Below are 68,196 nucleotides of genomic sequence, written 5' to 3'. Positions count from 1 at the left end.
CCGAGATTTTAGGAGCAAAAAATTCATGATGAATAACATGTTTTTCACAAAGGTTAGAAAAACCGGCATTCTCAAAACTCCTTGCCATAGTCACTCCTAATTCTTACAATTTAATTTTTTGTTGTTGTTTCTCAATAGTCAACTTTTTGCATAAATGGGTAAATCTTTCAAATGCATCAAATTTGGGCCATGCTATGGGTGCATTGGGGAATCCATAATGGTGTCCAAAATGGACACATGGAGGGCTCCATGTGTCCATTTTGGACACCATTATGGATTCCCAGGGCTCCATGTGTCCATTTTGGACACCATTATGGATTCCCCAATGTACCATTAGATTAATCCATCAATTTTTTTCCCTTGGAAATTCCACCCATGTGAATATGGAGAAGTCAACAACCATAACAAAGATATATCGTTTACCACCAACACTCCATTTTTTTGGGGAAATGTTCTAGTCCGTTTACCTTTTTGGCATGGGCCACTCTCACCTTCAGTTCTTTCCGTAAGCTTAGGGATTCCTATTACAGCATTATGTATAGTGAGCTTAAAAAACCTATATAGTTCAGATGCCTGAGGCGTTTGTGCCAAAGGTCTATGAAATGAGCATTAGAGACATGGTTTGCAAAATCAGATTCAAGCAAGTAACATTTGTCGCTAGACTTGCTCCCCCTTGAGAAACAACTACTATTATTTTTCATTACCTTACACGCACTCTTTGTGAACATAACCATGATATCACACAATTGACCTATATCAATCAAATTACCTTTTAAGTTAACAACATAAAGCACAATTTTCAACACAGGTGATCCATTTATATCAATAGTACCAGCTTCTTCAATTCTACTTTGGGCACCATTCTCAAAGTAATCATTCCTCCTGCATAGTTTCTGTAATCAATTAACGTAGATCAATTTTCAATCATATGTCTTGAACAATTGCTGTCAAAAATATGTCTTGAACAATTGCTGTCAAAATACCAGGAGTTAGACATAATAGATTTATAGACAACGTTAATCATATAGCACCTAAGATCACTTTTACGTATCCAAATTTGCCTTATTTTAGCGTGTCAGTTAGCAGAGTGAATTTCTTTGCATAATTCAAACTTCTTCGTGTTAGACGATGATGTGAGATGTGCCCATATTGATTAAATATATTACATCTGATTGAGATCTATGGCTTACCAGTACGAAACTTCACCCATTTTCTTGACCTTGTGTACTGATCATAATTATTCTAGGTAGTTAGAACTTGCTGTGGAGTGTTTGTATGCAGAACTATCCTGTTGGTAGTGTTTCTATTTGGAATTTTGACACAGATTTCGATAATCGACTTTGCACATTTTCAGATTCCATAGCTGCTTTAACAAATTTCAATGCAGTGATAACCTTTTCTTTTCCTTTCCCTTCATACCTCAGGTCTACTTTATCATTTCGAGTTCTTTCGTAGCTGAGAGTTTCATTAAGATGTGCAGAGCCAATAGTAACGTGCCTGACTCTATTCTATCCCTCTATTTCAATTAATTAGACAGGAATTTTTGCAATTTCTTTCCATGTTAGTAACAGTTCGTCTTTCTCTTTTCCTATTTCGTAGGTAAAATCTCAAGTATGGGAGCATCAAGCATAGAGTAAAGAATGGAGAAGACTACAATTTTTTTATTTTTTATTTACAGATCCCTACCACAGCGCCAAATCCTGCTGAAATGGAATCATCACCCAGCAGAACCTTGAGCACTAAGGTGCCATATCACCCCCTTTAAGTATTATTTATTTTTATTTTTTTCACAAGACAATAAATGTCCCATCTCTTCTCTCAACCCCTTTAATCTTCAAATTTCACACATGAATCTTTCACTATATTCTCCCAAACATCAAACCCCATATCTTTCCACAAATTCATACACACCACATCCAATTTCAATAAAAAAATAGCAAAATTTCAAAACTAATCGTAATTTCGAAATCTTCACCTTTTAACTTAAATTGCATTCTCTCTATTACATACATTGCAAATCTTAGAACTCTTCACTATATTGCAAAACTATCACAAGGTTTGCTTGGAATTTGACATTACATCTCATCTAAGGCAATTTTTACTTGATGGTAAGTTCATCTCTTCCTTGAAAGCATTTTGGACATTTTTTGTTGTTGTTAGTTGAATAGGAGATTTGTAGGGTGTGATTCATCTATGCTTTGGCTTATATTGGAGGCATTAACACTTACATTGTGAATGGGTTGGCATAGTGTCTACAAAGTGATTGAGAGATGGCTTAGGTGAATTCCTGTGGGGTATTTTGGTGGACTTTATCATTTCCCTTGGTTTTATTTGCAATTGTGGTCTGAATTTGGGGGTTGTTTGTTGAAGTCCTGTGCAGTATGAATTGGTTAGGTAGATTAATATAGCATATCTTGGTGTTCTTAGTTGCTTGGATTCACTTTGGCAAGATTGTGACACTGATTTTGAATAATACAAAATGCCACCTATGAAGAGGTCTAATATCACGGCATCCTCTTCCACTGCTACATATGACGAGACTATTTGTTCGCCTCGAGACAGATGAAAGATATAAACAAATGGTGATCCATTGGAATTGTATTCTGAAGAGGGGTTTGAAGAAACTTTTGGCCGAGAAAATACAGAGTTTGGGATTGAAAAGTTTGCAAGACAACCAGGAACAGCCTTGATACCTTTGGTGAAAGAGTTTTATGCGAATACTAAGGAACACACACACTTCAATGTATTTGTGCATGGTCAATGGATCCGATTTGATAGTGTTTCAATAAACAAATTATACCAAACACAAGACATACATGATGATGATTACTTTAGGATCCATGAGGTGGGGGCTAAGCTGGCCGTATTATTTTATACACTCACTTGCGAGGGAATGGAATAAAAAATGTCCACCAGCGATGTGAAAACTTTCCTGCTTCCGGTTTGACAATTAAATGTAAAGCTTGGCATCACTTTATATCAGCCAAATTAGTTCCGAGCAGTAACATTATTGAAATAACAAAGGAATGGGCTCTATGGAATTATGCAGTTGAGAGGGATTACTCTATTGATATTAGTAAGGTCATTCAGAATGGTATCTTACGCATCCTGGCGGGGTCAGCTACTGGTAGTTTGGGACACCCCCTCATTGATCCATGATGTTTGTGTACAGAGGTGTATGATCACGTAGGAATCTGATGAGGTGTTACATCCTAAGCCAGCATTCACATTTGACTTTCGGGATAAGTTCAGGGGTTGTCAGGATAGGCCTAATTCATCATGGTCATCTCAGCCGTCCCTTACCTACAAATGCTGAGGACGCTACATGGGATATTATTAGAAGGCTTGAGGCGATGTACCTGCGGATGACCAGATGGCAGAAAGGAACGAATTAGTGGTTGGAAGGAATGCAAGTATAAATGAATTAGCTGTTGAACTCCATTTATGACCAATTCCATTATTATAATGTTTGCATTGCATTCCTGGCTTTCTGCACATCCCCGATATTACCTTCTCTCATCCATCGTTGTTCCTATCTCAGAGTTCCCGCACACCAGCTTCACCAGACGGTGGTGAGACAGCGATGGTGATGAAGACATTTAGTGTCTTCAAAGAGGAATTTCTCCATCCTTTTTTAATTGTAAAATGTGAACAATGTGTTATTAAAGTCTGGGGTGATAACTTTTCATTGTCGATTGTTTAACTGCTTTTGTGTGTTTCTCATATAAAAATAAATAAATAATTTTTTTTTGCATACTCGTGTATGTTGGATAGCATTGTTGGCGCATATACTTGGAAATATGAATTTGTTGTAAATTATGGATAGGTTATGTGCTTGAGTTGAAGTCTTACTTGCCCTTGCAAAATGTGACATGAATGCGCAAAAATTGGGTATAATATTGGACAAGAATATGCTGATTCATCTATGATATAGGCTGAATTAATGGCCTTAGAAGCTAAATCCAAACAACCACTAAACTAAAATTCACATCCTTTAAACGAATTAGGATACTTTGGATGGTTAAATTTTTGTAGGGAGATATGGATGTAGATCTGGATTCCGTGTGCGTTAAATTTTATATAGATTATTTGAAACCAATGGGATTAAAATTGGGCGAAAACCTTAAGTTAAATGCTAGTTCTCAAGAATGAGTATTTAATAAGGGACATTGCACTAATCACTAAATAAGAGGAAAAAAATTGCCTTGTTGTGAAACTACCCTAAAAGATCCGAGTGAGGACAACTATAATAGTCTCATTGTGAAACATCTCTTTCTATCTTTTATGAATTGAGTGATTATGCTTGCTAGGGTTTAAAACCTAATGCCATAAAATCATCTGATTTGGAAGTCATCAATCGAAAGCTTACTACAGGGTTTGGAAAGCTTAATGGAGTGACATCCAGACATAAGATTAATAATACACACACACACACACACATACCAGGCGCATGAAACAGAAGATGTTATATACCTTGATTAAGCCTCAAACACTTATCTTAGAAGATTATGCTTTTGGCTAGGGTTTAGTAAATTGGTTGACTCCCAGGGGTTGAAGAAATAAAAAATGAGAAGTGTCCTCATTTATTGACATGTTGAACTACAATGGGTAAAAATTGACAAAACTGGAGAAATTAAGGAGTAGTGAAATGAAAAACTATCTTGGAATACACCCTTGGGAAAAGAATGAAAAGAAACTAAGTTTGGGGGTGTGTGAATCCCACGATCGAAGAAAAGAAATATATGACTTTCAAGGTCGGGAATTAAATTAACTTATGACTGTACATCGTTGTATTTAATTCTTCACACACACCCTCATTTTGTATTAGAAAGTTAAGGATTTGGCTTTTGCATTATAACTTTGAAGTAGTTCATGAATTCGATATCATGTTTTCAACCGTGAGCTATAAAGACAAGCTATCCAACTAAATTATGTGAATTGAGTCTTTTGGCTGTGTTTGTTAGTTATATTATTGTGTTGTTTTGTGTTTGCCCAAGGACAAACAAAGTATTAAGTTTGGAGGCGTTTGATGAATGTATTTTACTCATTGAATAAGCACATTTAAAGCTTAGTTTTCGGTTTGTTTTTAAGCACTTTTGGGCGTTTTGACTTGTTTGTTTATGTTGTTTTGTAGTTTAGGTAACTTGATGATAACGGCGTTTTTTGGAGCATAGAATGGAGTGAAATTGCTGATCATGGAAGTGGATATGGAATGGAAATAGAAGAGAAAAATAAAGTGAACAGAAAGGCAAGAAAATTAGACTAAGAAGCGAAGGACACATATTGGTCATCATGGCGCCAAATATAGGCCCATAGTCCCCCGAAACATCATAAAATATCAACAGAGAGTTGGGCACCGCAATGCCCACCCAGAACATTATGGAGCAAAACAGTTGGTGTTGTAAAGCTATCCATGGGCACTACGGTACCATCATGTATTTTCATCGCCGCACTGAGGCGCCAATGATGGGTGTCGCGACACTGCCACCCAATTTAAAGAAACCTCAGAATTTTGAAAATTTTCAACTCAGTCCATCGTAACTCATCTTGAAACTTCAAAACGCTATAAATGTAACCCTAAAGACCACTTTTGAAGGGAAATTTGATGACCCAAGAGTTAAGGAACAAGAGAATGGTTTAGAGAAAGAGAGGCAACATTAAGGAGAAGAATTCAAGTGCCAAATCAATTTTTCATTCTTTTCTTCACCATGTTCTTAATATTAGATTGGATTATGTCTTTTCCCTTATTCATGAACTAAATTCTAGAACTAATGCCTCATATAATCTAACTTGAGACATGCTTGGATTTTAATATAGATATTTCTTTTAGCTTTTCCATGAGTTCATTTGTGTTGATTCTTATTTATTACTTTCAATTACTTGATCAATGGTTGAATGATCAACACAAACTAGATTTTATATGTTTCGAGAGAAAGTATAAAATGTTTGAAGCCTATTCCACTTTAGAAACACGACCTTGATAATTTCTAGATTTTAATTCGAAATAGAGATATTCGAATCAAAATATAGAGATAGGTTCTATTCGGCACTCGAGAGAGGGAATAGAATTAATTTATGATTCTTGCTTATAAACTTAGGAGAAGTCATAGAAGTAGTTTTATGATTAGAGTAACATTATTGATAGTGTGGTAAAATCATTCCCTAGGATTTTTCACTTTGATAAATCTCTCGTATAACTTGCATTGATATCATTGAATTCGTCACCATATTAATCATTAGATTAATTTAAAATCACTGATTTTAAAATTTGATTTTCTAGAAAAAATAAAAGTTATTCAAATATAATACTTAGTATAAAATTGATATTCAATTCCTGTGGGTTCAACATCTGTACTTGATCTTTATATTACAAAAATTGACGTCATAAACTTGTAGTATATTTACATTGTAAAAAACTCGTAACAGAACATGAAATACTCGCATTACGATTGTGAGTCACTAGCAAATTAACATGTCAAGAGATTAACTAATTGTGCTAATTGTGTGCACTTGTTTATAAATCTAATTAATATATATGGAAAATGAATAATTTTCCTATCGTCCTTCTTAAATTAACCTTAATTTGTCTTTAATTAAAATAATTAACAAATATAAATCTATTCACTTATATGGAAAATTAATATTTTTCTATTATCCTTCCTAAATCAACCGTAATATGTCTTTAATTAAAACAGAAAATAAATGCCAACTAAGCACCGATCTAAAACGGTTAGTTCCAAAAATTGCACTGAGGTCCCTCAACTAATATCGATGTGCAATATTGTTCCCTAAGCTATGAAAAGCTATTGATTTGATCCCCCTAACGTTCAACATTTTACTATAAGGTCCTAATTTCAAGATTTACAACTTTTAGGATTTTTCGAGGTTTCATGATCTACCCCTCTTTAAAAAATTCATCTTTAAAAATTACTTTAAGGGTGCATTTGATTGCAACCATGGAATTTGTATGGAAATAAAATAAATTCTAGACAATTTGATTGACTAGAACATATTTGTATGAAAATTGTCAATTAGATGTGTTTAATTGATTTAATTTTTAACCTACAAAATATTATACTTGTCAATTTTTTATTGGTGGATAGATGTGAAAGAGAAAGAGAGAGTGAATTTCCTGAAAAATAAAATCCTACTCATCCTAAAGAAAATATATTCCTTAACTTTGAGGAAAATATGGTCACGCGACTAAAAATTGGAAGATGTTTTTTATGAAAAAATGTCAATAAAACTAAACAAAGTAGAAATTTAGATGGAAAAACACATTTTTCATAGAAAATATTGGCAATGAAACGCACTTTAACTGTCATTGTCAAATAGTTGGAGATACTTAAATCACATACCATCTTCGCGTTAACAATATGCCTGTTGACTGAATGATTTTGCCATAACACTTTGACCGGAAATATTTCTTTGATGCGTAACTTTTGTAACTTCAGGGCTATAACGTAAAGTTGGATTTCTTCATAAGTCAAGTCCTACTGAATTTTCAAGGCTTAATATTTTACCACGTGCCTCTGGTTGGGGACGTATTTCTTGAGTTACGAACTGTGGTCCCCAAATGGACCATGATTGTCGCGAGTTCGTAACTTGCCGTAAACTCACAATTAAACCTAAAAAAAAAAAATAGAATTTTTTCTTTTCTCTTTTCTTATATCTTTTATAAAATTAAAAATAGAAAAAAAATTAAAAATTTATTTATTTTCTTTCATCATTTCTTTTCTTTCTTTTATAAAATTGTAAAAAAAAAAATAATTTGAGATTTTATTTATAAAATAATTTCTTCATCTTTTAGGTCATATCTAGGTTACAATCGTCAATTTAATTTAAATTAGCGCAAACTCATATGTAACTATGTTGATAATTAATTTTCTTATTCCTTTTGAGATATAATAAAAATATTATGTAAAAAGAGTAAGAAAATGACATTAAAGGAAGATAAAAGATCAAGTGCAAAATAGTCTATTTTGTATGAGGAGAATGCGTATTTTAAGCTTGAGGTGTAGATTAGTTAGTTAGGTCTATCTGATTGCTTGTATTATATATATATTTTTAAAAATTTTGAAAATTTGAAAAAAAAAATTATTATTACTTAATGTGTGTTTGTGTGAATTGAAAAACCATGCCATCTAATTGGTGAGTATTTGAAATTGTTTATGATGCATTAATTGTGATTGGGGAATGCAATTTTATTTTAATTTGATACTTCAAGTTATATCATATTATATTGAGCACGATAGTTATCATGATTATTATGTATTTTTTATTGGTTATATTAATAGAATAAGGTTAAATTAATTTTGAACTTAGGTTGCTGAATCGAGATCATAATTAAGAACATAATTACTTATCCAATCGAAAGGAATAGTTTGGGGTGATTGATCTAGTGGCAGCTATTTAGATACATTGATTTCGTACACGTTGAATATTTTTTATCAACATGCAGAAGCTAGGTAGTGACCATATAACAGGATTTTGATTCCAATTACTTATCCCCCCCCAAAAAAAAAAAAAAAAAAAAAAAAAAGAGAGGGGGGAAAAAANATCTAATGTACTTATATTTATTTTTTTGTTTGTTTACTTGTGTACTTAATAGATAGTCTTGCTTGGGACAAATAAGAGTTTAAATTTGAAAGTATTTGATAAGTATATTTTTATGCACTTTTAGACCTTCTATTCTCATCTAATTATATATAAATTGAGCCATTATCTACTTAAAATGTGTAAATTACCTTAACTACAGAAAAATCCTAATTTACATATACTTGTTGTTAAAAAGAAAAAAAGAAAAAAAGAGAGGCTGATCGGAGTTGATTTTGAAGCAATTGAAGATTAATCATATTGCAAGAGATCAATTGAAAGTATTAATGGAGCATTCAATAAAAATTCATAAATTTTGGGAGTTAAATTTGACATTAGGAAAGTTTAAGGATTAAATTACAAGCTTCTAGAACTTGCATTGGGTCAATGATTAATATTTTGGGATACAAATGACTTAATTGCAAATATTAGAAAATAAAATACTAAAGATACTTGAGAAAATGAATTCAATTGAAAAAGCGAATTATTATTATTATTTTTTTTTTTCATCTCAAACTTTTTGTTGGAACCAAGTTGAACAAGAATTTTGTCTAAATCTTGTTCTAAAAATACATGTCTTACCACAACAACTGAAAGGGGGTTTGTAGGGTTTTATCACACGCATATGTTCAAGTCGATGCTTGGGAATTTATTGTGCAAATATTATGCTAGTCAAAGAGGCCTCTTGAAACAAAAGGCATACCAATCTAAAGAAAAAAAGAGCCAAAAACGAGGAAAGAATCAATAAATCAATTTATAAGCTGAATTTCAAGATTTTTATGAGAAGAATGTGAAATCTTTATGAAATGTCTTCGTCTTTTTCTTTTTCCTTAATACCAATGTTTTAAAAATTGATTCAAACATCGACCCAAAAAAGTCAAACGGTCAAATTAGTGTTGAGCCCTATTGAATCGGATGCCAAAATTGAATAAATAAATTAGCACGTAAATTACAAAATATTATGATAATGATAAACTTTTTAGTTTTAGTTTACTACTTAATTGTAAATATAAATTCATGTTTGTTAATTAAATATATTATCCAAATTTATTTTAAAACTTTAAAAACTAATAATTAATATGTCCAAAATAATTTCTTTATTCAAAACAAAAGGATACGTTTCGTTCAGTGTTTTCAAGCAACTTCTAGTTTTCAGTTTTATAAAACACTAAAAACATGATTGTTTTGCATTTTTGGAAATGTATTTTTGAAAGTAAGGATAAACTTATAATATAGAACTCAAAACACATTTTCGACGCTTTGATTGTTTTTAGTGAAAATTATAAAAACACTCATAATATGAAAAACAAGAGCTTAAATAAAATTTTAAATATCAAAAATTTTAAAAAACAAAAATATAAAATTCTAACAAATAAAATTTTAGAAAAATTTAAAAATAATGAAATACTATTTTAAAAAAATAAAATCTAAAATTATAAACAAATAAAATCCATCAAAAATAGAAAAAAAATTCTAAAAAAAATAAATTATAAAAATTTCTAGAAAATATAAAAAATAGTTTAAACTCTTAATGATTATTTACATAAAAATTATAAAAAAAAATTATTTAAATGAATACGGATAAAATTCTTTTCAATCCGCATCATTAGTTTTTATTTTTATTTCCTATAATTTGAACACAAATTATTATTTATCTTTATTTTATTTTTGTAACAAAAAAAAAACATATTTTAAGATTCTTTAACTTTAAAATGTATATATTACTTGATAATATAATAACATAAAATTGTTCTATTTTTACTTAAATATTTAATTTCATGGAATAAGATATTATAAAACAATTTTCCAAAATTTCAAACTAAATGTGCTTTCGAGTTTTTAGTTTTGAGATATAATTTTTCAAAATAAAAAACCATATACGTTTTTAATAATTTTAAACCAGCCTCCAAAACAAAAAAAAAACTTAAAATGTATACAAAACTGAAAATTGAAACACAGACCAAATGGGCTATAATTGATTTTGATTATAGTCTTTTTGGGGAGGTAAACTATCAAATATATAAAATTGGCTACAACTTTTATCCCACATTGGAAAAGTAATGAAAACCATGGAAGAGAAGTCTCTATAAAAATAGTTTAGCACTTGGAATAAATTTTGAAATGGGCTTGCTAGTTCAATAGGTATATTTTGTAAAATAAAGAAGCTTATAAGCCGGGAAAATCGGACATGGTTTTTCAGTTCACGGGTTAACCCGATCAGTTTAATGTTTAGTTATCGATTTCTCTTTTTGGGTTAATACACTATAATCAGACTGAATTTGATACCGATTCTCGGATTTCTTGGTCAAATTTTTATAACATTGCTTAAAACTCAGTGATGTATTTTAATTATTTCTTGTATTTTTCTTCTCTCATGATACTTAAGTAAGTAATTAATTAAGATTAATGATTGTAATCTAATTTTGAAACTTAATTTTAATTGAAAAGTAATAAATTTCAACTATTGTAGTGAATTATTTTACTTTTACTTTTGTTTTTAATGTTTTGGATTAATTGGTCACTAATTATATATTTGTGAGTGATGATTTTGTCGAGAAGCAGATTATTTGTTTAGATCATGTGGTAGAAGTTCATAATTAGTATAAAAGTGTATAGATACATTTTCTAGTTAGTGTGGACAGAGCATGAATTGTCAGAGCTTAAAAGTATTTAATTAATTCGAATTCACATTGAAATATGAAATTAACATATGTTAGGAAAATATTTAGACCCAATTGCAAAATTAACACAATAATAAGCAAACAAGTGACTTTTATTTTCTCTAGATAGTTAAGGTTATTAATCCAATTAACCCTAAATTTTCACAATCACATAATCGTATAGATCAAAAGCAATACAGTAAATAACACCAAATATGATCAGGGAGGAGAATTCATTTTCGGGATAAATAAACCTGTGACAAACTTGCTAATAAAATTCACTAGAAAAGTTAATTTACAATTAGTCTAAATACCAGTAAACTTTAATTGATTCTGTCCACCTAACTTCTAAATTACAAAGGAACCTATTTGGTTGTGTGACCCTCACTTCCCAGCAACTTTGGGCTACTTTTCTCTCTGCATGGATCACCTAAAATGAACTTGTTCCAGAGCGTTAGAACTCTAAGCGCTTCTTCTTCCAATTTCAGAAATCTGGATGCTTATAGGTAAATGTAAATCTTTAATGTTTGATCTTATGATCTTTTGTGTTTTGATCTCTGACTAAGGCAAAGAATATTGGAAGATATATATGATCCATGTAGGATTTTCTCTTAACTAAATTTAAGGCTCAACCAATAAATATATGTTTGGGATGAATATTTGAACTAATGGTCTTAGGTTGAAGGTGATCTTTGGGAATATGTAATTGATCTTCAAATAACAATCTCTACAATAAAAATAATGTTCAAGCACCCTTATGACGAGATACGGCATATGTATATATAATAGGTAGTGTTTGAGGTTGAATAGGATAATTTAAAAAAAAAATGTTCAAAATCAAATAAGGACTCTAACAAGACTTAACCGCCGCTTGAGCGCCAAACTTGTCCTAAGCGAGCAGGAATGCCCGTGATGTGGGCGCTCGAGCACACCATGTGCATTCAACAAACAATCGTATTCTCATTTCTTGATCTTCTTGAATGTATTTGACTCCTTTTGGGATTTTATCATCCCCAACTCTTTTGACTTTAATTACACTTCGAATAATCATGAATTTGAATATGAATATGGTCAACTACAATTAGGACTTGACAACGTTAAATAAAATCAATTTAAATTCGACAGAGAAAAATTGAATATGCTAGAACAATCGGGTACATATAATTAATTGTTATAAAAATTGGTGATTGAGATTAAAGGAATAGCTTTAGTGAACTCGTGAATCGTAACACCATATAAAATATTCAATTTTATTGTTTTAGTATATTTAAAATAAAAAAATCTTAAACAGAAAATAGCCATATCGATTTGTTTTCAATCAAATTGAAGTTAGAAATAATTTGACCGACCGGCTACGGTTAGATAGTAATCCTCATGGGAACTATAATTCAGATATTTATATCCTTCTTATTACTTGTTACGATCCATACACTTGCGAAATATAAAATCAACAACACTTATAAAATTAAAAAGTTGGGGACCTTTCTTATAAATATCTTGCCAATGTCATTGATCGAGGATGCTTGGAGCCGAAGGAAAATTCAGTCACTGGCAGAGAGAGATTTCTTTGTGCAACTAGGGTGTGCGTTAAGCGTTTTAGTATTGTGCGCAGGAAAATTGAGAGAGTGAGGAAACATTATAATATATGGTTTTCTCATCTAACAAAATCTTCTTCTCTTGTGATTGTTAGCAGTTGTTGAACTAACGCCCTGATTGATAGGGCTTGAATTCCATGGAAAATGGAAAATGAATTTCATCTTCCAATATATATATATATATATATTTTTTTTCAATGTTTGATTGCATTTCTTTTTCACGAAATTCATTTTCTTGGTTCTCTTGGAGATGGGCAATTTTCTTGGTTTTTTAGGCTACATTTTTTTTATTATTTTTTTTAATGGAAACAAATTATATCCCTAATTGTAAAAAATATTTTTATTTAATTGACAATTTCTATGTAAAATGAAGTCAAATGAACACCAAAAGATAGATGATTTTTTTCGTTGTTTTTTTTTTTTTTGGTACTGGAAACAAATTTTATTCCCAATACCAGTAAATTTCATTTCTTCAATTGACAATTTTTATGTAAAACAAAGTTAAAAAAAAAAAAAAAACTTTTATTTCAACATTTTCAACGTGGAAGATTATATCAATCAAACACAATAATTGACAATTCCAAGTAAAACAATTTTTAGGCAATTCAATTTCCTGGAATTCGTTTTCTTTCCATCCAAATTTCACATTTACAATCAAACGGACATATAATTTTTCCTTTTTCTTTTTTTTCTCCTCCTAATTCAGTTTCCACCGTATTGCATGTGGTAGAATTTTTATCCTACATTTTATATAATACTATTTTCTGAACTTGTGATGTTTTCTTAGCAAGGAAAAACGTAACCTTGGAAAGCCGTTTTAATATAAATAAAAAGTACATTTATAACCTGAACTAAGAACAAAATGCAAAGGAAGTACATTTTTTTTTTTTTTTGCCCAGAAATTTACATTAAGAAAATGGACACGATCAACTTGGACTAGAAAACATATTTCAATCTAATCATACAGAAACTCAAAAGGGGATTATATTTTGCAAATTATTATTTGATGATGCAATGATTCACTATTTTTAAGCCCATTTGGCCATGACAGACATCCCTCCAGCACCCAACAAAACAGCTATATACGATTTGATTTGCAGTTTGATGCTACTTTGTAACTTTGATCCCATGAAATCTGCTGCAAGAAGATCCACCAAAGCCATGTAAATCAAAAGGCCAGCCGATGAGGCGTTAAGCAAACCAACAGTAATCAAAGCGCGAGGGCTATTTTCTTTGTAAGTAGTCGATAGTGCCATTCCAAGCGCGATCCCAAATGGGGTCGTTACTGAGAAGAAGAAGGCCATTATAGCCTTCTTCACAAACTTGTACTCAGCCTGCATACATTTCAAATTTCATTAAATTCGAAGGAACACTGATTAGCACAGTAGTGCAAAAAAATTAAGAAATTAATTAATTCTTGAAATAAGCAATTATTTTTTGCTTCATTTATGCAGGATTAACCTGGAGAATGCAACCGCCAAGGCCCATTCCTTCAAACATTTGGTGAAAGCAAAGTGCAGCTACAAGTCCTTTGATTGAGCAAGTGTTGTTGGAGGCTCCAAGAGAAATCCCTATCACAATTGAATGAACAATGATTCCCAACTCCAAAACCTGCCAAAATATTTCATCTATCTAGTATTAATCATTTTATTTTTATAATTACAAAAAATAAAAAAATAAAAATTTGTTCTATATATATATATAACATCAAAAATAAAATAACACTTAGAAAAGTACACTATCGTCGGTTAGATTAAATAAAAAATCAAAGATATCTCAAGATAATGACTAATGAAATATTTCGCTAATAAATTATATTTAAAAACTAGAAATTGCAGAAAAACTAATTGACGACACCAACCATTTCTTCATTGAAGATAAGTAATCGTAGTGTAGGTGATCGTCAATGACATCATCAACATTATTCTATTAATACTCGTTGACGAAAGTGCATCGGTGATAAAACACTGTATTGATGCTAACAATTTTTTTTCCCCTCCAAATCACAAACAAAATATTGACTTTCATTATAATCAACGAAAATAACATAATGACCTTTGTTTATGTAATATACATATGACAAATGTGGAACATACAATAATATTATTCCTTTCTGACCATTTGTTTAATTAAATGTTGAAAGGGCAAGAAGAATTCATTATTAATAAATGGATAACTCGTCGAATAGTCATCGAGCAAGTGTTTTCGATCTCCGTAGTTCCGTATCCATTGATTTAATTACCATTTATCTCAATTATTGGTTTGAATTTGCTACATACTTTGGCTAATCAAATGAACTCCTCTTTATACATTGTTATATCTATAAATCACGTGATGTACATGTAATAGAGGAAGTATCATATTGGTAGACTTAGCATCGACGGTCAATTGGATTGATTCTATTTTATTAAGCAACCTCGTCTTGGACTTGGACTCGGTCCATTAGCTCTACTTGGCCCATTTTCATTCATCTATATATGTAAATCCATTTGACACTCAAGGTAATGTTTTCTAACCCTAGCCAAATTTCCATCCCTCTTCTTTTGCACTCATTATCTCGTATGTTCGTTGATTTGACCGTCGAAGTGCAAATGACAGCCTAACTTTTTTTTTTTCGATCGGTGACCTTTACCTCCTAACAATGAGTTTTAGTGTGTAGGTAATGCTTATGTAGAGGGAAGGTAATCAGGATTATGTTGGCCATTCGATCCATCAAATTTTAATGTCAACAGATTACCGTCATCTTTGAAATATTGATACATTAACCATGTGATCAATACACCCAAAAGTCAACCTAAAATTAGAAAAGGTACTTGAAAGGATGATTAGCAAACAAAAAGAATCTGCCATCAAATTGGAAGAAGAATGGAGACCATTATGACTTTTTTTTGGTCTGACATTTAACAAAAATTATTAAGTCAACTGGATGGACAGAGCAAAAAGTTACTGGAGCCAAGTGAATAGCAATTTCTCCATCAAGTTACTGATATTTAGATTGGATATATGGTAGAGACTAAGAATGTAATGACCTAATCTCTAGACCCAAATGGTTAATTTATGTATCTTTCACTGTGAGGGAGCCTAAATCCATCTTACCCCTTAGAAATGTCGAAGGTTCGAATCTTAAGGTTTTTTGGTAACGATTCAGCCTTTATGCCCAAGCCATTAGATTACATATTGTCCGTTCTGAAAGAGATTGATTCCATCTTATCCCTCACAAATTTCTGTCGTGTACCCAAAATTTGAATCCTGACACCAATTGGACAAATTACAAAATTATTACATTTTTAATTTTCAGTTTTGCTCCTAATGGTGTATTCTAGAATACAGGTGATGCCTACATGGAGGGGAAGTGGTTGTGATTCCGTTGGCCACTCAATCCGTAAGATTTTGAGGTCAACATATGTCTATAACTAAATTAATATAAATAAAATATTGATTCTGAAAATTACTTACCATAGCAATTACGCGGTAACGGAGAAGTTGTGAAGCCTCAACATCAAGTTTCGATCCATAATGGTGGTGGCCATGAGAATGACCAGCTTGCACTACAGCCATCTCTTGATCTCCTTGAGTCTCAGGAAGAACTTCATTCTTGTTTTTCTTAGAATAGATACTTGTTGCCATTGAGTCTACCATCAATGTACCTATGGCAGACAACATGGCAACGAATCCAGTGAAAGGGAACTTGTGCCACGGATTTTCCTTCAAGCAATTGGACGACAACATGTCGAACGAATCTGGTAAAACGTGCATGAACCCAGTAGCCAAAATGATACCTGCCGCAAGAGACTTAACGATCACAAAGAGACTTCGTTCAGGGCTAAGGGCTGGGATTGAGCGCGTGACGAGGGGTAAACACACCCCAATCATGCTCGTGATGAGAATGGAAAAGATAGCTATGATTTTGAGTGGCAATGCTTTCTTTTTGTTGATGCAGCTGTCGGTTTGTTCTTCACCACACTCTTTAACTACTGCGAGGACTTGCACTGAGAACAAGGAAATCAAAAGGAAGAAGATGGAGATGATTTTCAGGAGTTTGGAAGCCATTGACTCTCTCTCTCTCTTTCTCTCTCGATCGATCTTTCGATGTCTTGCTGGCTATTTGTTTGTTTTCTAAATTTATTTGGTTTTCCAATACCTTGGTGCCAATCTCTATATATAGAAAAATTTTACTTATGGATTAAAATTTAGATTAAATTAATAATTAATTTTAACCAAGTATTTCATAAAATTCACAAACTTTTAACCATATATTTCATCAACTTTTATTAAAATTTACCAAAATCCTGATTATAATCCCGATCAAACGGGGCATAATGTGCTTCAATTTGTGTCAGGGAATATTAAGAGTGTTTGATATTCATTTTTAAGAAATAATGAATTTTAGAATAGTAGATTGATGGTGTATGTTTGGATGAAAAGTTTTTAATTTACGTGTAATATTATTTTAATGAAGAATGTGTAATCAAAAAAATAATAAATGCCAACTTGTTTTGGGGCCAATGGGAAGATTGCTAGTGGCAGGCACGTGTTTTGAAGCTATGTGGCAACATTGTTTCTATGTGGCCGTACATGCAGTACGGGCCCGTCATCCTAAAAGAAAAATCTTCACTTCGTAGCATTAGTTTGGTGCAACTTTCATATCGTGTTACGTCATCTCCAATTCATTATACTAATATTACACCGACCCTCTGTTTGGTCCTCATTATCTCAAAAATTTATTTTTTCTCGCTTCTTTTAAATCATACAATTTTTTATAAAATAATATTATACATGAATTGAAAACTTTTACATCATTTTCAACCATACATTTTTCATAAAAAATAATATTTCAAGAATTATAATTGCCATAAAATGAGGGCCAAACAGGAGCTAAATGAATAGTCTTTGTGAATAGTGTTGCAACAGTTCATTGCACCAAATTAACGGTGAAATTTTGTGTTAAATTGGAGGGTTTTTTTTTTTTTTTTTTCACATGTTATGATTGGAGATTTCCTAAAATAGCTAATAAAAATTTTGTAATTTATTTTAATAAATAATATGTTCGATAAATGAGTTCGGAAGCCATTGACTCTCTCAATCTCTCGATGTCCTTGCTGGCTACTTGGTTTGTTTTCTAAATTTATTTTGTTTTTCAATACCTCGGTGCCAATCTTTATATATAGAATTTTTTTACATAACCGTCCTGACGAGGATTAAAATTTAAATTTCAATATAAGTTAAAATCAATAATTAATTTTAACTACATATTTTATAAGATTCTCAAATTTTCAACTAAATATTTCATCAAATTTATTAAAATTTATTGAAATTCTGATTTTAATTCCTATGGAACGGAGCATAGTCTACTTCAGGCTGGCTCAAGGAATATTAAATTATAGTTACAGCTAGTAAAGAAATGGTAAACGCCTAGACTTATAGCGTGCATTCAAATTAATAAATTATGCCAACTTGTTTTGGAGCCAATGGGAAGATTGCTTGTGGCGGGCACGTGTTTTGAAGCTTATGTGGCAACTTGTTTCTATGAGGCCGTACATAAGACACGCAGTACGGCTCGTAAGGCAAAATCTTCAATTCATAGCATTGACTTTGTGCAGCCATCATGTCATCCCTACGCATCATCTCCGGTTCATTATATTACTGAAGAAGCTGTTTGTATAGCACCTTTTAGGTGTTGTACATGTACAGGTCTCTCATTGTGTTGTGGTTCGCGTCATTAAAAAGCATTGACTTGGTGCAACCATCATGTCATCCTGCGACGTGATCTCCAATTCATTATATTAATATTGGGTTAATTATATGAATGATCATTGAAACTTTGCATTATGTTATTACTAAATCATTGAACTTAAAAATATAATTCAATGGTCACTGAACTTCGTCAAGTGTTACTAATTCATAATCGAATTTTAAAATGTATCTCAATAGTCATCGAACTTTGCATCGTATTACCTATCCGTCACTCAAATGAAAAAATCCGTTAAGTCTAACAAACGGCGTCAACTTGAGTGACGGATGAGTAACACGGTGCAACGTTCGGTGACCATTGATATATATTTTAAAGTTCGATTATGAAGTAGTAACACTTGACGAAATTTAGTGACCATTGAGTTATATTTTTAAATTGAATTATTAAGTCATTGTTTGAGTCTCATTCTTTCAAAAAAAAAATACATTCTTAAACAGTGATTTGACATCATTCAATCATACATTTTTCAATAAAATAATATTACAGTAAATCCAAAACTTTTCCTCATTTTTTAACTATACATTTTCCATCAATATATTATTCAAAAATTCATTTTATCCCTCAAAATGAGGATCAAACAAGGGCTAAACTTCTCAAATCGACCTCTATTATATAAGAAATCAAAGGAAATGAAGGGAAAAAAGAGGAAACAAAAAATCAGAGTCCTATAAATTAAATAAAAATAGAATTGTTGTTAATATTCTTCCATCATGGTGAAAAAGTACGTTTGATTTTTAGATTAACTGGTATCAGTTCACCATATCTCAAACTCCGCATAAATAGATTAAAAGAGAAACAGTTAGAATACTAAAAGAAATTGACAAAAAAAAAAATTAAATAAAAGTACAAAAATGTTCGAATAGTGCCAATGTAACTGATGTCGATTTGATTTTTCAACTATGTTACTACTTGGTTACTAAATTTCGCCAAGTGTTACTATTTTATAACCGAACTTTAAAATGTATCTCAATGGTCACCGAATTTTACACCGTGTTACCCATCCGTCATTCGAGTTAACATCGTTTGTTGGACTTAACGAATTTTTCTATTTGAGTGACGGATGGATAATACGGTGCAAAATTCGGTAACCATTGAGATACATTTTAAAATTCGATTATAAAGTAATAACACTTGACGAAGTTCAGTGACCATTGAGTTACATTTTTAAGTTCAGTGACTAAGTAGTAACATATGTCAAAGTTCAGTGACCATTCATATAATTAACCCTATTAATATTACGGAAGAAGTTGTTTGTACATCACCTTTTTGGTGTTGTACATGTATAGCCCCCTCACTGTGCTATAGGGCCCGCGTCAGTTTTCAATGGCACAGGTCCCTCGACACACAGCACGGCTCTAATATTACACCAAATGAAGAGTGTTTGTGAATAGTGTTACGATAGTTCATTGCGCCGAATTAGTGGTGAAATTTTGTGTTAAATTGAAGTATTTTTTTCGCACCAAATGATGTTTTACACAAATTTGATATTGTAACTGGAGATGTCCAAAGATAGCTAATAAATTTTTTGTTATTTATTTTAATAAATAATATGTTCGATAAATGAGTTTTGATGGTAGAATTGAGGCTAGATCTATTGAACATTCGTTGGTTTCTCACTAAAACTTTGTCGTCTCATTACAATTTTAAATTCACGATTTGAAGTGACACTTAAAAAAATGTAGTGATTCATTTAATTTAACTTATGATTTAATACTAGTAATGATGCTATCTAAACTGTTGTTAAACAAAAGTGATGTTAAATACGTTAGATTGTACTATTGTAGGTATATTGGTGTATTCTGTTTCGAATTTGACTTTTGATTTTTGTCCTCTTTCATGCAAACGAATTTTATTGACTTCAATTATTCTTATTCTAGCTTCTAAATTATACTAAATTCAATAGAAAATTTTCAATTTAGTCATGATCTTATTATTTTAAGTAAAAATAAATAAATTCTTATCATCCGATGTGTTAAAAAAACAAATCAGAATACAGCTGCCCAATTCATTCCCAAAAGTCAACTAATCAATAATTGGAGAAAAAACTAACTAACAGGAGGTTCAAGTCAATGCTTGAGTCCTATTCTGAACTTTTCGTAGTACGAGAGGACAGGGAAGGACGCATCTCTAGTGTACCAGTTATGGTGCCCTAACGATATATTCTTCCAATAAAATATTTTATATGTAAACTAAAAAAAATTCTCTATATTCTAACCATATGTTCTTAAAAAATCACTATTATAAAACTTATTTTCTCTAAAAAATAAAAATAAAAAATAGAGCTAAAAAAATATTGGTCCTACCGTCAGGGCCATTTTACAAATCAAGACTTGTAGGTTTTAGACACTCGCCACTTGCCAAGTGGGAGGGAAATGAGAGAGTAAACTAGAAGTGGGGAATTGAAAGCCTATAAAAGAGGCTTACATGTAAGTGCAAGATCAATTATATATTTCTATTTATTTAAAACCTCAAACATAGTATTCACGAAATTATCTTGAGTAGTGCTATTTAACACTACTGATATTTATCAATAGTCTAAGTAACAGCACTAGTGACACTAACTTGGTGCAACTTTCATATCATCTTACAACATTTTCTCCAATTCCTTACACCAATATTACATCAAATGAGCAATGTTTATCAATAGTATTGCACCTGTTGATCTATGATTGACTTTATGCTTTGATTATAACAAACAAATTGCTTTTATCTCTAACAATTGAATTCGAGTCATTATAGTTATTGTTGCAAAGTTGATCAATTGAAGATAGAGAGATAACTATCAAAAGATTCACAATTGATATTCAATGAAAATCGAGATGAAAGCCAAGCATTCACGTCAGATCAATAAAAAAAAGTACTTCAATGATCAAACATAAAAAACATTAGAGTTATATATTTTTGGATTGATATGTAAAGGTAAAATACTTTAATCCTTAGAAATGACTCATTAAAAGCTTAAAATGAATTTTTATGCATGAGAAAAATTATTTCTTAAAAAATGCTTACATAAAAATTATTTTTCAAAAGGAAAGAATCTCAACTTGATATTTAAACTTTTCACAAATGTCATTTACTTTGAAAAATTAAGTGAAAACGTCCTTAAAAAATCCACATTTTTCAAAACAATTAAAGAAGGAAAAAACTTGGGAAAACTTTGTCCAAGCTAACGTTCGGTTCGTCCAATGGTCAAATTTTTAACCACTCTGAATTTTGACACACAACGGGTAGTTTAGTGTCTGTTCAGAAAGCAAATGTCTAGTTGAGTCGTCCGGACGGTCACAACTTTTGACATTTTTAACGATTATAAGCATCACCTCACTTTGCATTCAATACAACACTTTTGAAAGCATTAACGTCAGATACTCTTGAGCCAAATCATTGAATAAACATTTTATTTATCTATATCAAATAATTTATTTTTTGAAAACTTTTGATTGATTTAACTTTTTAGAATCATTCTACTCATCAAAGCTTTTCTTACCTAAAATTTGAGCTTCATTCATTGCTATTTGTTAAATTATTAGCACATTTCTCTCTTGATACTTAATTTTGATTATATCATTTATTGAGAGAGAAGTTTCAAATTGTAAAATTATACCCTTTAAATTTGTGAGTCATATTGAAGTCTCATAAAGGTCAATATTGTATAAGGATTGGAGTTACTCAGTTGTAAGTTACTGGAAGCATTGTAAAGGATTAGATTGCACCATATGTTAATCAATATAGTAAAAAGGCCTTATTCTTAACGGAGAGTTTGGTGACGAAGGACGTAAATTATCAGTTAGGATCGAACTCCACAATTACATCATTTGCATACTTTCTTCCCATTTACTTATTGCCTTCGTATCTATGCATATTTGTTAGATTAATTTATTGGTTATCAAATTTGCTTAAATTTACATTAATCTTTGAAAAGGTTTTTAATAACCAATTCACCCCTCCCCCTCTTTATTAGCTATTTTTGGGTTATCAGCACCAATTTGTTGAACCAAATTAGTGTTAAAATTTAGTGTTAAATTGGAGTATTTTAACCAGTTTGATGTCGTGGTTGGAGATGTACTGACATAGCTAATAAAATATTTCTAATTTATTTGGTATATAATATGTTCAATATATGAGTTTTGAAGATGAAATTGAGGCTAGATCTATTGTTCATTCACCCGTCAGTCACTAGAGCTTTGCCGTCTCATTACAATTTTAAATTGACAATTGAAGTCACTAAATTAATGTAAACGGTTCTCAAAATTCTAGTGAGAGACCACATATCTATCCTCGTTGGATAATTAGATACTTCAGCATTCATATAGTTATAGCTTTGATAGCAATAATGATCTCGTTGTACTAACTTACTACTTGTAAAATAGTTAGAGATGTCAAACTGGTTGAGCGACTCGTCGGCTCGACTCGTAGCCACTCGGGCTCGTCATCGAGTAGGGGTGGCATCCAATGAGCCGAGCTCGTGGGCTCGTAAAAAATGTGAAGAAAAAGTCCGAAAAATTTCAACGAAAAAAGTAAAAATAAAAATCGAGCTTGTGGCTCGTGAACTCACGGGCTAGTGGGCCAAGTTGAGCTCGAATAACAAGCCACGAGCTCGTGTGTTTAAGGGTCGAGCCTTGGCTTGGCTTATTGCTACCAGTACAGACGGTTTTGAAATTAATTTTCACAAAGAATCAATGTATAATTAAGCCCTTATTTAATGGGAAGAAAATTAAGTTTTTAGTAGATTTCAAAAAAACTGATCGTTAACATTAAAATCTGAATTTTATTTTTTTATCAAACAAGGGCTAAATCCAACAATATTTAAAGAACGACACTAAATGATTCACAAAATTTGTGGATGCAAGCAATAAATAGAAAAAGAAAGAAGAGATTACAATTACGTTTTCTACGTCGTGTTGGGGCTTAAAGTCAATAAACACAATAGTTTAATTATAATTGAAAGAAGAGAACCAAATGGCAATTTTTTCAGTATTATCCCATCTCCCAAATTCTCCCCGGCATAATTTAATAATAATGTTTATAACCACCAGACCATGTTGGGTCGTAGGTATATTGGCATGTTTGTTTCAATTTTGACTTTTGATTTTGTCCTGTTTCATGAAAACGAATTTTACCGACTTCAATTATTCTTAGCCTAGCTTCTAAATTATACTAAATAGAAAATTTTCAATTTAATCTTGATCATGTTATTTTAAGTAAAAATAAATAAATTCTTAGCATTTGATATGTTAAAAAACAAATCAGAATACAGCTTCCCAATTCATTTTCAAAAAGTCAACTAATCAATAGTTATGCATTAAACCTAACTAACAACATTTTAAGTCAATCCTTGAATCCCATTCTCCAAAATTTATATTTTCTCAAACTCTTTTTCAACGACAAATTCTTCCAGTAAAATAATTTATATGTAAACTCGGAATTTTTTCTACTTTTTAACCACGTATTATTAAAAAATCATTATTATAGAACAAATTTTCTCTAAAAATAGAGCTCAAACAAAGCCTAAATATTGGTCTAACGTCAGGGCCATTTTACAAATCAAGTCTTTTTCAAAGATTCTATAGAAATTTATATATGAAACCGAGAGAGTTAGCTTTTAGAAAATTTTAACGATAAGAGGGATTTATTCTTCTGAAAATGGGAAAAAAGATAAAACGAAATAAAACGGATTATTAAACAAAATTAAATCCAAATTTCAATTTAAAACTCAGGTAATGAACCTCTTTGATTAACCCCCAAAATGGGATAGACCCAGTAGAAATCTCAACACTTGCTACTTGCCAAGTGGGAGGGAAATGAAAAGAGTGAACTAGAAGTGGGGGCATTGAAAGCCCATAAAAGACGCTAACATGTACGTGAAAGATCAATTATATATTTAAAATCCCAAACACATTAGTCACCAAATTATCTTGAGTAGTGCTATTTAGCACTATTAGTGTTTAACAACAGTCTAAGTAGCAGAACTATTGACGTTAAATTAAATGAATAACATAATTTTACATTTAATTGAATTTATCGGATAATATCACATAAATTGGGGCTAAATAATATTATTCAATATTCTTAGCCACTGAGAGATTTTTGACATTATAATTTGTTGAGTCCCGCGACATGTTTAGCCCGGGTCTGGTTGCAATACTTTCACCAAAAATCAATTTTGGGTCGCATCAAATGATTTCATATTGTTTAATATAATGTTAAATTATTCATTTCAAGCTGAACTGTGCAAGAAAAAAAGCAAGTCAAAAATTGTGGCTACCTCTAAGAAGATCATATCATCTTGTTTCAACGTCCATATTCAATGAAAGTGATGAATGAAAAAGAATGACATAGGAGTAATTTAATAAATGAATTATGCTATACATATATCAAAGTATTCATAACGATGTCCACCTCCTTCATATGGAGAGGGACTTACTTCGAATAAAATATAATTTATTCGAAGTGAGTTAAATGAAATTATGCTACACGTATATCAAGGTGTTCATAACGATGTCCACCTCCTTCACATGGAGGGTGACCCACTTCAAATAAAATATAATTTATTCGAAGTGGATCTCTTTCTACGTAAAGAGGGTGGACACCGTTATAAACACGACATTATGCACAAATACCATATTCCTTAATAAATAACTGTCTTCAAATGAAGGTAGTCAAAAGTGGTCCCTGCATGTTTTAAATTTTTATATTGTTAATCTACAATAAAATCTATTAGAATCTGATAGATTAATTGAACAATGTTGCATCAGACAAAGGCTTGATTAAAAATGAAGTTTGATCAATTCAAAATAAAGAAAAAAAGGAAAGAAAAGAAAAAAAAATACTTTGTCAAACTGGGGCTTATATCCTCTTCTTATTACTACACAATCTACTGATAGAACACAAAATAGGCCGTTCTATTTGTATCGGTTTGATACGGAAGAAGAACAGTGAAAATGTAAAGAGGAGTTTGGCATCCATAACATTTTGGCGCCCAGAATGCGGCTCGACATATGATAGCAGGAAGAAAAGGCAGCATTCCTAGGTTGAATCATTCGTTAGGACCAGAATATCACAATGTTGACAAGCCCTTAATTAAGACTCCACCTATGTTCAACTTTGAGCATGTAAACAAGATGATACAAAATGCGAAAACAGTAGAGAATGCCATAGAGAATGGAGACAAAATGCGCCATGACAACCTAAATCTTCAAGCTCCTCATAGAGGAGTCCCAATCTATTGACCTCAATTTACCATTTCTAAAGATATTCCCATATTAAATATTGACACGTCTTCCCAATTTTAGGTCATCATGGATGACTTCAGTCGTGGCGAGTTAAGCTTGAACACCGGGCTACCAGGTTTCACGAACAAGACCAAGGGTCTGCTCGTGGGTTAAGCCATGACCCCTCGTTTTGTAATTTGGTAGCTTGGATAGGTGTCTACTTGCCATCCCTATGCAATACGATGCATTTATGCAACCTCTTGGTATGTCAAACAAGGCACCTTTTTCTGGCCTGATTTCATTATTTTGTTTTTTGATTAAAAGTATTAAAAAATAAAAAGTTGAACGGCTTGTGGGGTGACCTAGGCTTGACTTAACTCGGCTAGTCATAGGGAACATGGATTAAGTTGAGCCTGGCTCGACCTATTACCATTTGTATAGTCCTGACTTGTTTATTTATTTATTTGTTTCTGCTTCTAATATGTGTATCTATTTATAAATTGAAATCCATTTACACTTTTGTCTTCTGAAAGGTAATATCTTAATATTTTAATATAACCTAAGGATGGTTAAGAAGTTAGGGTTTATGAATGGTAATAAGTTATGTGTTTTTTTTTTTTTAATTTTTCAAATTCGTTTTTTTTAACCAAAATTCATACTATCCAATATAATAATCAATTCTTTAATATTTATAATATACAAAACAAATCATCACATCACAACATTAATGACTTTCAAATCAAGCATTAAATGCTCCTAAAAAGATGTCAATAAGGGTAATATAGACCTTTTACACCCAAAAAGTGACATTTTTGACCAAATTTAGTGCAAATGAAATTTTTTTACGTATTTTCAAATTTAGTGACATTTATGAAAATTCTCCTTTATTTATTTGTTTTCTGCTTATAATATATGTATCTATTTATAAATTGAAATCAATTTTCACTTTTGTCTTCTGAAAGGTAATATCTTAATATTTTAATATAATCTAAACTATTTCTTTTTTTTCTTTTTTTAATTCAAAAAAAATTGTGCAGGGAAAAATGTTTTTCTTTATAATAATTTATTAAACAATTGAAATTTTCTTAATTTTAAATCAATTTGGTAAACTCTCTTTTTTTCAAGGACAAAAGACTAGAAAGAGTAACTTTGAACTTTAATGATAAGTTTGGTTTCATGAACAAACAACATAAGATAATAAAACTTGTTAGCAATAAAAATTACCATGGCCCATATGGATGCCATGTCAACCATAAGGGGCCTCGTCCCATGCCTATGTGTTTCTAATCCAACACTTATGCCTCACTCATCGAGGAGTCAAGGATTGACATTTGGCCAAAAATGATTAGATGAAAAGATGGAAGAGATATTGAATTTGCTTGAATAAATATTATTGATACTCTATCGTGTATTTATATAGGAAGAAAAATTGACTACTCCTACAAATCAGGGATTATGAGTTGTCTAGCTAAAAGTTAGGCAATACAATAGGAAAGATAATATGCTACAAATAAGAAAGATAATATATACAGCTTTATTTCCTAATACTCCCCCTCAAGTTGGAGAGTGGATATCTCGCACTCCCAACTTGTGAATCATAGGAACAAAAATCTCTTTCCCCAAGGACTTTTTCAAGACATCTGCTAGTTGATGTGTAGAATTTACATATTTTGTAGTCACAGAACCATCTTGGATCTTATCTCTAATGTAATGGCAATCCATCTCAATGTGCCTAGTTCGCTCATGAAAAATTGGATTGGCTACAATGTGTCAGGCAGCCTTGTTATCACAATAAAGCAAAGTAGGTTCATGATGTGAAAGTCCCAAGTCTTTCAATAGATATCGAAGCCATGTCAACTCACAGTAGGCTCCTGTCGTTGCACGGTATTCCGCCTCAGTAGAAGAAAGTGAAACTGTTTTCTGTCGTCTCGACCTCTAAGATATCAATGAAGGTCCAAGAAAGACACAATAACTCGTAGTAGATCTCCTAGTGAGTGGGCGGCCTACCCAATCCGAGTCACAGTAAGCTCTCAACTTGAAATCACTATTCGAAGAGAAGAAGAGACCTTTTCCAAGAGCACCTTTTAGATATCGGACGACCCGAAGAGCTGCCTCCATATGGAGTTTTCGAGGTTGGTGCATAAATCTACTCAGGACATATACAGCATATGTTATATTCAGCCTCAAAACAGTCAAGTAAATTAATCTGTCGACTAATCTTCTATACTGACTCAAATCTTTAAGCAAGTCACTCTTGTCTGATAATTTCAAGCCTCGTTCCACAGGAGTATCAATAGGAGCTACACCTAACAGCCTTGCATCCTTAATGATTTCTAACGCATACTTATGTTGGGAAATAAATAGATACCTCAATACCAAGAGAGTACTTCAAATTACCAAGATATTTTAGATGAAAATGACTATGCAGAAATTTTTTAGTTGCAGCAATCCTAACAGGATCATTCCTGGTAATTAAAATATTGTCAACATATATCAAGAGAGTAGTAAATAAATTGCCTTGTTTTCTGGTGAATAGAGAGTAATAAGCTCGAGATTGTACATAACTAGCGGAGCAAATAGCCTCTGAGAACTTGGTGAACCACTGGTGAGATGCCTGTTTCACTTCGTACAATGACTTATGAAGGCGACAAACCAAGTTATCCTCTCCCTGTCGTCGAAGCCCTGGCGACGGAGACATGTATATTTCTTCAGCTAAATTGCCATGAAAAAAGGCATTGTTGACGTCCATTTGGTGAATGGACCAGCTACAAGAGGCAGCCAAGGCGAGCAAGCAGTGAACTGAGATTATTTTGGCAGTGGGGAAAAGTGTGTCCTGATAATCAACACCTTCCAGCTGAGTGAAGCCTTTGGCAACTAAACGGGCTTTATACCTCTCGATAGAACCATCGGAATGGTGTTTGATTTTAAACACCCATCTGCAGCCAATAGGAGTCTTGCCGACTGGGAGTGGAATGAGAGACCAAGTGTCATTGGCTTACAGAGCCTGTAATTCGGAACGTATGGCTTCCTACCATTTAGGATGAACAGTGGCTTTCGAATAAGAACTGGGTTCCGTAACCTTACTGATCTGAGCAACAAAAGAGCGATGTGCAGGTGTATATCTGTGATACGAAACAAAATTAGCCAGTGGATATCTCGTACCTTTGGTCGGACCAGGCAGCAAGGTGGACGATTGGTTAGATGAAACAGTGGAGCAGACGTAATTGCGAAGCTTGGCTGGCGGATCGGCATGGTGACTGGAACGACGAAGTGGAGCTGGATCGAGTGGATGGTCGGGATTGGATGCAGAAGAGGAGAGAAGCGGTGGAGAAAGCAGGTGTGACGAGGATTCTGGTACCGAAAATGGTGAATCCGACGAAGGAGGAGAGGCAGGAGCGAATTGCGGAATCGAAGAAGAATGAGTCATGTTTGGATGAGGAGGGTTTTTGTTTGGATGAGAAGTGTCTGAAATGGAGTCAAAATGGTAAGGGATGTCATGGGCCACAAGAGGAATTGGGCCAGAATTAGTGTTTGGGCCAATTTTGGCAGAGTAGGGCTGGATAGATTTATTAGGAAAGATATTTTCGTGAAATTTTACATCACGGCTAGTGAAAACCTTTTTGGTTGACAAATCAAATAATTTGTAAGCCTTCTGACCAATAGGATATCCGATAAAAATTGAGGGTATGGAACGATGGTCAAATTTGTGAGAAGTATGGACATTAGTTGCATAGGCTAAACAACTAAAGACACGCAGATGAGAAAAAGAAGGCGGCTTTGAGTAGAGAAGTTCGAAAGGGGTTTTGTAAGAGAGAACTGGAGAAGGGGTCTATTGATTATGTGTATAGCAATAAGGGCACAGTCCTCCCAAAATTAGGCAAAGAGTCGAGCTTGAAATTTCAAGGCTCGAGCAACCTGTAAGATGTGACGATGCTTGCATTCTACAACCCCATTTTGTTGAGGCGTATAAACACAAGAATGCTGAAAAATGACACCATTGTCATGGAAAAAGGAACGAAGTGAGATAAATTCCCCACCATTGTCACTTCGAAAAATCTTAATGTGAGACCCAAATTGTGTGAGAACATAATTAAAAAAGCGTTGTAAAAGTGATTGTGCTTCATTTTTGTGTCGTATCAAGAAAATCCATGTGAAACGTGTATAATCGTCAACAATAGTGAGAAAATAATAAGCACTAGAAAGATAAGGGTGTTGATAACGACCCCAAATGTCACAATGAATTAATTCAAAAGGTTTTATAGAAGAGATTACACTAGGACGAAAAGGTAAATGACTCTGCTTAGCCAAAGGACATATAGGGCAAGCATTATTGGATTGAATGGAAAAATTCAAAAAATTCTTCGTAATGAAACTCAAACGAGGAGGTGACACATGGCCTAATCAGTTATGCCATAGATCGGTGGATGAGATGGTGAGGTTGCAGGTTGGTCGATGTGTGAATGAAGAAGAGTTTGTCACGGATTTCTTTGTTGCTATTGCCACTAAATAGTATAGTATGTCACGTTGTTTACCCAAACCAATCATCCTCCTCTAGCCAGATCTTGCAAAACACACCAATAAAGGAAAAGGTTATTGAACAATTCAGGCCTCTTGTTAGATGACTAACTAAGATCAAATCAACGTTGAATGTAGGTACATATAGAACATTATTCAAATAGTAGACGAAACTCAGAGGCAATGATCCCTTTGCAACAATATTAGCCTTTTCTCCGCTAAGCAATAGTACAAGAGGTAACGAGCAATTTTTATTTGTGCGGAAAAATAATTTTGACGATGAAGAAATATGATCCGTCGTCCCGTTATCGACGATCCAATTGTGGAAAGCGACTTTAGACAAACCTGGCTTGGTCACGACATTTGCTTGAGAACTAGATCCTTCATTTTTGTTGTCAAGAAGTGATAAGAGCTGCTTCAATTGGGCCTTTGAAATTCCAACAACGTGATTGCTGTCTTCTTTAGAAAGACACTCGAACACATGATTAGTTGCAGGCCTGTTATTATTGTTGAAATGTTTTGGGATTGAATTATACTTAGCTTTTGGGTGGCTCGCTGGATACCCATGTAATTCATAACAAGTTTTGGACCTAATGGCCCAATTCTCCACAATGGGTACAATGAGGGCGTTCTCTTCCAGATTGTGAATGTTTCTTTTCTTGATCAATTTGACATCCTCCACTAAATTTATCTGGTGATTTTTCTTGTGATCTGAAATCATGTGAACCATATGGACGGTTGAACCTTCCTGCACCAGCTAATGGAGTGGATTTGTTGTTATTGTTGCTTCGAACAGCCATAGCAGGGCTACTACCAGAATCTCCTGTAGTGTGTGTCGAACTCAGGATACAATGCTTTTCTTCTTGAGGGACGGAGGAATATGCTTGGCGAACTGAAGGGAGGGGGTTCATCAGGAGGATTTGGTCGCGAACACCACTATAAGAATCATTTAATCCCATCAGAAATTGCATCAATTTTTGTTGATCTTGTTGTGCCCCATGTACTGCATTGCTAAAGGAACTTAGTTCATCCCATAGGCCCTTTAATTTTTTGTAATAAGTAGACAGAGAGTTGTTCTTGTCGAAGATTGGCAATATCTCGCTGAATCTCGAAGAAGCGAGGTGTGTTGCTTTGAGAGAATCGTTCATGAAGATCTTCCCAAACTTCATTAGCGGTAGAGTAATATATTACACTATCTGAAATTTTCGGACTGAGAGTGTTGATGATCCAGGAATGGACCATATCATTACGCCGAGACCAAGCTGCATAATTTTTAGGATCTGTCTTTTTTGAAGGTGTATTGATTGATCCATCGACAAAACCTAGTTTGTTTTTGGAATTTAGAGCCAGAGTCATAGCCCTTTTCCAAGTAGAATAATTGTCTCCATTCAAGGGCTTGGAAATCAAAACCAAACCTAGATGATCTGAATGATGAGTGAAATAAGGGTTTGAGATATTCGGTCTTCAAGAATCTGCATTAGGATTGGCAATTTCTTTGCCAGGAACAGAAGGAGTTGGTGGTAATGTTGGGAATCTACTTAATATGCGCAGAGGAAAATTAAAAAAAAAATTTCGATTCCCACAAAGAATCGTCTTTGTGTTTAGATAGAAACTGTGATAAGTCGTACATTTTTCTAGATCTGCAAACCCCTTTGCTTTTCTTTGTTCCAATGATCTTGATTCGCCACCCACAACTGTTCAATTGTCCAGCCTCCAACGATAATACATACAGAGAACAAGATTGCACTATTAGGGTTTTTCTTGTGCTAACAAGAATAATGAAAAATCACTCCAAATTTGAAAACCATAATCATATTTATATAAGCCCGAACGGGCTTGGCCTGACTCGGTCCAACATTTAATTAACTCATTTAATTAAATTCGATCCGTGAATTAATTAATCCAATTAATCAATTCAGACTTATAAATAAGCAACCCAATTAATTAATTTATTCAACACTTGTTAAATTAATTAATTGACAAATCACAATCTTCCAGTTCTTCTTTTGTGTGCGACCCATCAGGTTCCTGATCACGATGCCTAACGACGTGAAATATTATTTTGATCTAATCAAAATTGATAAATTAAAACACCCTTTTAATTTATCACCAATCACACTCGCCATCCCAGATTGACATTTAGCATTGTATCAGTGCAATATATGTAACGGAAAATATCAAGTGGTATGACAAAACCAAACTTGTTCATTTACTGTGAAACTATAATCTCTTCTCAATATGATCCAATAAATTATGAGATATGTAAATGTGTCAATCTCGATTATCGATCATATCTTTCACTCCACTATTAAGTCAATATAAGTCGAAAACTCCTTTTCGACTTATGAGTACACCTTGGCCAAGAATTTCGTTATCGACTTAATTGAATGAAATGCAGATCATAATTTCTTACTATCTAAGAGTGACGGATCCTCTATTGGTCATTCACAACCTTCATATGATTCTTGACACACCCGAACGATGCCGTATTAGCGGCCCTTGGCAGAGCAACATCTAATACCGTCAAAGCATGACCGTTCTCATATAAGGTACTATGACGACCTCAAGTCAAAAGGACCAATCCCACTACCGAATGTTAGCGATTAACCACTGACACTCAGATTGTTATCCATGTGGAATCTCTCGGGAGGTGTCCAATCTTTTGTTCTATAATAAAACATTCACGTGTTCATTTAAGTGTCACTACACTTTAGCTTGTGACATCAGCTACTTACTTCACAAGTAAGAAATGCCACACATGATGGTCTACCTATAATAACGATATCTATATCTCGTTATTACTTACGACCACGGACGATTTAATATTCAATCATATGTAATTTGTATCTCACAATCACAACACATTGTGATCAAAAAATTATGAAGATTTGAATCTATGGACTTTATTATTTAATTTAATTTGTCTATTAATTAAATAATAGATCTATCATTAAATTACATTAATTATATATCAAAAATATTTATGTCCAAGGTTGATTGGATTTAGAGCATAACACGTACAAACTCCCACTTGCACTAGATCCTATCACTTATGTATCCAATATCATAAGAGTCTACATGACAATCATGTTTATGCTACGACAACTCTTTGTCAGTGGATCTGCAATATTGTTAAATGTGGAAATTTGTTCTTCTCTTTACGTCATCTCTATATATTGTTTCTCTGATGAGATTATACCGCCTTAATACATGTTTGGATCATTGATGAGACCTTAGTTCCTTCGCTTTCATGATGGCTCTATTGTTATCACAATACAATGGCATGTGATCAATAATATCAGGAACTACTCCAAGTTCATTTATGAACATCATGATCCATGTTGCAACTCTTTGCTACTTTTGAAATAATTACGTATTAGGTTTCTACTATTGAATCAACGGTTGCTTCACGTTTGGAACTTTTCCAACATTCTGCTTAAGAGTAAATCAGTTCCTCTGTATGAAATCTTCTCAAGATTTCAACTATGTAAATTGGGATGAGTTAAGCAATTTTCTAGATCTACCTCTATAGATCAAGTTGCTTCTCCCATATCGTTCATGAATAAATCTTTTAATAACCATTATTTCAATGATTGAAACATAGGGATGTCATTTTCTATAATATTAGGAATACGACAATGCTCCCATTATCTTCTTGTAAAATTTGATAAAACCAAACACTTTGACTTTTTCATCAAATCGAAGATTTCAGCTCCAAGAGACTTCTCTTAACCTATAGTCACGGTATACAACTATTGCAAGCAAAACCTGAATGAACTTCAGCAAGGCTACAGGAGAAAAGTTTCACCAAAGTCAACACTTAATATTTACTTCTAGCCTTGCTTTGTATATATGGATATTCTCATCCATATTGACCTTTTTCTTGTAAACTATTTACAAAAATTTATGGGTTTTATACTATCAGGAGGCTCGACCAAGGTCCAAACCTTGTTCACATATGTCGAGTTCATCTCGAGTTTCGTGGCCTCTTGCTGTCTCTTTTAAGTCAACACTTGACTTTATTTTGGTGCAACTAGCGAGTTCATTGTCCTGGATCAGTAATACCTGATTAGTAATCATGGATTCGTACCTTCTTGAAGGTTGAAGATCTTACTAGATTCACATAGAGCCGACGTCTCCTCAGGAGTCTTTACTTCCTGATCAAGAGTATGTCCCATATCAGATATGGGATCAAACTCGAATTTATCTACTTGGTTAACTATATATGTGGACTCTTGAACTCTTTCAAGTTCTATTTTTGCTCCCACTATCCTCCTTTAGAGTAAACATTTTCTCCAAGAAGACGATATGTCGTGAGACGAAGACTTTCTTCATGATAATAGAATTTATATTCAAATGTCTGCTTTGAATATCCCCATAGATATGTATTTATCGGATTTAATCTCAAACTTATCCGATTCAAGGCGCTTCAAATAAGCGTCATGGGCCCAAACTTTTATATGAGATAAATTGGGACTACTGTCTTTCCATAACCTGTACGGAGTTCTGTTAACCAACTTAGATGTGACATGATTTAGTGTGTTGCATACTGTAATCAATGCATGACCTCAAAATAATTTTCGGATATTTGCATGACTTGTTATTAATCGCATTATATCTAATAGTTAACGATTCCTTTTTTTAGATATACCATTATACTGCAGTGTATATGGAGGAGTCGACTGCAAGAGAATCTCATTCTCTCTTAGATAATCTAAATTTTATCTTTAAAATATTCTCACTCGATTGAATGTTAATGTGAGGGTATATTTACCTATTTGTTTCTCTACTTTTAGTTTGAATCCCTTGAAGTTTTCAAGAGTTTCATGTTTGAGTTTCATCAAGTATATGTGATCATTGATGAAATAGAGAAACATTATCTGACATCAATTGACATGAGTCCATATGCATCACTATGCATTAGACCAGTAATTATGCTGACCTTTCTTCTTTTCAAGTAAAAAAAAATTTGGTCATTGTGCCGGACATGCATAATTTGTACTTGTCAAAATCAATTAATCTCAAGTATACATCTTTATGTAACTTTGGAATTGTATTTCATTTATATGACAAAGTCTGCCATGCCATATTTAGGTAATAATTAGATTATCACTTTTATACCTCTTAACTTCTATACTCATTATAGAATGCTTAGTATTAAAGAATATAAACGTCGTTTTGTAATTTACCATTACCATTAGGATCTTTATCAAGATAAACAAGAACAACAATTGTTCTTAACATTAAAATAGTTTATGTCCCAACATGAAATTCATTTAATATTCCAGTTATAGTGGGTACAAAGCAACATTTCTCTAATTCCAATACTAAGCCAAAAGGAAACAGTAAGAAGTATGCTCCTACAGGCAATGCGGCAACCTTTGCTCATCTTCAACGTGTAGGTTAACTTCTCTCTCTTGTAGTGGTCTACTTCCATTTAGTTTCTCTATATCTAGTATCAAATACTTAAGAAACAAATGAAGTAGACGTAATCCTTGCAATATTTCTTCCAATGACCTTTCATTCTATAACGAAGACAAGGGTCATTAGATTTGATATTACCCTTTGCTTAGACTGTCTTAACCATATTGAATGCTTTCTCAAAGCCCCTTTAGATTTTCTCTTAACTCTCTTAGAGGAATCAACGGTTTGCCCACTACCAACTTTGATAAAGGGTTTAACAGTCCTAAGCATGTTAAGCTGCTTAATGAGTATGCATTCGAGCTTATTCATATCATAATTCATAATTAGTATGAATAACTCTATAACAGAGATCGCAGAGCTAAGTTAATACTTAGTTCATAGTTAATGATTAAACTCAATTGAGACACTTCTCATGTCTATCATCTTCAGTACGTGAGGATCAATTGAAGATTCTTTTGTCACTTTGCATCGGTATAGTTGTTTGGAAGTCTCATACCCTTCCACACATGATTATTATCATACAACTCTTTGAAATGAAAAATCATGTGTTAGCATGTTAGCATCTATACTCTCATGTTGCTTCTGTAACTCAGGTGACATAGTTGCAAGTATCAAATACGTTGCAGTACTATTGTCATCACTGCGTTTATAATAGCAGCCACTTCTTTCTTAATCGAATCATTAGCAGATGTCTCTAGAAAGGACTACTCAAGGACATAATCGATTTTCTCATGCCTGAGAACAATTCTCAGATTGCAGTGCCAATCAAGAAAATTCAGTTTGGTTGTTGACATCCTACTATCATTCAAAACATATGCTTACTCAAGATTTAATATAAATGTAAATGACGAAAAGAAAAATAATAATATATAAATGCATTAATTAATTTAACATGGACTTTTATTAAATTAATTATGCTCCAACTGTTTAACTAAAATTTATGACCCTGTAACATAAATTTATAGAGTCCATACTTGACTCCCAGTGGGCTGGGATCCCATCTATTATACTAAGACTTTGAGTATACTCAACAAGCCTTAATATAACATTTGGGTAGATACTATTATCAATTGTATCTCCATACAACTCCTAGATCACTAAGCTGACAACTCTTTATCTTCACACATCTTATATGTTAGCTTAACATGCCTCTAAAATTTATCTCCTTCAGTGTACTCAATAAGTTGAGACGATTTGAGACTCCGATTTTTCATGATAATGATGGAAGACGATTATAAATGTGACTTAATATTTAATGGAGGGATTTTGCATTCAAAGGTTTCATTGTAACAATCATATATATTTTATTATACATGTACCATGCAAATAAATAAATAAATAAATAAATATATATATATATATATATATATATATATATATAGGACGATTATGGACATTCACTATCTAGTCTTCTCGAGACATAAGAAAGATTAGGTTGGTCAATTCTTAGGGGGTATAACATTGAACGATATCAACGCACCATCTCCATGATCTCCCCCTCTTCTTGTTTCTTTAATTAGTCCAACTGCAACCTATATTCTATACTAGTTGGCACACAGACCTAAATGAAAATGGACTTGCAAGTTCAAAATGATTAAGAGCTCGCAGACCCATAATAATAACAATAATAACGGGCTCGCCAGCCCAAAACACAACAAGAATAAAATTAACCATTAACATAATCGTCCACTTGTAATACATTTATCACATAAATGTACGCCTATATAATATCTAATATTATATGCAAATATGTTTCAAATTTCTAGCAATTAAGGTCGCCTAAACTCTTTTAGATAAATGGATCGAAACAATTAAATAATTAATTAATCATATTAATCAATTATTTTAATTAGATGGCATATCTAATTAAAATCAAATTTTAATTAAATATCGAACTAGAGTCCAACTCTAATTCCACAATTATAGGGCGGGATTATTTAATTAAAATCAAATTTTAATTAAATAACAAGATTAGAGTCCAACTCTAATTTCAAAACTTAAGGCGGTTGAATTTATTTAAAATCAAAATTTAATTAAATAACAAGATTAGAGTCCAACTCTAACTCCAAGATTTTAGGGCGAATTTATTTAATTAAAATCAAATTTTAATTAAACAACATATTAGAGTCAAGATAATTTAATTAAAATCAAATTTTAATTAAACGTCAAATTAGAATCCAATTCTAATATCTAGTTTATATTTAGGTGAATAATTAATTAAAATCAAATTTTAATTAAGTATTAAATTAGAGACCAACTTCAATTTAAATTGAATTAATATTTTAATTTAGGATAACATTCCTAGATAAAATAAAATTCAATTTGGGGTCAAAGTTTAATATTTAAATTAAAATCTAATTTTAATGAAAATATAAAAGTCGCCAATTTTAAATAAAATTTTTAATTCCGGGTCAAAATTAAATTATGGGTCAAACCCATTTGAAATTCAAATTTAAAACCATTTAAAATTTAAATTCAAAAATCCCTTTTTAAAATTGCATATTGACCCTAGTTTAAAATTTCCAACAGAGCTAGTTTATTTCACAAATTTCGGAACATGTCCTTTTTCAAAAATTGCAAACTTGACCCCCTTATATCATATTGCAGTAAGGGGCGTGCAATTTCCTAAATTGCAGCTGAAGCCCCCGCTTCCAACTCTTTCTTACCCGACTCTGAAAACCCTAGAGTCCTAATAATTTTTTTTCTTACCTCTTCTCTTGGCTGGCGACGTTACTGGCGCCGCCCTAATTACCTGGTGGCGGGCTCTTAACAACCGCCCAACAGCGCGAAGGCGCTATTGCAGCAGTGGAAGCAATGCCGCTGCTATTGCAGCCGCATTACTGTCGCTACGTCAATGCACGCAGGCGCCTACTGCTGCAAGCAAGCCACCGCCCTAATGCCGCCGTCTGATGCCACCTCCTTTTTTTTTAATCAGATTTCAAAAATATAAAATTAAATTTCCACTTAATTGCTGGAGAAAAGAAAAATAATAATAATCAACATTTGACTGTTCAATCATGCAAATCAATTTCTAACAAACACAGAGGAGGCTCTGATACCACTATTGGGAATCTACTTAACATGTGCAGCGGAAAATTAAAAAAAAAAATTCGATTCCCACCAAGAATCTCTTTGTGTTTAGATAGAAATTGTGATAAAAGTCATATATTTTTCTAGATCTGCAAACCCCTTTGCTTTTCTTTGTTCCAATGATCTTGATTCGCCACCCACAGCTGTTCAATTGTCCAGCCTCCAACGGTGATCCACACAGAGAACAAGATTCTTCTTTTAGAATTTTTCTTGTGCTAGCAAGAATAATGAAAAATCACTGCAAATTTGAAAAACTTAATCATATTTATATAAACCCGAACGGGCTTGGCCTAACCCGTTCCAACATTTAATTAACTCATTTAATTAAATTCGATCCGTGAACTAATTAATCCAATTAATCAATTTAGGCCTATAAATAAGCAACACAATTAATTAATTTATTCAATACTTGTTAAATTAATTAATTGACAAATCACAATTTTCCAGTTCTCCTTTTGTGTGCGACCCATTAAGTTCTCGATCACGATGTCTAACGACGTGAAATATTATTTTGATCTAATCAAAATCGATAAATTAAAACACCCTTTTGATTTATCACCAATCACAGTCACCCTCCCATATTGACATCTAGCAATGTGTTAGGGCAATACATGTAACGGAAATGTCACGTGGTATGACAAAATCAAACTCGTTTGTTTACTGTAAAACTATAATCCTTTCGTTAATATGATCCGATCAATTATGAGATATGGAAGTGTGTCAATCTCGATTATCGATAATATCTTTCATTCCACTATTAAGTCAATATAAGTCGAAAACTCCTTTTTGACTTATGAGTACACCTTGGCCAAGGATTTCATTATCGACTTAATTGAATGAAACACAGATCATAATTTCTTACTATCTAAAAGTGAGGAATCATTTATTGGTCATTCACAACCTTCATATAATTATTGACATACCTGAACGATGCCGTATTAGCGGCCCTTGGCAGAGCAACATCCCACACCTTCACAGCATGACCGTCCTCATATAAGTTATTATGACGACCTCAAGTCAAAAGGACCAATCTCACTACTGAACGTTAGAGATTAACCAATGACACTCAGATAGTTATCCATGTGGAATCTCTCGAGGGGGGGTGTCCAATGTTTTGTTCTATAATAAAATATCCACGTGTTCATTTAAGTGTCACTTAGCTTATGAGATCAACTACTTACTTCACAAGTAAGAAATGCCACACGTGATGGTCTATCTGTAATAATGATATCCGTATCTCGTTATTACTTACGACTATGGACGATTTAAGATTCAATCATATGTAATTTGTTTATCACAATCACAACTCCTTGTGATTAACAAATTACGAAAATTTGAATCTACGGACTCTATTATTTAATTTAATTTGTTTATTAATTAAATAATAGATCTGTCATTAAATTACATTAATTATATATCAAAAGTATTTATGTCCAAGGTTGATTGGACTTAGGACATAACACTTACAGTTAATTCATCATTGGCCATGATGGCTGAAAGAGAAAGATGCTACAAGAGAGATTTAAAGTGCAACGACAAACCAAGATCTTAGTCCCACTCTGATACCATGAAAAGATGGAAGAGATATTGAATTTGCTTGAATAAATATTATTGATACTCTATCATGTATTTATACAGGAAGAAAAATTGACTACTCCTACAAATTAGGGATTATGAGTTGTCTAGCTAAAAGTTAGGCTATTAGGAAAGATAATATGCTACAATAAGAAAGATAATATATACAACTTTATTTCCTAATATTAGACGCATTGGCTAGGAACGTAACTATAGGGGTGAAGCAGTCAACAATTGGCAATTTTGTTTCCATCATCGCCATTGTTGATGGAAACAATTAATTAATTTAAATTAATTGTTGATTTCTATTGACCAAGCTTGGGATTATTTAAATATCTTTGTAACAGTTTGATGTCAAAAATGTTTTCCTTAATGAAGACTTAGAGGAGGAAGTCCTTATGGAGCTACCACCCGAAGCTAAATGCAAACCTTCAAGAAGAACTTAATTGTGCAAATTGAAGAAATCATTACATGGGTTGAAGCAGTCACCTCGAGCTTGGTTTAGAAAATTCTCATCCACAATGAGGGAGTTTGGTTACAAGTAGAGTCTATACTCTATTTATAAAGCACAAGGAAGGAAAGTAACATTGTTAATGGTGTATGTAGACGACATGGTTTTAATAGGAGATGATCCTGATGAAAGGAAGGTTTTACAAGAATATCTTACGACTAAATTTGAAATGAAAGACCTCGATCAGCTCAAATAGTTCTTGGAAATTGATGTCTCGAGGTCAAAACGTGACATTCCTGTCACGCAAAGAAAATAGGTGTTAGACCTCTCAACTAAAACTGGGATGCTAGCTTGTAAACTAGTTAAGGCACCTATAGAGATGAATCACTAGCTTGGAGAATTTGTAAGTCAAATTCCAACTAACAAAGGGCATTATCAAAGGTTGGTTGGAAGACTAATCTATTTATCTTACAAAAGATCAGACATAGCTTATGCAATGAATAGTGTAAACCAATTCATGCACTTATCAGGTGAAGAACATATGAACGCAATAAATGGAATCTTATGGTATTTGAAGAGCGTGCATGGAAAAGGTTTATTATTCATGAAAAATGGAGTCTCAGATATTGAAGGATATATAGATTCTAATTGGGCAGGAGCTAAAATAGATAGGAGGTCTATATCAAGTTATTTCACTTTCTTTGAAGGTAATCTGGTAATTTGGAGAAGAAAGAAGCAAAAGTTTGGAGCTAGATCGAGTACAAAAGTTGAATTTTGAGGTATGGCTATGCGAACCCCGTAGCAACGTTGACTACGAAACCCACAACGAAATTGACGAATTCAAAAAAGCTAAATTAATCCAAGAGTTTAGGATTAATCCAAAAGAAAGTTGAACAAACAAACCCAACAAGAACGACGTTTGAAAGACCCCTTGATCACGCAATCCAAGAATTGAATCCGGTTGTTTGAATGCCACAAGTTAACACTTGATAAGTTCGAAGTTGTTGAATGAAGAACGATGAAGAGAAGACAATACGCCTCACTTTAATTCAATATCAAATATGTCAAAAGTTTTTTTACAATTGAATGAAAACTCCTATTTATACTAAACCTAAAAACTAGGTAAAAATCGTGCAAAATTCGAGCATAATCCCCTAACTATGGAAAAGAATAAAAAAACTAACAAAATATGAAAAATTGTCAAAAATAGAAAATTTGCCAAAAATTTTGGCCTATGCGACTACGACACTTATTTCTATGTGGTTGCATAGTTCATATGGGTTGGTTTCTTTGAGTTTTGGTAGGCATTCATGCAACCGCGAGCCTCATAAGCCTATGCGATCGCATAGGCTTATCATTTTCCTTCGTCTTCGGCTTTCGATATTAAATTGATCCAAGTTGATTCGGCTTTCGACCCGAACATAGAAGTTGCTCCATTTTGAGTCCCGAACATGGTTCCATCAATGGTTTCTTGAACGAGCAATCCCGTCGCTTGTTTCACTTACTTTGTCCTTTATCGTGTCATTGGTCCGCCATCGACTATCAATGGGTCTCGTCTCGCACTTGCCTGCGTCGAGCTCGACTCCCGGGTTATATCATCCCCTCCCTCTTCAAAAGGATTCGTCCTCAAATCTGAACCTATATCAAATAGAGAGAGATCATATACGCTAAAAGTAGCCGAAATATCATACTCACCTGGAAGGTCCAACTTGTATGCATTATCGTTTATCTTTTCAATAATTTGAAATGGACTATCACCCCTCGGTTGCAACTTGGACTTCCTTTGCTCCGAAAACCGCTCTCTCCTAAAGTGCACCCAAACCCAATCTTCTGGCTCAAATGTCACACACTTCCTACCTTTGTTCGCCTGCGACGCAACAACTTACTTTTGTTTTCAATTTGCATCTTTACCTTTTCATGAAGTGACTTAACCAATTCTACCTTCTTTTTGCCATCTAAACTACTACGTTCATTCACAGGTAAAGGAATTAAATCCAAAGGAGTTAGTGGATTAAAACCATATACAATTTTAGAATATGATGTAGTAGAGTGAACAGCTCAATTGTATGCGAATTCAACAAATGGTAGACACTCCTCCCAACTTTTCAAATTTTTATTGATTATTGTGCGCAACAATTGTGTCATGATCCTATTTACCACCTCGGTTTGCCCATCCGTTTGTGGGTGACAAGTTGTGGAAAATAGTAATTTAGTGCCTAACTTACCCGCAAAACTCTCCAAAAGTGACTTGAAAATTTGACATCTCGATCCGACACAATGCTTCTAGAAACCCCATGTAAACGTACAATCTCTTTAAAAAATAAGTCAGCAATGTTCGTGGCATCATCTGTTTTGTGACATGGTATAAAATGTGTCATTTTGCTGAACCTATCTACAACCACGAAAATAGAATCCCGACATCTCTTAGTCCTAGGTAAACCCAAAATAAAGTCCATCGAGATATCAACCCAAAACTCACTAGGTGTAGGTAAAGGTGTGTACAAACCTTGAGGTAAAACCTTAGACTTAGCCCTTTTACAACCTATGCATCGACTACAAATTCGCTTGACATCACTTTTCATCTTAGGCCAGTAAAAATGCTCCTTCAATATATCTGAAGTCTTTTGAACCTCAAAGTGTCCCATCAATCCACTACTATGTGCCTCCCTTACTAACAACTTCCGAACAGAACAATTAGGAACACATAACCTATTTTCCCGAAATAAATACCCCTCATGCCTAAAGAACTTATCAATCGCCCCTTTATTGCACGACAAATAAATACCTGAAAAATCAACATTGTTTTCATACAATTCTTTAATATGTTCAAACCCAAGTAACTTAGAATCAAGAGTAGTTAGCAATACATACTTTTGCGACAACGCATCCACCACCACATTTTCCTTACCTTAAGTATACCGAATGACGTATGGAAACGTCTCAATGAATTACATCTACCATGCATGCCTCTTGTTCAATTTATCTTGTCCCCGCAAGTGCTTTAGTGACTCATGATCAGTGTGTATTACGAACTCCTTCGGCCATAGATAATGTTGCCAAGTCTTGAAAGCTCGAACAAGTGCATAAAGCTCTTTGTCATATGTAAGATAATTTAAAGCAGCCCCACTCAATTTCTCGTTGAAATATGCAATAGGTCTCCGATCCTGCATTAAAACTGCTCCAATCCCTATTCCTGATGCATCACACTCAATCTCGAATGTTTTGTCAAAGTTAGGTAATGCCAAAACAGGTGATCCACACAATCTACCTTTAATAGTATCACACCCCAAGTTCCTGTTCATCACCCCAATGAAAACCTACTCTCTTTTTAACTACTTCCGTGAATGGTGCGGTGATAGTGCTAAAATCTTTCACAAAACATCTATAAAAACTAGTCGATCCATGAAAACTCCTAACTTCCATTATGCTTTTAGGTGTCAGCCAATCTCTAATAGCTTTTATCTTTTCATTGTCTACCTCTACCCCATTAGCACTAACCACAAATCCAAGAAATATAACTCTATCCATACAAAACGTGCATTTCTTAAGATTAGTATAGAGTTGTTCTTTCCTTAAAATAATTAGCACACATTTTAAATGTTTCAAATGCTCTCATAGGTCTTAGCTATAGATTAAGATGTCGTCAAAATAAACTACAACAAATTTTCGTGTAAAGGCACGTAAAACATGATTCATTAAGCGCATAAAAGTGCTATGTGCATTTGTGAGTCCAAACGGCATAACCAACCACTCATATAAACCATATTTAGTTTTAAAAGCCGTTTGCCATTCATCACCCTCCCACATATGAATTTGGGGATACCCGTTTTTTAAATCAATTTTAGAGAATATGCAAGTACCATGTAATTCATCAAGCATGTCATCTAACCTAGGTATAGGGTGATGATACTTTACCGTTATGTTGTTGATAGCTCTACAATTTACTCACATTCATCATGTTCTATCCTTTTTTGGCACAAGAAAAATTGGTACCACACAAGGACTCATGATTTCCCTCACGTATCATTTGCTCATCAACTCCTCCACTTGTCTTTGAAACTCCTTAGTCTCCTCGGGATTACTTCAATAAGCCGGTTGATTTGGAATGACAGCTCTGGGTATGAAGTCAATTTGATGTTCAATGCCTCGAATAGGCGGCAATCTACTTGGTGCATCCTCCGAAAATACATCGTCGAATTCCTGCAGCAAAGACTTAGCCAAGCTAGGGAGGGGTGGGTTAGTTTTCTCAAAATTGAGAAGTGATTCCTTATACACGAACAAGATCATCTCTTTTCTCTCAACTACCGCCTTCCTCAAATCACTCTCTTTTGCAAAGAAATTCGCTCGTGTTTTCTCTCTTCTTTTGAAACACTCCATTTCTTTTCTCTCTTATGATTGCTCTCTTTTTCTCTCTCTTGTGACTACTCTCTTTTTTTTACCTCTTGTGACTATCTTAACATTTTCTCTCTTTTTCTCTAACTTACCAATTTCTCTCATTTTTTCTAACTCCTTGACTCTCCTCTCTTCCTCACTTCTCAATTTTAATTGGTCGTCATAGACTTGCGCTGGTGTTAATGGCACAAGAGTAATCGTCCTTCCATCCTTAATGAAACTACATCGATTTTTGTACCCATCATGCATAGCCTTCCTATCGTATTCCATGGTTGCCCCAATAAAATATGTCCCGCTTGCATTGGCACCACATCACACACTAACTCATCCTTATAACTCCCAATTGACAAATTAATTAACACTCTTCGATTCACCCTCACCTCGCCACTCTCATTCAACCATTGCAATTTATAAGGTCTCGGGTGTTTCAACAACGCTAAACCCAACCTTTTTACAAGAGATACGCTAGCTACATTAGTGCAACTACCACTATCAATTATAACACTACATACCGTATTGTTTACGTGGCATCGAGTGTGGAAAATGTTCTCCCTTTGCAACTCCAAGTCATCTGCTTTGACGTGAGTAGTAAGAGCTCGTCTCGTGACTAGTAGATCCCCAACTGGCCCTTCAACTTTTTCTTCTTCACTAACATCTTCTAACGCCAGCATGTCTTCAAACTCGCCATCACTATCACTCACTAACTCCCCATTATCCCGTAACACCATCGCCCGTTTGTTTGAGCATTGAGAAGCAATATGCCCCGTTCCCAAACACCTAAAACATTTGATGTCCCAATTGCGTGACGATTGTGCCTCCGATTTTGATATTGGTTTGCTAGCATTTTTATCCTTACCCTTTTGCCAATCACTTTTACCTCTAGGTGCAGCCCCGTTTTTGTTGTTGTCATCCCACTTTGATTTCCATGTTGAATTAGAATTCGAAGCACCCAACGATTGCCTAGATGTCCCATTCTTCTTCAATTGCCTCTCGACCTTCATTGCTACATGTAACATGTCCTGAATTTTCACATACTGTTGCAACTCTACAACGTTTGCAATATTTTGATTTAACCCATTCAAGAACCGTGCCATGGTAGCTTCCCGATCTTCCTCCAATTTAGCCTGAATCATAAGAATTTTCATCTCCTTGTGATAATCCTCTACGCTTTTCGACACTTGATACAAACCTTGCAATTTTTGATGAATTTCCCTATAATAGTGACTCGGAACAAACCTCCTCCTCATCAACGTCTTCAACTCATCCCAAGTGCTAATTGGCCTTTCCCGACCCCTACGCCGTGATGTAAGTACTTGATCCCACCAAGATATCGCGTAATCCACAAATTCAAGCACCGCCAATTTTACCTTTTTCTCCTCCGAATAATTATAGCACTCAAAAATCATCTCAACCTTCCTTTTCCACTCTAAATATGCTTCCGGATCGCTTCTCCCCTTAAATTGCGGAATAGTCATTTTAATACTCCCCAAATTTCCATCTATTTCATCTCCCAAGTTATTTCTACCCCGTCTTTCCATCCTATAGCCCCTATGCCTCGCTCAACCCATATCAATGTCATTTTCATCAAAATCATCATCATCACTACGATACTCATCCCGTCTTCCTCTCCTAGATTCACGCCTACCTGGCCCCCTAGCATTAGACACCTCCACTTGTCCCCAGCTAAGATTAGCGATTGTAGTACCTATTTGCACCATCCATTCCCCTTGCTTATCCACATTCTCTCTAACATCACCAAGTACCCGTTCAAACCTCCATATCATGTCCTCCAAAGCATTGTTGTCATTACCGTTTCAACTTGAGTTGGAACCTTCTCTTTCCGACATCATGTCACACAAATTTATATGCCTCACAAATATATCACTTGAAAACACTCAATATGGTTTTTACCCTCTATTAAACTCACCACTCGGCCTCTTACCACTCAACGTCTTTCTCCAAGCACTTCAAAGAACCAAGTGTTTTACCGGGAATTCAACAAACCGAATAATAACCAAGAACCACGAGACTCAAGAGATTGAATTAGGTAGAATAGATGATTGTTTTGACAAGAATATGTGAATAGACTCAATAGTAAAGTGAAGAATTGACACAATGGAATAGTCCAAATTACACAATTCGAGAGTTGTTTTTGTGTTGGTAGTAAAAAAAATAAGAAATAATAATATCAATTTTTTTGTGTACTCTACGAATGAACAGTAATAGAAAGATGAACAGTTCCTTTTTTTTTTTTTTACTTTTTTTTGACCTTTTTGTAAGGATATACGATTAAACTACCAACAACTCAATGAATTGAAATTGACGATAATTTAACGACACAAGAATGACTCAAACGATGAAGAACACAAGAATGACGAAGAAGAAATAGAAAGACTTAACGACATGAGAAACGATAATAGAAATTGGGAAAAATGAAGAAAACAAGAAAAGACTTAACAAGTAATGAAAAGATATAATATTCAATTAATTTGGAGCCTAGCTCTGATACTAATTGATGTGAACCCCGTAGCAACATTGACTACGAAACCCACAACAAGATTGACAAACCCAAGAAAGTTAAATTAATCCAAGAGTTTAGGATTAATCAAAAAGAAAGTCGAACAAAAAAATCCAACAAGAACGACGCTTGAAAGACCCCTTGATCATGCAATCCAAGAATTGAATCTGGTTGTTTGAACGCTACAAGTTAACACTTGATAAGTTCAAAGTTGTTGAATGAAGAACGATGAAGATAAGACAATACGCCTCACTTTAATTCAATATCAAATATGTTAAAAGTTTTTTTAAAATTGAATGAAAACTCTTATTTATACTAAACCTAAAAACTAGGTAAAAATTGTGCAAAATTCAAGCATAATCTCTAAAATATGGAAAAGAATAAAAAAACTAACAAAATATAGAAAATTGCCAAAAATAGCCAAAAATTTTGGCCTATGCGATCACGACGCTTATTTCTATGCGGTCGCGTAGTTCACACGGGTTGACTTCTTTGAGTTTCGGTAAGCATTCATGCGACCGCGAGCCTCATAAGCCTATGCGGTCGCATAAGCTTATCATTTTCCTTCATCTTTGGCCTTCGATATTAAATTGATCAAAGTTGATTCGGCCTTCGACCTGAACATGAAAGTTGCTCCATTTTGAGCTCCAAACATGGTCCCATCAATGGTTTCTTGAACGAGCAATCCCATTGCTTGTTTCACTTACTTTGTCCTTGATCGCGTCATTGGTCCGACATCGACTATCAACGGGTCTCATCTCGCACTTCTCGCACTTGCCTTCGTCAAGCTCGACTCCCGAGTCATATCAATGGCCATGGGGTAAGTGAACTATTTTAGGTTCAAAGTTTGTTACAAGACTTGGGAATTGACTATGAGAAACCAACGAGTCTCAATGTGACAATAAAGCAGGATTGAAATTGTTAACAATCCAATTCAAACATGATCTCTTTAAACGTGTGGAAGTTGATTGTCACTTTAGCAAGGAGAATCTTAATCGGAAGATCATACAATTTTCGTTTGTTAAATCTAAAGATCAACTAGCTAATGTTCTTACAAAAGCAATCCCAAGAAAGTGTTCCATGATGTAATTAAAAAGTAGGGCATGATAGATATCTATGCACTAACTTGAGGGGAGTGTCAACATGAGATGTATAGATGGTGCATCCCTAGAATCACTCTTGATTGTAGTTAGTTAGGATAGTTTACTCCGTTCATGTAATTAATATATGAATATCTTTGTCTTTTAGGTAGTTTCATTTTTGGTTTTATACGTGTATCTGCCTTTATATAGTTTCCTAGTGAAGGAGAAGAATAAGAATTTCATAACATTATACAAGCACATGTTATAAATTTGTGCAGTTTTTTGGGAAAATTGTAGCAGAAGCCCCAAACCTTTAAAACACTTGCAGACTTTCTCCAAACCTTTGATTTGTGGCAGCCGTCACCCCTAACTTTTACATTCGTTGTAGTAAAGGCCCTTTTGGACAAAAACCGTCCAAACGCCCGTCAGTTGACTACCCAAATAAAAAATTAACCACTTTTAACCAAAATAGAGGAGGGTAAAATCGTTCAAACACTTAAAATACCATTTCATCTTCCTTTTTATTTGTTCGGTTCCCTCCAAATGAAGAATACAAGTACAACTCTAATAAATTGTCTGTCAGTTGTCAGTTTCTCACTCTTTATCAACATCCTGAATCGAACGTAGAAGTAATGGAGATGCCAGAGTGCAATTGCGGAACTCATGCCCAGATGAAGGCATCGTGGACTAACTTGAACCCAGGTGGACGATTTCTTACCTATCCACGAGGCATGGATCTGCAAGGCTATACGTTCTTTCTTTGGTAGGATCTCCCAATGTGTCAGAGATCAAAGGAGCTGATACCTGGTCTTTTGAGGTCGAGACGAGAGATGGAAGCTGAAATTAGGCAACTCCGTTTGAATGGAGGTGGGGTATGGAAGATTTGGTTTTGTGGATTTGTATGTGGAAAGATCTGCAATTAAATCTTTGTAAGAGTTTTTCAGGTTTTTTACCTGGATCTGTATTCATCCTTTCTTCATGGTGTAACCTACTTCTTCCCCTACGTTAATGAAGGCTTAAATGCAGTTGCAATTTTGTGGTGTTCTGTACATGTTCACTGTTAACATTGACCAATTTTGTTGTCGAATAAATATGCAAATATTAACATCCAAACATTTGGCTAATCTTGCAGTGAAAGTCCCAAACGTTAGGTATATAGTGCAGATAAAGCCCCCAACATTTCGTACGTTGTGGATTGTTGGTCCCATACCTTTGAAAAAATGGTGAAAATGCCCCTTTTCTATTCAACTGTTTACAGTAAATACCCCATCACTTTAACAACAGTTTCCAGTACAAAATTAACAACAGCTTCAGGTGTAGAAGCCATATAAAAACTAGTATACATTGGTAGCACACATATATGAAACTTCAACCCTCACAATGAAGAGTATTTTAACACTTCCCAAAACATCAAAAATCCATAATTCATTCCTGTATACATAAAAACCTATATACATTGGAATCCATAATTCATTCCAAAAAGTTCAATTATATATCTACATTCTATGACATCTAGACTACACTGCTTTGGACTTCTTTCCCTTCTGCTTCTGTGACTGTGACTGTGGTGCATTTCCCTTTAAGGTAGCTGCAGCTCTCTCTCTTTTCCGCTTCTGTGACTGTGGTGCGTCAGTAGGCTACATCTGTGCAGTACATGTTCTCTTATTGTGTCCAGCTTCTCCACACCTTCTACACATCATTTGCATGCCTGTTCGGGTCATTTTAACTCCAGTGGGTGGTTCGGTTTGGGATATTTTTCTGAGCTTTTTAGGCCAGCCTGCCTGCTTCTTCTTCACTGGTGGCTTCAATGGGTGTTTCCCTAATTTAGGCCAAAGTTCGAGCCCTGACATTGGCTGAATCACGGGGTTGTGTGCCATCAGATACCTCTCTTTTTTGTAATATTCATCTACAAATTCATCTATTTCTATTCTCATTGACAGCATACCAGAAACGGCACGTGCACAGGGAATTCTAATCAGTTGCCATTTTCTACATGCACATTCTTTTGTCACCAAATCCACACTCCACCTTAAACCATCTATGTTGCGAACTTCAAATTTTTTTATTACTTGCTTAATCTTCCTTCATAAACCTCGCTTTTGATTTAGCCTTCTCAATTATCCCTACAATTTTTGACCATATGCACGATCCCACCTTTGAGCTACCTCCCTCTTTGCAGCCATCCGTGTCATGCCTTATCTTATCCAACATTGTGATTATAGGCTTCTCCCTAGCTACAATGATGGAGGCATTGAAAGCTTCGCACAAGTTATTCAACAAGATATCGCACTTCGTATGCTCCTGGAAATGGGATCTCGTCCATTGAGCAGCAAGCTTCTCCTTAAACCAACAGAAGGCTTCTTTATTCACCGTCTTCATCTCATTCATAACTGCATTCCACTCTGGTACAGTTGTAGACTTGACTGCAGCCCAGAACAAATTCTTCAAAGTTAGCCCTTTATGTTTGAAACTGAAATTGCTGTACAAATGTCTGGCACAGCACTTGTGTTTTGCACCTTCACAACACTGATTCAGGGCTTCAACCAATCATTTTTCCTTGTCTGATATGAAAGTCCAAGCCCTACTATTATATATTTCTATATCCACCACCAAAAGTTCTATAAACCAAGTCCAGTTGGCTCTATTCTCTGTATCCACGATTGCCCAAGCAACTGTGAACATAAAATTCTCATCGTCAATCCCCACTGCTGACAATAATTGACCCCATGTGTAGTCTTCAGAAAACACCCATCAAGTCCTATCACAGGCCACAACCAGCCTTGAAACCTTCTTTGCATGCCCCCAAGCATACATACATTCTCTTGAACACACCTCCTGTTCCCTCAACCTGCATAGTACTTCCAGGGTTAGTTTTCTTCAACTCTTCCCCATAGTCCCAAAGAATCTTGTGTTGTTCCTCAACAAGTCCAGTCACAACCGCTGCACATTTTGCTCTTGTTCTATAATATTGATATTTCAATATTTCATACATACAGTCCTCCTTCACTGTTTCCATGAAACTGTTCATGGATAACTTTAGTTCCGACCTGAACTTACGTATGTATTTCTTGGCCAAAAAACCCGCATGGACCTTACTGTTTTGCCAGACCAACGTGCAGCTATGTTCGTCCCGGAATGTGTTGATCCTTAAGCTGCAGTTTTGCTGTTTGTAGGCATACAATTGCCATGGACAATTCTCTTGACATCTTACTCTTATCCTATGTGGTTCGTTCTTCACATATCGTAGTTCTCTTGCATTCTTCACAGAGTATTGTACAATAGCCGCTCTCAAAATTTGTGTTCTCAAACTTCATACCTGTATAGCGCAGTAGAATATTTTAAACATGTTAGTATATGTGAATAACAAAAACACAAATATACAACAAATGAGTATCTGGGACCCCAAACCTTTGAAATATGAGCATCTAGGGCCCCAAACATTCGGAAAATAAGCATTTGGGGCCCTAAACATATGTTAATTAAGAGTTTTGGGGCCCCCCAAACGTTTTAAAAATAAGCATTAGGGGCCCTAAATCTATGACACATAAACGTTTGAGGCTCCCAAACAAGTCTGTAGTTCACTAACCAATCTGGAATTTAGGGTCCTCCATGTTTGTTGAAGGGTTAAACCAAACTTCTTTTCTGCTATTACTTGTGGCACCCACTTCATAACGACTTGACATACTTCTCAGGTCATCTTACTCCCCGTAGTCTGAACCATCATTTACTGCATTTACGTTTACATTCTGCTTATTAGGTCCCTCACTGCTTACATTCCCCAACCCAATGTCTACTCCTTCACTCAATCTGAAAAATGTGTCTTCACCTTGGTTGTCCTCTTCCACATCCTCCTGTTCGTATTCAGAATCAGAGTAATGTTCCAGGCTAATATCATTATCCTCTTCTTCCACCTCTGATTCACCACCAGAAGACCCAATGTCAGTATTTTGAGCATTAATGGCTTCTTCAACAGAGGGTTTAACAAGTGTATTTCTAAGATCTTCTAATCCCGTTGAACCCTCGGACATGGGCTGCTCGAACTGTGTGTCAACAGGATCTTCCAATCCCATTGCACCCTCAAATGTGGGTTGCTCGAACTGTGTGTCAACAGGATCATTTGCAACTTCTACTCTTGCTTCATTTTCAACTGAACATGGTATATCAGAGGTTGACGTCTCCCATATTTGCTCCACCAGTTGATCATTTGCACCTACTTGTGCCTCCACTACGTCCACATTGTCCACTACACCGTCTCCCCTGCTATCCACACCATCTGACTCACGCAACTGATCCTTTTCAAATTCATCAACCATGTAACAATCATCACCCTCTACTGTGTCATCGAAAACCTCAACTGTAAACGCAGATTTCTGTCCAACTTTCGTATCCTCATTATCGACGCACACACACTCTCCAAAATCTCACTAGTTTCCATATCAGTCACTACACATCTAGTTGGTACATTCTCATCCCACGGTAATTCCAACACTATGGTTTGTATCGGCAAACAGTACATATCTGCAACTCTTGTAGGACCAACCCATTTTACAACATTCATGAATTCTGCATTAGTAACTGACCAAAATGACCCCTCTAACCATGTTTTCCTTTCAAGCCTATAGATGTATCTCATACGCTCTTTGTAACCCAGCATCTTCATTGCATCGTCTAACAAAAATCGGTTGAATAAATCTGGATCCACATAGTCGAGATAGCTGATCTTACCATGTTCATACACGTAATTTCGCATCTTACTGAAAATCATCCCACCATGGTTCAGGCGGACTGTGAAATAGGTAGAGTTTTCTCCTGAAAAGGGAAAACATTACACAAGGCTAATCAGAACAAATATGGATATCACAATAAACGTTCCAACGTACTCATTACAACATTTTGTCCGTATAGTCCATTTCATGCAATTTTCAAAAAACCCTACGTACCGCGTTCACCACAAACAACGAAAACTCAAAATTGATTACAGACAAAGGGCTATAGTACTTCTTTGTAACAATATCAACATTCAGGTATATGGGTTTCTAAAAAATACTACGTTTTCAAGATTTTGACTCCTATAACTGCCAACGACGACACTTGCAAAAACGTACCATATACCGGTTTTCGTAGAGATCTCCTTAGATGGTATGCACATCCGACATCTCCATCGTCGACTTCTCCAATTTCAGGCGAGTTCATTGTCCCTTTCGTCGCAAATCTTTCTTCTCTTATTCCCATTAGTCGTGCAACAAAAATTCGAAAAACAAGTAAAAAGGAAAATGAAATGGTATTTTAAGTGTTTAGACGATTTTACCCTCTTCTATTTTGGTTAAAAGTAGTCAATTTTTTATTTGGACGGTCAACTGACGGGCGTTTGGATGGTTTCCGTCCAAAAGGGTCTTCATTGCAATGAATGTAAAGGTTAACGATGACGGCTTCCACAAATCAAAGGTTTGGGAAAAGTGTGCAAGTTTTTTAAAGGTTTGGGGCTTCTGCTGCAATTTTCCCAAGTTTTTTCATTGTTATGGTTTGTAGGCAAGTTTTCAACGTGAAAGGAAGACCACACATTAGTGCGAACAATTCTAGAAGAAAATCAATCTATAGGAGAAAAATGATAAGTATATGAATCTTATGTGGTGAGCAAAATTTACTGAATGGCGATCAAGTGCCCGATGTGACAACTCTTAGGTAATTTAGATTATAACACCAGAAAGAGAATTAAATAATTTAGATTATAACACCAGAAAAAAAAAGTGTAACTTTCTTAAAAGGCAAACAGGACATTCTTACACAAATAATTTCAGATGAAAAAAAATGATTTTTTAAGAAAAAGCAATCTGCGACATCTCAAAATTTTTAAAAAATCAAAGCCTAATGTAATTTAGATATCAAAACCTGGATACACATAATCCTGCACTCTGAATAAAATTTCCATAAAACCATAATGACCCATAAAGGAACTTTCTCACAGTTTCAGTCTGTACTAATCGAGTATATGTTACAATTTGATATGTACACATTACAAATAAACTATGATGTGTGTTGTGTTCAAATTAAAATCTGAATGAATAAGTAATTATTAAGAGAGTGCATATTATTTCAAAGATGTTTAACTCGACAATGATAAAACAACGCCTTTTGCATTTGATCACTCGAGCTGTGTGAGTATACAAACAACTAACATGTAAGAAGTTCATCGTCACAGTAATGTGGATTGCAATGTGCAAACAACCTACAAGAAATGAAATTGGCTATTAAACCAAGTGTAGTATGGCCAGGAAGAATGATGACATAATTTCCTAGTAACATATAAATCAATCACAATGACAACTAAAAAAATAAGTACGTGCAAATTCATGAGTATGGAACGTAAAGCAAAGATTGAAACAGATTTGACACTAGTGCAAGAGTAATCAACGAATACCAAAAAAATTACATAGACGGAAGCCTAACTAACAATTAACCCAAGACCAATTAAAACATGCAAAAATGGTTGTAATTAAGGCTCACCTTTGATTTGAAAGAGGCTTCAATGGATCTAATTATATGATTTTGTAAGTGTACGAATCGTGGCAAATAATAAAGTGAATTCTTGAGTCCAAGTATCGTTTCCACAAAAACTAATATCTTCTATAAATTTCTTACTAACCAAGCTTCAATTTAAATTAAAATCTAACCAATTATCAAATCAAGTTATGTTTTGTAACTAAAGTTTTACTAAATTAAATAAGGAAATCAAATTAATGCTATTGAGAAAATTATGAGGTTACGTAGTTGGAATTTTCGATTTCACTTAAGTTGTTTAAAGTTCATCTAATTCCAATTCATTCAACCCCTTTTCATATGTGCCAACGACAGAATTAAACTAATATAGCTAGTGATCTCTGTCGAGTAACACTAATCCTATTTATATGCTCAAATTTACTATATAATCAAGAATCGAGAAAAAGGATTGAAGTAATCAAATTGAAAAAAAAAAAAGGAAAAAAAATGGCAATCAAGATTAAAAGTAAGAAGATAAATCTAGAGGAGATTGCAAGTTGATCTTCAAAATTAAAGATTAAATATTAAAGATACAAATCAATGAATTAAAGTATGTTCCGCACTTAATTATTTTTCTAGATGATTTTTTGACATAGAGATCTTGACAATGTATAAAGTTTAAAAGCTTAAGTTTCATAATAATTCAGTATTGAATTGCAGCTTTCTGTAGTCCAATGGTCTCATATAAGAACTTATCCAATTTTCTTGTTTAAATGATGGTTCAAGTTGCTGATTATCTATTATTGTACTAATAAGTACTGTGAAAAAAAAGTTCCAATAAGAGGTGAATATAAAGGGGGCAATTCTTCTGCTCTTGGCTTCTTTACAGAGCTTGGAGTAAACTCATCAATGGCTGATCCTCCCTTTTTAGGTGGTGGATTTTATTCAACGAGCTTGTGGCCAGTAGAGCTTTCTAAGCTTTCTCTGATTTGAAATGATAATTTTGGTTTAGGTCGTAGAAGAAACGTTTTCTTGTTTTACACATTTTTGGTTATTTAGAAAATAACAATTTTAGATGACGTGGATATGATCCATAGATTTAATTTCCCACGTCAATTTTTCATTTGTCGCAAGGAATTGGCTCTGGGGATGAATGGATAAATTAATGAATAATTCAGTGAGCATTCTATTACAATTTATTTTTTTGTAAGCAAGTGGTAATCACGGATGAAATTTATCCAATGTTTACATCCCACTTTTTAAACTTGAAATTTGAAAAGACTTGGCCTTTGTTTGGTTTGAATAAAAGTTATGTTGGATAATTTAGTTCTTTAAATTACCGGATCTTTCATGTTAAATTATCAAGAAATACAAGAATTAAAGCGAAAGCATACCTGAATCAGACATGGTTAATACAATATGAATTTCGCGGTATGGACTTCCAAATCTACACGCAGTCTCCTTTTCCTCTCTGTGATGGGATGCAGTAGAGAATGAATAATAAGTTGCGTGTGATTTGGGGACCATAACCTATTTATATAGGGATGCCCTTTGACCTAATTCGACCCACCATAGAATTAGGACTTGGGCCCGGTCTTTACACATATGTAAACCCATACTTTAACTGGATACATTAAAACCCAAAACCGAAATCTTATTAGATCACTTTAATTGGGCTCAATCGAATTCGATAACCTATAATTTAACACACAATTATTCACACATACAAGCCCATCTTTAATTAAAAATCTTTACAATCTCCCACTTGAGCTATATTTGTCACCTTATAATTGTGCATTAAACATAACCTTATGAGTACTCAGAATTTTGCTATCATTACCGAATGTATCCCCAAACAATCCCGTCCATCAATCATATCAACATAGGATCACAGCGGCTTTCTCTACTTTCACGTAGCTAAACCCATCAATGGTCACATATATCAATATAACTGAATGACATGGATCAAGCATGGATGTGTAGCATGGAAATTACATGTAATGTGATCTGTAACATGCTTATTTCCAACTGGTCCACCTTAATACCTTAGTGAGATCATTTTAAACAAGTTCAGAGATAATTAACCAAATAACTTTATAACTAAAAATAACTTTAACTTTAAACCGTATCCAAAATAATAGTACATGTGTCCAATATAAAAAGCAAAAATACAAACTCCCACTGAAACTAGATATCCTCAAGAGACATTACACCCATATGAGCAGTGTGCTCATGAAAGACCTTGGGTATCAATCCCTTAGTAAGCGGATCCGCAACCATGGGTTGATGGTAGGGTAGGGTGGGATGGTTGAAGAAGAAGGCGGCTGTTTAATTTCTGTTTTTGGTTTTGGATGGGTGGGGGTAGGGTGACGTGCGGGTGGGAGTGGGGTGGGTGAAGAAGGAGATGAATAGTATTTTTATTTTTATTTTTTATGTTTTAGTTATTTATTTTAATTGTTTTATTATAGGGTTAAGTAACTTTTACTTTTTAACCCTTTTCAATTGGTCAAAAATTGGTCAATGTTTAATTTTATTGGTCAACTAACAGTCAAATGGACAGTTTCCATCCATTTGGACTTCGGGTGTGGATTCTTGAAAGGTTTGGTACCTCCAATGGCACAAATGAAAGGTTTGGGTAAAGTCTGCTAATAAACGAAAGGTTTAGTACCTCGACTGCAATTTTCCCTTATGTTTACAACAAAATTTCAATACTCTTAACTAATATAAATATTATGAGAACAATACAAATTGTGGCTTATATATATAAAACCCAACTTTAAGACTCGAATCCAAAATGTGTTAAAATGCGAAAAACGGGCTGGATCAAATAACCCTGCTGCTCGAGCAAGTGGCGGGCGACAGTCATGCAACTCAAGCGGCCAGCTAGCATTAAGTTAGACAAAATAGGATGACTTTTCTTTCCGATCCATAATTTTGATATCTTCAAGACCACTTCAACCAATACCCACTAGAATTTGGGTTACATTACAACAAATCTCCACCTTGAAGTAAATTTCAATACAATGAATTCCAAAAACGCATCTTCAAAGTATACACCACTCCTCTTCTAAACAAGCTACAATGGACTAAATCAGTGACAAACACCAATTAAATTCAAGCAATGCTCAAACATAGTAATAGAAAGTAGTTTTGTCGCCATATCAGCATGATTATCATTGCTATCAACCTTGCTCACTATAATATCACCACAAGCAATCACTTTATGCACAAAATGATATATCACATCAATGTACTTAGTTCTCTCTTGGAATATTAAATCCTCAGTTAGAAAAATAGCATTCAGACTATTACAATATACTGTAGAAATTTGCAAGTCTTCACTAATTTCTTGGGAAAAAGACTATAAAATTATCTGATATGCCTTTCTATTTTCTTTAGTGGATGTTGTTAATAACATTTGTTCTTGAGGTTGTAGAGTTTGTTCTTCTAAAACAACTTTTTAATTGTGTATAAGGTTTTTGTAATATTCTCTTGATCTAAAATTATTTCTTGAACAAGATTTAGAGTAAAAATTTGTCTTTGGTCTTAATTATTGTCAATTGCAACAAAAGAAATATATGTACATATTCTTCATACAAGACAAACTCTACATTCTCAAAGAATTGGACATTATTTGTTTTGAAAGTTGACCTGATAGTGGGATCTTACAATTTGTAACCCCTTAATACTTGCTTTACTTGAAACTTTATTAAAAATTTAAACTGTATCTTTAGTGCTTCTTCCTAGAGAGATTATGATAATGTGAAATGATTAATCATACTCCTTATCATGTCGTTAATTATTTCGTTTCTATTCAATAACACTATTCATGCCAGTCCTAGACTTCCTAATATAAGATCCGATCACAGAAAGATTAAAAGAAAATCATGTATTGGTCCATGTAAACCCATTTGATTTTGTTACGCCACACATCCCTTTCACATTAGAACCCTACTATTCATCCAAGCATGGGGACAGGCCTAAAAATAGGGGGTAGAGGTGGGTGCCACCTCAGCCCCCTTTTTTAATATGTTTTTTAGCTTGGATAAGGAGCATTATACTTCACATTTTTGTTGTAAGTAACTATAATGTCTACTCTAATATCATATTTAATGTTTAATTAATAAAATTTTTTTTTGTAACTTATTATATTTTAGGGAAATGTACCTTGACACACTAGACGATCCACAACATATTAAACTAAAATGTAATATGCATATAATGTTAGTAAAATTTGAAGAAAATTATGATTTAATACATTTATTTTACGTCATGATTTAATTAATTATCATTTCCTTTTTCTAGGATGGATATAAAGCATTTGTTTGCCCATATAAGTCAATTTTATTAATTGAATTGAAAATTAGACCTTAATTGGGTAATTCAATAAATTGATGGAAATAAAATTTGATTTCCTACTTTCTTGTATATAATTAACGTAAATGAATGTCCCAAAAATTGAAAATTGAATTTTATCATTTGAAGGCCTTGATTTAGTAAATTAAAGTTAAACTTTGCCATCTTTATGGTAGAATACGTCAAAGCTGCTCTCCACTTTTAGTTATATTGTTTGAAAAAAAAATGAAAAATCATTCATTATCTCTTATAAACTAAATCATTCAAACCCACGTTCTCTCCCCACCTCTATAATCTTATTGTAGTTAAGTGTGTGTATATATATTCCTTAATAAATAATGAGGTTAAGTTCTTTTAATTATTTTATTATATACTTTTAAAATAATATTGTCAATATGCGTATAAATATCATGAGACGTTGATAGAAATTGGATATTGATCTTGATACTTATATGTTCCTAACCACATGGACATTTTATCTTAGTATTTCACGTTCTTCTTTAGATCAATTTAAAAACAAGAGGAAAATTTTAATCTATTAAATGCTTAGTCATATAGCGGGATTTTCGCATAAGATGTTCCTTTTTTATGTTTTCATTGCCTCAATTATCTCCATGTTAAACTCCTTTAACGATTTAATCATTTAAGTTCCCTTGACCCAAAAAAAAATTAATAAATAAATAAATATTGGTTCATTTTGAGCTAGTGTTACTCAAATTAGTAGTCCATTGATAATTAATAAATCATAACTAGGAGTAAAAATGAAGTAACCCAAATAATTAATTTATGGAGGGGATAGTTGGGAATTAGATTATAGAAAACAAATGAAGCTTATTAGTTAAACATCTTTCGACCGAAAATGCCTCTGTTAATTTACGTAATTTGTTTAATGATTGACTCGAACTTTCTATAATTCAAAGCATAATCTGGGTAAAAATTTAGAGGAAAGAACCCATTTTGCTATATCTTAATTTTATATCTATTTCATAAATGCGATTAACGTAATATTGCTAGCCATATTAATGTTCTTATATATTGCAAAATTATTATTGTTCTTATATAATTCATAAATAAAATACAATAATATAACATAAAAGTAGCGTGACATAACATTTAAGATATATGTATATGGTTAAATAAAATAAATAAATAAAGAATATGCTCAAGTTCCGAAATAAATGGCAATGATATAGGACCCGTGGCATGTTTTCTCGGCAGCTAGGGACATCTTCATTTGTTAGTCAAAAGAATAAATAAATTATTAAAGACTTAACGTAAGTAAACCTCGCATTGCTTTCATGCGTACATTACATCGTTAAATGTATAAATATGTTACCAAAATTTGTTATTAGGTGAACTTGATATTTAATTATTACATTTATGACATTAATGCTTCTCATGACATATTCATGCACATCAATGTATCAATAGGCATACATAAAGTTTCAAGAAAAGTAGAAGTTTCCAATTGTCAAAGAGTCAATGAATTTTTTTAAAGATATGTATCCTGGATGTTTTGTTACAAGGTATATGTCCATGCCAAGAAAGTTATGAGTGGAAAATAGGACCTGAGTGTTTGGCGGCCCCGACCAATGTTCAATGTTTAATGATAATGTTAATGTTAACTACTATGTGGTACTACCGGTACAACTCGACCAAGTTCCAAATAGTAATTGTCCACTATATTTTGATTGGCTAGGCGATACACCAAGTAAACTGACGATGTTAATGTTAAGTTTTTTTAAAAAATGGAAGAAATGGAATACATGTTGAAAAATGTTTTTATCTTAAAGTAATTCATGCGTACATCATAAGCATACATCATATATGCATGAGGTTTGCTTACTAAGCATTAGATTATTCCATGTTATCCCTCTCCATTTTCAAATAATAAAGACATGATGATTCGAGACGACTACTTGTGGTAAGACAGATTTGGTACTAATTCATTCAATATTGACTCGATTTGAAATAAGTTTAACTTTTAATTTGATTATATTATATTTTTATTAAATATAAAAGTTTTCTAAAATTCTTTCCTTAAGTGAAAGTCGATAATATTTTTATGTTAAAGAAAAATTTATATTCGGTTTTTCATATTTATGGTTTTAAGAGGAAATTAAATGATAATACTTCTAAGTATAGGTATTTAGATTTGGGAGTGTTAAAATTTTGGTATCAGAGCACAGAGTTATAAAATCGATTCTAATAAAATAAAATAAAATAAAATAATGTGTTAACATATTTTTAATTACCAAGTCTTGCCACAAGAGGCCATCTCACAATCGTCCAGTAAGTTCTATGATTTTATCATACTTGAATACATTATCGCTCATTGATATGTAATTGATGTACTCGTAACTTATGTTTAATAATGTTGTAGTGGATTATAATTGAGATGCCTTTAAATATATTAAATAGAAGTAGATGAGGCGATTGATTCTCTTAATTTCAGATTGTACTACGTCACTAAGCCGGTATGAAGTCGTCGACAATATATCCACACTTATATTCTTTTGTTAAAAATTTGTAAAAGAAAAAAAAATATTAGTGAAATCACTTACACATGGAGACACTTTTAATGGCCAACATCCATTAAAGTCATAATTGAACTCAGATTAAACGTAGAGAGGTTTCTCGATAAAGATAGGCATGAAACATAGGTCTTGTAACGCTAGATGTTCGTGTCATTGATATCATATTAGAGATGAATGTGCTATCGAGGTAGCACGTTGCAATTAATTATCAATGGAAGGAAGTTGAGTTTTAACTCTAGTAGTATCGAGTACTTCTAACTTTACGAGAAGAAAGATCAAGACTTATACTCGTCAATTGCTAAACTTTGTTTTTATTACTAAAGAAAATTGTTTTATTGAGATATTAAAATGCATTTCTAGATGATATTCTTTGTTTACCATCTGTTAGAAAAATATAATGCCACACAACCTAGAGTATCATTTAACTAATGTGATTCATAACTTCATCAAAAGTGTTTGTTTTTAGTTAAATTCATAATTTTGGTTCAACTACGAAGTTTGTTATAAACCAATATTGATCATGACATTGGATGGTCCTATGATACTTCGACTATGTCAAGTGTCCTATTAAAAAGTAGTTTTTGCATTGTGACATATGCATCTCATAAATTAATTCGTGATTATTTATATTGTTATTATAATTTACGTTTTAATTGATAAATATGACATTTGGTTAGGATTTTATGTGTCTATAATATCCTATGTGATATGAATGATAAATAGCTAATCTTAAGTAATTATTTTATCTATTGAATGTTGATTGATGCACGCATTTTGTTGATTATAATATGCCCCTCCTATATGCAATATATGGTATCAGATATTTGCATACGCCATTTACCTTTACTGGTTGATTGATGAATTAATTATATGTAAAATTGCTTTTAAATATAATGTAAAATATGATTGTGTGCTCTTACTTATCTAGGATCCGATAACATGTCCTAGGACCATTACTTTCAAATTTTAGACAGCCTTTCATGTATCCAATTAAATATTATCTTTTTATATTAATATATATTCAATCATTTTTTAAACCTTCAAGATTGTTTAGTTTTCTTAGTAATTAAGATATTATTGCTATGATTTTATTTTCGAGATATACAAAATGAATTTATTTGACATATATTGAGGGTATATGTTTGTGTATTATACTATGAATTTTTTTAGTTTTCAATGGATTGGTTTAAAGCTATTGAATTAAATAGAAAGAGACAGAGCTAAATTATGTCATTAAAAAGGTATTTATTCCATGCTAAATTTATACTAATATTTATGCCTTCTATGTCATATTCTCCTGGTTGCTTAATTCATGTAAATATTTTGACTCGTTAAATATTTCTACATTTAAGTCCAAAATGTTTCATCTTTCTTTCTCCCACTCTCCAAGTCCTTGTATTATATAAATATCCATACATGGACTTCGGAGGACTAATGTTACATGTCCTCTAGCAGAGGCCATACTTGGGCCCCACTGACTCGACATGGACAATCTGAGTCCACATGGATCCAATCTATGTACAAGACCTACTGGCTGAACTCGTGTGCAACCGAACTCATGAGTAGCCGAACCCATGTGTAACTAAACTCATGAGTATTCGAACTCATGTGTAGTTGAACCCATGTATGGTCAAACACCATCTGAATCAGATCTATTCATGTGATTGACATGACAACCCCCTGCCATAGTTGTCATAGCCAACCTACTTGGTCAAGTCAACCGCTGCAAGCTATAACTTACGGAAGGGAAGGCAGCGTTAGCATTAATACGCTATGACTGATTGATTGATTGATGGCCATGAAGGGAAGATGAGTCTAGGAGGGAAGGGCCACGTGTCCTCTCATCTGACGATCCACATTCGCCATCTTATATTATAAAAGCTCACACTTAATGCCATTTAGAGGTAATGCAAGTTTGGATTTTGATACTTTATAACTTTGCTCTATATTCACTATTTTCCCTGAAATCGAACTTCTTTATTTTATACTGTGATTTATGTTAAAAGCCCTCCTACACTTAATACACTTCTTCTCCAACTGACTTGACTGTCGGAGTATGCACGACAGGCTCCACCCTCACCGGAGAAGGCCACGTGTGTCTAACGGTTTGTCCTAATGTGCAGGTGTGCGGCTTGTTTGGATGTGAGAAGTTTCAGGATCTGTTGACCATCTAGAAGTACATTTTTTGAGGCCAACATATATACTTTACCATCAAAAAATTGTAAAAGAGTAATTTGAGTACTAAAATGTTGTGAAAGATTTATATATTAATGAATAAGCAATTTGATTGTCTTGTGCAGAGTTTTTGTAGCTTCGATGAAATTGAATATATTTGATGCTTTTGTTCATAATACAATTTCTTATAGCATATGACCATGTTTAATATGCTTAAAACATTTATGTAACTCTATGTTGAGATCATAGGTCACTTAGGTAGTGGACAACCTACTAATCACTATACTTGCAAAGCATCAAAACCTTAAATAGAGTAGACAATAGGTTTAGAATTAAGAGGATAACTCTATTTAACTTATTTTGGAAAATTTTGTAGTGGAGAAGCCAACATAGGTCCACGATGGCATGATATGTGCGAAGAAGCAGCATTTATTTGAAATATATTAATTTTGAGGATGAAATTTATTTTAAGGGGTAGGATTTGTAACCCCGTAAATCCCTTTTACAATATTGTTGTACGTAACTATCATGTCTACTCTAATGTCATATTTAATGTTTAATTGATAAATTTATTTTTCTTGTGACTAATTAGATTTTAGAGAAATGTACCTTGACACACTAGACGATCCACAACATTTTAAACTTAATTGTAATATGCATATAATGTTAGTAAACTTTGGAGAAAATTATGATTTCATGCATTTATTTTGCGTCATGATTTAATTAGTTATCATTTCCTTTTTCGAGGATGGACAGAAAGCATTCATTTGCCCATATATGTCAAATTTATTAATTGAATTGAAAATTAGACCTTAATTTGGTAATTCAATAAATTAATGGTAATAAAATGTGATTTCCCCTTTTATTGTATAAATTGAAAATTGACTTTTATGATTTGAAGGCCTTGATTTAGCAGATTAAAGTCAAACCTTTCCATCTTTAGGGTAGAATACGTCAAAGCTGCTCCCCATTTTTAGTTGTACTGTTGAAAAAAAAATGAAAAATCATTCATTGTCTCTTATAACCTGAATCATTCAAACCCGGGTTAATTTCTTTTAATTGTTCTATTATATATTTTTAGAATAATATTGTCAATATGCGTATAAATCATGAGTCGTTGATATAAGTTGGATATTGGTCTTGATGCTCATAAGCTCCCAACCACATGGATAGTTTATTTTAGTATTTCATGTTCTTTAGATCAATCTAAAAACAAGAGAAAAATTTTAATCTATTAAATGCTTAGTCATATAGCCGGATTTTGCATAAGATGTTCCTTTTTTATGTTTCCATTGCCTCAATCATCTCTATGTTGAACTCCTTTAGTGATTTAGTTCATCGAATTTAATCGTTTTAAGTTCTCCTTGACCCAAAAAAATAAGAAAATAAAAAAATCCCGTAGTTGGTTTGCTTTAAGCTAGTGTTCCTCAAATTAGTAGTCCATTTATAATTAATAAATCGTAAATAGGAGTAAAAATGAAGTGACCCAAATAATTAATTTATGGAGGGTATAGTTGGTAATTAGATTATAGAAACAAATGAAGCTTAATAGTTAAACTTCTTTCGTCCAAAAATGCCTCTATTATTATGAGTTTGAATTTATTCCACGTTTCATTTACGTAACTTTTTAATTATTGACTCGAACTTTCTATAATACAAAGCATAATTTGTTTAAAAATTTAGAGGAAAGAACCCTTTTGCTATATCTTAATTTTATATCTATTTCATAGATGTGATTAACGTAATATTGCCAGTCGTATTAATGTTCTTATATATTGCATAAATAAAATACAATAACATAACATAAAAGTAGCGTGACATAACAATTTAAGATATATGTATATGGTTAAATAAATAAATAATAAAGAGTATGCTAAATAAATGGCATTGATTGTATCTGCACATGCAAATTACGATGAAATACACGATAAAAATCATTAAGTAATTGTCGTAAAAGAGAAAGTAGTTAAATTCCCTTTCATTATTTCTATTCTATTGTTTTATCAAGTGTTGTTCAATACTACGTACAAAATATTATCTTAAATCTTACCATGATCAATAAAGGTGACGCATACATAATTACAGAGAATATGGAAGCAGCAAAGCCACAGAGAAGCTTTCTTTTCTTGGATTCATGAAGCCCAAAAACAGAAATCATTGCAATAGTTGAAAATACAGCAAGAATGGAAATGAAAAGACCCAAGATTTTTTCCTTCTCCTTCTTGGGTGCAAATATGAAGAAAATCAACACGTAAATTGACTCAATTAGGTATTTAAACTAAAATAACTACAGAACAAACAAAAATGAGAAGTGTAAGTTCTTTACACGCCAAATGTGGTATTTAGTACAATCCCTGTTTGTGTGTTCTAGATTTTCAAAAAAGTAATAGCCATATTATTTATCATTTTCAAGCTTTTACTATTTCTTTTGAACTAAAATCAAATGCAACTTTATTATTCTTTAACTTGTCCTTACAAGTGCCGAGTGAGTACTTTCAATTTTCTCTTACTTTAGACTTTTTTTCTTGCACACAATATGAAATGAGCTTATCTAGAGTCCGCTTCTCTTTTTGACAGTTGTAACTGACCTTGTAATATGTAGGAACAAAAATCATAACCAAGTGCACGAGCAAATCATCAAACAGCTTAACCTTTAGTGTCTTCAGTTTTGAAGCAATATGAGACATCTCCGCAATATACTCTTGAATATTTAATTTATGTTTATACCTTAGTGAAACTAAGTTCGCTAGAAGCGTATCAGTTTTGGCCCAATTGTTTTTTGCAAAGCGTTTTTCAATTTCATCAAAAAATTCCTTAATAGTAATTACCTCATCAAATAGAGCACCCATTAATGATTTGGAATACCACGCTTTATGATCATAAGACTCGTGCAGTTTGAATGATCTCACTTATCAAAGTCCCTTTTTCATCAGTGAAACTTTTATCTGTAAGTGCAGCGGATTGTTCAGTCCTTAACGCAACGTCTAAGTCCATGTTGCCAAAAACGATATGAATGTTTCCTTTCTAGTCCTTAAAGTTTGTTCCGTTTAGCATGATATTGTAGAAGCAGAAGAGTCAATCGAATAAAGAACAAAACCAAAGTAACATGTTCACATTATAATCCGTATTAATCAATTAATAAATTCAAATAATGGTAAACCATATCACAAGATACTGAGCACAACATTAAAATTTAGTTTTTAGATACAAATACTAACTTGGAAGTGGTACTCTTGGCATAGTAATCAAATATTGATAATAAATTATGTCAAATAATAAATCTATCTTTGAATCGATTTATTGTTCACATAAAAGAAACTTTACAACTGATACATATTTATTACCATAGAAGTGTATATAATTCGGCCAAATATTTACTTCCTTTAGGTCGGCGAATATCGGCATGAATTACCAACACAAAACATTCCTAATATTACAATTAAATTAATCTAAACAAGAGAGATTACTTTGGTTTGAAAAATTAGTTATCCTAAAAGAAACTTTAATACCATAATTTGAATTTTAATTGTTGAAACCTTATTATTATAATTTCGTATTGAACTTAAAACTAAAATAAAATAAAAGGACAGTAACTGGGTGCTACACCGTCAAGAAATGAGTCCTGTGAACAAAGCGCCTAGGCGCAGTCTCATCCTAGCGCTGCATTTGGGTGCTTCAACGTTGCGGCATTGCTATAATGGCCCAAAAAAATGCCTTAAGACTAAAATTTAGTTATCTACGACTTGAAATTCACATCCGAAAATATGTTATATAAAACCAAAGTATGAATTTCA

At 33.4% G+C, this 68,196-nt stretch overlaps 1 protein-coding gene across 1 annotated transcript; it reads right to left on the bottom strand.

The window, feature by feature from the left end:
- Nucleotides 1-13,728: 13,728 nt before the first annotated feature.
- LOC111389085 (probable zinc transporter 10) lies at nt 13,729-16,962 on the bottom strand. The gene is made up of 3 exons (XM_023013940.1): nt 16,307-16,962; nt 14,312-14,461; nt 13,729-14,184 (listed from the first exon to the last, which is right to left on the bottom strand). The coding sequence occupies exons 1-3, from the start codon at nt 16,898-16,900 to the stop codon at nt 13,879-13,881; spliced, it is 1,050 nt and encodes a 349-aa protein (XP_022869708.1). The 5' UTR covers nt 16,901-16,962; the 3' UTR covers nt 13,729-13,878.
- Nucleotides 16,963-68,196: the final 51,234 nt, after the last annotated feature.

The sequence above is a fragment of the Olea europaea genome, unplaced genomic scaffold (genome assembly GCF_002742605.1).
Source record: "Olea europaea var. sylvestris unplaced genomic scaffold, O_europaea_v1 scaffold559, whole genome shotgun sequence".
NCBI lineage: Eukaryota > Viridiplantae > Streptophyta > Magnoliopsida > Lamiales > Oleaceae > Olea > Olea europaea.
Note: the sequence above shows the minus strand (reverse complement) of the source record. Positions and strands in the feature narration are given on the sequence as shown.

Excerpts from the sequence above, each read along its gene's own strand:
- LOC111389085 (XM_023013940.1), bottom strand. The coding sequence starts at position 16,900 with ATGGCTTCCAAACTCCTGAAAATCATCTCCATCTTCTTCCTTTTGATT. Across the intron at positions 14,462-16,306 it reads GTTACCGCGTAATTGCTATG|GTTTTGGAGTTGGGAATCAT; the intron begins GTAAGTAATTTT and ends ATATTTTGGCAG. Across the intron at positions 14,185-14,311 it reads TTGGCGGTTGCATTCTCCAG|GCTGAGTACAAGTTTGTGAA; the intron begins GTTAATCCTGCA and ends AAATGTATGCAG.